A 72,089-nucleotide genomic window follows, 5' to 3' on the forward strand; every position below is an offset into this window, starting at 1 on the left:
GATGAGGTGCTTAAGAAGTAATGGGTGGGAGAGAAGCTTTGGTCCATGACTCACTCCTTTATTATGGGAGAAGATAATTTTTTAACTGTTCTTAAGAACTCTGCAACAAGGATAACACAGGGTTCAGGGGAGCCAGGAGGCGAGAACTGTGGGTACCAGAGGCCCTGGACAGAGGACAGCTGTACTCACTTGTCCATGCCCTTGGACACTTCCTAGAATCCTAAGCCCCAGTTTGCTCATCATTACAAGGGAGTAGGTAGACCAGATGAATTTTAAACTAAATTCTACCATCCAAGACTAGAATACTAGTGGGGGTGGAAAAATGGTTTGAAACCAAATATCAGATAGGCGTTTCATGGCACTTTGGAAAATGAAAAAAAATTGACTCCCTTTGGACTTAGTGTCTTACTTAATTAGGATAAAGGGTTTTAGAATATTAAGATCTCAGAGGCACAGTCTTGATATTTCTGTAAATGAAAGTGCAGTTCTACAATCTGGTTAGAAAAATGGCGTAAGGACTGGACATGGTGGCACATGCCTTTCATCACAGCCTTTGGTGAACAGAGGCAGGGGTAACCCTGTGAGTTACCAGCCACGGTGACATTGTGCGTCTCTGACCTAATCAATCAATCAAACAAACATTTGCAGTATAAGATGAGTGATCATGGACATCAAAATTATCCCCATGGGAAGTTCTTTACCATGATTAATGTTAAGTGCTGTATTTGAAGAAGTGATTATATTTTTTTCTGCCCACATGTAGTATACATATAGAAATAACATAACCTATTATTCTTTGTCTATTTCATATTTTGATTTTGTTTGTTTTTTTTGTATTTAGTGCTAGGTTGAACAGCCCCATTTGCTAAGCAAACACTTTGTCTATAAGCCACGTCCAATCTTAATTTTATTTCATTATTTTATTTTATTTATTTTCTATTTTGACACAGGAACTATTATGTGGTCCAGGCTGGCCTTGAATTTGTGATCTTTGTGTCTGAGCCCCACCCCCCATGTGTTGTGAGTACCAGTGTACACCATCGTGCCTGACTAACACATGTTTGAAAGGCACTTGGAATAGCAGAACAGGCAACCCTGGTGTTCAGGAAAGTGTGGTATGTATTCCCAGTACAATTTCACCCAGCTCCTCAAAGACTCAACACATGTTGCTTACAGGAAAATTAATTATATTCAGTGGATTAAACCAGCCTCAGAAGGACACATAGTATGTGGTGATCGCTTATTTGTACTTCCTTGGGTTTTACATAGATGTACAAAGTCATCTATGTTTGTATGACATTGTAACAGTTTGAACGAGAATGGCCCCCATAGGCTCATGTATTTAAATACTTGGATCCTAGTTGGTGGAACTGTTTGGGAAGGATTATGAGATGGGGCCTTGTTGGAGGAGGTATATCTCTGAGCTTTGAGATTCTAAAAGCCCATCCATTCTCAACCAGCTCTCCTTGCCTTGTGCCTGTGGATCAGAATATAAGCTCTCAGCCACTGCCCTAGTGCCATGCCTGCCTGCCTGCTGCTTTTTCTTCTCTCTATGATGGGCATGGACTCTAAGCCTCGGGAACTATAGGTTTCCAGTAAGCTCTGTCTCCTGGAGGTTGTCTTGGTCATGGTGTCTCATCACAGCAATAGATGTAGCTAAGACAGACATGAAAGTCAAAGTAAATCTGCTTAGGAACAAAGACAATTAGCAAAAAGGAAAGGAATGAGGAAAAAGAGGACAGAGAGAGTGAGAGGGGAAATAGATTCAGCACAATACATTCCTATGTGAAAGAATGAAAGAAATTAAAAGTCATCATGGCCACTGATTCAAATAGAAAACATCAGCCAAAAGAGGAAGACTGGAAGCAACAGATGGCAATTTGTGCTTGACTCCTCCCTCCCTTCTCCTAGCAGTTCGCTTTTGCAGTTCTTTGTCTGGTTCTGCTGTAACTAGATAATGTGCTTGATTTCTTGATCTTTGTTTTAGACAATATTGTTGTATTGCCACAGAAGGCGAGGGTTTAGCCCATTTTCATTCTACCCCACACTATGTGATTTTTCTGAGTTTTGATTATGCTATTGATTTCCCCTCATTTTGTAACTTCAAAAACTACACACACACACACACACACACACACACACACACACACACACACACGTCATTTTCTGGTCTAGGAAACCATGGATGCCTTTTGTTTTGTTTTGCTTTGGTTTGGTTTGGTTTTTCAAGACAGGGTTTCTCTGTGGTTTTGGAGCCTGTCCTGGAACTAGCTCTTGTAGACCAGGCTGGTCTTGAACTCACAGAGATCCACCTGCCTCTGCCTCTGCCTCCCAAGTGCTGGGATTAAAGGCATGTGCTACCACCGCCCGGCCATGGATGTCTTAAATGGAAGTAGGGAGTCACGTTTTATGGTTATTCTTTACAGAATGTGTAGTTTTTCTTTTTTCTGCGGTTAACCTGTGTCTGCCACTTTCTCTGATCCAGAATCACTTGCTTATTTATGTTTGTTGCAGTGCCAGTCATAACAGTCATGTCCTGGCATCGGTGGTGTCTGTCCAGAAATGAACGGACAGAGAAAATGTGCTGTGTATAAACATCAGTGTTCTATTCAGCTGTAAAGTATGAGATCAGACTGTGTTAAGGAAAAGATACACAGCTGAAGATCATACAATAAAGTGAAACTAGTTAGACTCAAAAAAGACAAATATTGCATGTTTTTATTTCATTAGTGCATCCAGATTTTAATCTAGATACATAAAATCATTTCTATTAAAAATTAAATTATGTGTATGTTGATTTGTGTCAATACGTAGGTACGTGCAAGTGAGTCCAGGTACCTACAGAATCCAGAAGAGGGTATCTGATATGAGCAACCTGGTGTGGATGCTAGGTCATCTACAAGAGCAGTATGTACTTTTAAAAAAATAATAAATTTATGTATGTATTTAGGTATGTATGTATGCATGCATGTATATGTTTGTTTGTTTGTTTTACATCCCAGTCCCAGTTTCCCCTCCCTCCTCTCCTCCTGGCCCCTTCCCCTCACCTACTTCTGTTCTCACCCCCCCCCAATCCACTTCTCCATTTCTAAAAAATGGCAGGTCCCCCATGAGTTTCAGCAAAGCATGGCATATCAAGTTGTAGTGTTACACCCAAAGTCTAGAACCCTGAAATACCACCATGAGACTGAATCTGATGCAAGAGCAAATAGTAATTTTTATTTCTCTTTTTAAAAATTATATTGAGCTATACATTTTTCTCTGCTCTCCTCCCTGCCTCTCCCCTCCCCTTCAACCCTCTCCCATGGTTCCCTTGCTCCTAATTTACTCAGGAGATCTTGTCTTTTTCTACTTCCCATGTAGATTGGGTCCATTTATGTCTCACTTAGGGTCCTCATTGCTGTCTACGTTCTCTGGGATTGTGGTTTGTAGGCTGGTTTTCTTTGCTTTATGTTTAAAAACCACTTATGAGTGCGTACATATGTACTCTTTCTGGGTCTGTAGTAGAGTTTGAAGTCAGGGATTGTGGTGCCTTCAAAAGTTTCTTTATTGTACAGGATTGTTTTGGCTATATGGATTTCTTGCTTTTCCGTTTAAAGTTGAGTATAGTTCCTTTGAGGTCTGTGAAGAATTACTGGGATTTTGATGGGAATTGCATTGAATCTGTAGATTACTTTTGGTAAGATTGTCATTTTTACTATGTTAATTTTACCTACTCAAGAGCATGGGAGATTGTTCCATTTTCTGGTGTCTTCTTCGATTTCTTTCTTCAAAGATCTAAAGTTCTTGTTATACAGATCTTCCACTTGTTTAGTTAGAGTTACTCCAACATATTTTATGCTATTTGTGGCTGTTGTGAAGGGTGATGTTTCTCTGATTTCTTTTTTGGCCCATTTATCATCTGTGTATAGGAGGGCTACTGATTTTTTCAAGTTAATCTTGTATCCTGCTACATTACTGAAGGTGTTTATGGGTTGTAGAAGTTTCTGATAGAATTTTTGGGGTCACTTATGCAAACTATCATATCATTAGCAAATAGTGAGAGTTTAACTTCTTTTGTATCCCCTTGATCCCCTTTTGTTGTCTTATTGCTCTAGCTAGAACCTAAAGAACTATATAGAATAGATATGGAGAGAATGGACAACCTGTCTTGTTCCTGATTTTAGTGGGATCGCTTTGAATTTCTTTCCATTTAGTTTGATGTTGGCTGTTGGCTTGCTGTATATTGCCTTAATTATATTTAGGTATGTTCCTTGTATCCCTGCTCTCTCCAAGACCTTTATCATGAAGGGATGTTGTATTTTATTGAAAGCTTTTTCAGCATCTAATGAGATGATCATGTGCTTTTCACTTTTCAGTTTGTTTATATGGTTGATTACATTGACAGATTTTCATATGTTGAATTATCCTTGCATCTCTGGGATAAAGCTGACTTGATCATGTTGGATGATGGTTCTGAAGTGTTCTTGGATTTGGAGCAAATAGTCTTTATTGTGAGTTAATGCAGGTCCCTCTGTCTACCTGGAGCAGCAGCCGCAGCAGTGGCAAGAACAATAGAAGCAACATGAGTAGAGCAGGAGAGATCCTGAGCAGTGTGGGAAGGGGGGGGAGGCTTGGAATTGGCTGCCCCCATAGGGGGATGGGGATCCCAAGTCTATAGGCTGTGATTGGCTGCCCCCACACCTGGCTGCTGATGTTCTCGCCCCCACCCTCCTTCAGTCTACTCATGAAATCTCTTCTATATCACCTTCCCAGGGAGATCAGGGTCCTTCTATGAACCCTCCTCATTACCTACTCTCTCTGGGTCTGTGAATTATAGTATAATTATCCTTTATTTTTACAGGTAATACTCACTTATGGGTGAGTACATACCATTTTTGTCTTTGTTGGTCTGGGTTACTCACTCAGAATGTTATTTTTTTCTAGTTCCATTCATTTGCCTTCAAATTTCATGATTTTATTGCTTTTAACAGCTGAGTAATACTTCATTGTGTAAATGTACCACATTTTCTTTATCCATTCCTTGGTTTAGGGACATCTAAGTTCTTTCCAGGTTCTGACTGTTATAAGTAATGCTGCAATGAGCATAGGTTAGCAAGTGCCCTTCTGGAATGATTGAGCATCTTTTGGGTATATACTCAAGAGTGGTATAGCTTCGTCTTGAGGTAGGTCAATTCATAATTTTCTGAGAAACTGTCACACTGACTTCCAAAGTGGTTGTACAAATCTGCACTCCTACCGGTAATGGAGGAGTGTTCCCCTTGATCCACATTCTCTCCAGCATGAGCTGTCACTTGTGCTTTTGATCTTAGCCTTTCTGGGAAAGTAATCTCGAACACACTGGCACAGGACACAACTTCCTGAACAGAATACCAATAACACAGTCTCTAAATTCAACAACTAATCAATAGGATCTCCTGAAATTGAAAAGTTTCTGTAAGGCAAAGGACACCATCAATAGGACAGAATGGGAAAAGATCTTCACCAACTCGACATCTGACAGAGGACTCATCTTTAAAGTACATAAAGAACTCAAGAAACTATATATTAACAAACCAAATAATCCAATTAAAAATGGGGTACATATCTAAACAGAATTTTCAATAGAAGAATCCCAAATGGCTGAGAAACAAGGAGATGTTCAACATCCTTAGCCATCAGGGAAATGCAAATTACAACGATCCTGAGATTCCATCTTACACCTGTTGGTATGTACTTTGAACCACTGAGCCATCTCTCTAACCATCAGAACACATACACACACACATATATATGTATATACACTTATAAATGTATATGCATGTATATACAGTGCATGTGTGTACATACAAGGAAGTGATATGTACCTTTCTGGGGTATCAGAAAGGAAGACTGGAGAGAGGACACATATATATGTATATACACTTATAAATGTATATGCATGTATATACAGTGCATGTGTGTACATACAAGGAAGTGGTATGTACCTTTCTGGGGTATCAGAAAGAAAGACTGGAGAGAGGGAAGAGAAAGGGAATTGGGGAGCTGACCTAACTGAAGTCTAGGATATACCTGTATGATATATCTTTATGAAACCCATCACTGTGTTTTGGCTATGCCAAAAACTTTGAAAAGACTGTGTTCTTACTCTTAAAGTTTTAAGTCATTATGTCAAAAGCAGTCATATTTTTAGTCACATTTATATCATATATATGATATATATGAACATATATGATACGAACATATATAATATATGAACATATATGGTTTATATATAGACATACATAAGTTATACATAACTGGTTTACATGGCAGTATGTGTTTATCTGTATCCTCTTAGCATACTCTATATTGTCTGACATTCTCTCTAGACTGCTGTCTTGAAGGCAGACACAATTACCAGTTATCTTCCTGAAAAAGCTTTTGCAGACAGAGTTCTGTACCCGAGTGTGTTCGGTACACCCCACTGATTAAAATAACTAAAGAGTCACATTCTCATCCCCCAAATTACTGTGATAATTTGAAGTGTCACCTCCAAGTCACAGTTTTGGAAGAAAATGGGCTTTTTTTCCCCCCAGCCCAGGAGAGTGCTTCTGTCCACCTCCAGGGAAGTGTTAATCACCTGCTGCCTAGCCTGTCTCCTTCACCCCTGGAGAGATAACACCTCTCCTGGCAGGAAACCAAATGGACTGGCAGGAAGCCTTGTTTAATTCTGTAAAATTCAGTAAAGAATAAGTGTTTTATATCCTTTTGGATGTGGGTTTTGTTTTTGCATTGTGTGCTACCAAGTTCTTGTTTTGTGATCCATCTTTCATCCCCTGGGAGTAAGTAGGGGCTGGGGGTGTGTGCTTGGGGGATGCCGAAACACTTGGTTGTGCAACCTGGCTGTGTTTTTTTATGTGGTATATTATCATTTCTTTGGGGTAGTGGGATAAAAATGAGGTCCCACCTAGGACTTAAGAGAGGAGACCATGGCTATGAACCATGGAGAAGCAAAGTAGAGTGAGGAATCCGAGCATTACGTTTGAATTGACCCCAGAAGCACATCTGCCTGTCTGAAGGCTTCTTGTGGTAAATGCAAGGATAGTGTACATGGGAGGTGGCAAGGCATGAGCCCACAGTAGCCTCTGGAAAGCCGTCCAGGCTCCTGACTAAGGGAGGGGAAAAATCTTCCAGCATGTACCTCACATGGAGTCATAGAACTTAAGATGCAAATGGGTGTTGATTGCTTCCAATGCTCTGTCAATGTGCGTTAATGCTTGTTAGGAACATGAACACAACAAAGGAAGAAGCATAGTGAAAATCATAGTTACATGGCTTCCCGTCTTGAATTTTCCAGACCTCATGTCGGCGGGAGGCCATTTCCCTCCCGCTAGGTAGTCTTGTCCTCTGTCTGTGTCATACTGGAAGGGCCCACCGAGGGCTTGGGCGATCGATGCCTTCAGCAGTGCACCTGCTGTTCCCACAGTGGAGGCTCAGGACGCTGCACAATCTTCTTTCTCACATCGTGTGGATTCGCAGGTTCCAAGTCTGAAAAGCCAATTTTCGTTTTTAATCCCGTTTGAGCCCATCTCGTTAATCAGCCTGGCCTTCTTTTCACACTTGCCTTGGGACACCAAGAGAGATGGGTTATGAGCTGTTAATTAGCTATTAGGGACTGGGACACTTCCAAAGGGCCATTATTCACACTGTTTGAGGCTAATACTTCCTTAATTAGAACTCTTCCCTTCCTTTCATAAATCCCTAGTTAAAATAAATTTAGCTCCAAGTGTCTGCTTAGCTTAAAGGAGATGAGTGGTTAATTCAAATTCTGCTGATTGTTTTTTATGTGACAAGTGTTTGAACAAATGCCACAGTCACACCAAACCAAGCAGAGTGGGATGAGGGAGGAGTGGGAGTGGGCTGTGACCGGAGCGTGGTGTTGCACACTCACACCTGGAGAGCATTCAGGAGACCAAAAATGCACCCCCCTTGGTCGCCGCTCCCTCTTTCAGACACTGCAGTTTTCAGGAAAACTTTAATAAAAATCCCTCTATGTAACGGAGGAAGGGCAGCTTCTTTTTTATACATATTTAGATGCTGTCCATGTTAGAATATGCTTATTTAAGCTCAAATTAGGATCATATGCCTGGTCTCTATTCTCTCTCTCTCTCTCTCTCTCTCTCTCTCTCTCTCTTTCTCTCTCTCTCTTTCTCTCTCTCTCTGTCTCTCTTTCTGTCTCTCTCTCTCACTTGCTCTCTCATACTCACACGCACACACATGCCCACATACATACACGCGCGCACACACACACTGTGATGATGCTCTTGGACTTAAACACAGCACAGGGATCACACAGTGGGCAGACTTCTCACACAACAGCTGAATCCCAAGAGGGAACACGCCAAGCTCCATATGGAACTTAAAAATCCGCAAACGTCCTTCCTCAAAACCGGTCACTGTCACTGAATTTGTTGTCCGAAGTAGACCCTAAAATCAACAGGGACGCAAGAGAAAAGGAACGTGACTTCTCCTCTAAGTGGTTTCCCAGTGACCAAGAGAGTGCTCATCTTAAATACACCACAAAGAACCTACTATGTGCAGGACCTGCATTTTATTTGCTGACTCCGTGATGCCTCTAACTCATCATTCAAGATATGAAAGATGATTGTATAGTTCTGTGGACACAGAAAACACGATAGATCCCAACATCAGTTAAGGACACCAAAACAAATCTGTTCACACCATCTGAAATTTATTTGCTTATGAGGCAGACTCTCAAGAGAAGTCCCTGCCTCGGGGCTAGTGCACCCCGTGCCTTGCTGATGTCATTAGGTAATGTCTCATTCTTCTCGTCTTTCTTCTGTGGCTTTCCCAGTATTGGCATCAACTTTAAAAAAAAAATATTTCTTTTACATCCTGACCACGGTTTCCCTCCGTCCTCTCCTGTCCCTTCCTTCTGCCTCTGCTCTGTACCCCTCCTCCGTTCCCTCCATTTCTGTTTCTGTTCAGAAAAGGGCAGGTCTCCCGTGGATATCAACAAAACACGTCAGACCAAGTTGCAGTAAAACTAAGTACTTCCCCTTGTCTTTAGGCTGGGCAAGGCAACTCAGTATGAGGAACAGGGTCCGAAAGAGAAAGCTCCTGCTCCCATCGTTAGGAGTCCCACAAGAAGCCCAAGCTGAGCAACTGTCACATAGATGCAGAGGGCTTAGGTAATTCTCATGCAGGCTCCCTGGTTGTCGCTTCAGACTCGGTGAGCTCCTATGAGTACAGGTTGGTGGATTCTGTGGGTTTTCTTGTTATGTTCTTGACCCTTCTGGCACCTACAATCCTTCCTCCCTCTCTTCAGCAGAACTCCCCGAACTCCGCCTAATGTTTGTCCGAGAGTCTCTGCTGGGTGTTAATCTTAAGCACGGCTCCTCTTCTCAAGCTGGAGGACTGACTGTCAGGATCATTGAGATTACTTTTACTTCATGTATGATCAACAAGGCTAGATCTACCATCTGTGGCTCTCTCTCCCTTCCTCCATTCCTCCCTCCTTCCCTCCTTTCTTTTTTTCTCTCTCTCTTCTTAGTGTTTTGAGACAGAATCTTCCCAGCCTGCTTCAGCCTTCTAAGTGCTGAGGTTACAGCCATGTATCACTCTACCCATCTGCCCAGCTTATGGCTCTTTCTTAAAAAAAGAAAAGGGCATTTTTAGAAGATTCCATGACATCTCCCCTTTAGTCCTATTGGCGAGAATTGGCTCATATATTTATTTGACCTATTGAATCAATAACTTCTAAGAATTCTCTGAGAGATATGGCAATACAGAACACACACACACACACACAAACACACACATGAGTTTTGTGAGTAGGAACATGGCAATACTTTAATATAAGCAAGATTTTAATATAACAAGATTTTCATTGTAATGCCTTAAAAACAAACCCACAGCATCAGTTTATTTTTCTCAAAGAGAAAATAAAAATGTTTCCGAATGAGGCCTCAGAGAAAGGAGAGATTAAAGAATAAAAGAAATAGTAAAAAGGTAATTAGCAAAATGCTCACAGAAATGAGACCTTGTCTCACTGATTAAGAGCATATGGATGCAGGAGTTTCCCCAACAGAGGTGGGTGTTTCTGCAGTACGAGGGCAGAGGGGCCATGGAATATAGAAGCCTTCCCAGGCAGAACATGAGCAAGGCTGACAGCCTAGAATGCCAGCTTTCATGACTAGAGCCTTCAAGGAGGCGGGGTGGTGACACAGCCAGTGTGTGTGTGTGTGTGGGGGGGGGGGTTGGAGGGAGCAGATTCCTGTGCGTGTTTCGTTTCTCATACCATGTTTTCAGGAGGTGACGCATGGCTGTGAAGAGCACCAGGCAGGTCTGCAGGGAAGAGCTGAGGTGATGAGGTGCTAGGCCACTGCCTAGTAAGTGTGATCACTGCGGGGGCAGGTTTGGGAACAGCAGGCCCACCTACGTGCCTTTGCCCGATGGCACACTGGGCCATGAGCTGATGGCCTCACCCCCTCTACACGACCCACTTCTGAGTCACCGCCAGGCAGCTTCTGAGCTCAGCCACCCAACCAGGGGGCGGGCAACAACTCGAGTTCTCTTTGACTCTCACTGTCTCCACCCCCTACAACCAAAGCACTCTCCTTCTCTTACCCACCCCCCCAAAACAAAACAAAACAAAACAAAACAGAATCAAATCAAAACGGGCGTGTCCTTTATATTAGATCAGTCTGTGTAACAAGTAAAGTGAAAAATTCTCCAGGCATCTTTGGATCTAGATTTTTCTCACGTTTGTACCCTTAGCATTGTACCAGTGCACCCAATGGCCTAAAAAGGTAAATTTACTGGGCAATGTCTTCTCCAAAGGTGGGAAAACAACTGCCAGATGTTTCAAACAGCTCTTAAAAACTAAAAAACCACTGGGCAGTGGTGGTGCACGCCTTTAATCCCGGCACTCGGGAGGCAGAGGCAGACAGATCTCAGTGAGTTCAAGGCCGGCCTAGTCTACAAGAGCTGGTTTTAGAACAGGCTCCAAAGCTACAGAGAAACCCTATCTCGAAAAACAGAAAAACAAACAAACAAAACAAAAAAAAAAGGACTACAAAACCCTGAAGAAAAAATTTCCTCTAACTTTGACTGTAGCCCACACAATCTAGACAAAAGAATTTAAGAATTAGTTCTAATTTCAAATTCTAATTTCCAATGGTTGGGACCACTAGTGCTGGATTCCGGGGTCACTGACACTGAGTGGCTGCTGTAATTGGACTCAATTGTGACAAAATGGAAAGGAATCTTGGTTACTAAGTGTCAGTGTCACGGGCCATGCACTCAGTGTCCCTTCCATACATCCTAGAAGGTAGGGATCTCAATTAATAGATGGAAATAACTGAGGTTTGTATCAGTTATATCAGGCAGGAACTGACCAAGTCAGTTCCAGAGTGTGCTCTCACCCTGTGGGTGTGTATGTGTGTGTGTACCTTTCTTTATTTACACTTACCACTTTTAGTAAATTAAGTCAATATTAACTAGGAACTGCAGGTTCTTGCCCTGACTCTGTCCCTCATAAATAACAAGAACCTGGATGAAGGCTACTTCCTGTCTCCGGATGACCAATGACGGGCAGGCTAAAGCGTATCCTAAAGTGTCAAGGTACTTCAGCTATTTTGCATACCCTACCTGAAGATCCCTTCACCTTCTCCTGTTCTTTAGTTCTGCCCAAGGGATGTCTCTTAGGCAGAATCTCATGTAAACATCATGAGTGGAGGGAGCGCCTCCTCAGACTTTCCTTGGCTGGGCCGGCCTCCATCTACCTGCTCAGCATACTTGGAAACAGCCATTGGAGGTGAACTTCCTCATCAAACAATCTACAACAAGTAGTCCTTGTTGCGTCCGCTCTAAAGATCATGGGGGAAATAGCCATAGGTTTAAAACAAGCGAGTGTGGCTTCTTTGGAATTGAGGTACTATGGATACCACGGACAAATTTGTCTTCTGCGATAGGCAATCTATAGATGAAATCACACTGCTGTAGTCTGCCTGTTTACTGTGGGTGAGGGGTGGAGTCCTAGTGAGGCAAGTGCAGGCTCACTGACGGGCCTCTCAGAGATGATGGGTCTTGATTTTTTTTTAAAGGAGGGGAGTTTGTAGGCATGGCATAGATGTTTGAGACTCTTTTTTTTGATGGGTTGAAGTTCAAAGGTAGTTGGAGGTGAGGGAATGTGAAGGCTAAGCTAAACTGGGAGACAGGGGAGACGCTTGCTACATTGGGGTTTATACTGCCGGTAAGAGGCCAACTTGAGGTCTGGTTTATGGTCAACTTATTTCTTGTGCTTTTGGTTTTCTTCTGAAGTCAGGTGCTTTGGGTGGAGCCTGATTGAGGCGTCTAAGTTCAGATGACATTTTCTTTCTTCTTATTTTTAAACTATTTTTTTTTTTAAAATTTATATGCCAACCCCAATTTCCCCTCCCTTCCCTTCTCCTGCTCCCCCAACCTTCCCCAGACTCCACCCCCATCCACTCCTCAGAAGTCTTCCTTGGGGAGTCAATGAAGTCTGTCCTACCACAGTGAGGCAGGACCAAGGCCCTCCCCATTGTATCTAGGCTGAGCAATGTATCCCTCCATCTTAATAACTGATCAAGAAGGACTCTACTCACTGTGGGCTGTGCCGCCTCTGGGCAGATGCTTCCGGGTGGCATAAGAAAGCAAACTGAGCAAACCAAGGGATGCAAGCCAGTAAGCAGTGCTCCTCCACCGTTCAGCTTCAGTTATGGCCTTCAGATTCCTGCCATGCTTCCCTGGATGGTGGGCTGCAAGCTATAAGATGAAATGAACCTCTTCCTCCCTCGGTTGCTTCTGATCATGGTGTTTTATCTCAGCAATGGAAAACTCTAAATAAGGCACAAGCCATAGGATTCCACTTATGCCAATTAAAACCGAGCAAAGCAAGGCTTTGGAAACAGTCAGCAGAAAGTGGGGTCTCTGGGGAGGAAGAGGAAGAAATGCCTAGAAAAGGTCTGGGGGAGTTCTGGGATGATGGGGACATTTGTGGTGGGTTAGTGATTAGGGTAGATGGGTGTGTACTTCTTAAAGCGTTCCAAGTTCCTTACTAATTCGTGTATTTTTTACTAGTTACTAGTTATACATTAGCATACAGAAAAATCAAATGTTTTCCGCATAGTAAATCACCTTTGTTTCTTCAAAATGCCACCCATTCATTCAGCTTGAAGTATTTATTAAAAAGAAAGAAAAGCACCCTAAGTGTCTGTTAAGAACACAAGTCCATTTTCCGTCGTTAGTTAACCAAGTGTGCCTTGGTTTGGTTGGCTCCTCCATCACTTACCTCCACTTTTGCATTGAGAGAGAAAATCAGACTCAAAATGTCAATCACAAGTCGATGTTTTAATGCCGTTTTTCCATAAAATGAATCTCTCTCTAATATTTCATTGAAGATTGTCAATTAAAGTCATCAGCAGAATGTCTTCTCTAGGATGAACTGTGACTACGTGTCCCCGGAACTGGAAGGAACAGTACTTCTCCAGGGGATGCTAAGTAGACAACAAGAAAGGACATAAAGTCTCTCCAGAGATTTTACTCTACATAGCACGTGTTTACTGAGAACGAACATCCCAAGACTTTCTTTTAATACATTTGACTCAGAACGTGAACACTGATTTTACCACTAAAGCTTCAAGGGACTAATATATTTGAAAAGATCAGAAAGAATTCTTTATAGTCAGTAGTCAGTAATTGAAACTATTTTCAATGTTTAGCCTCTAAGTGACCCAGGAAAGTGTTTTTTCTTATTTTTTTATTTTTAAAGTGGTGCTTGATAGGAACCTACACATGCCAGTTACATCTGATGCAGACCCTGGAACATGGAAAGAACACTCAAGGACATTTGGGGATATTGTATTAAACTGTGGACATTAGACAATCACAATAATGCATCGGGGTCAATATTGCTTCCTTAATTATATCAAATGCATCATGCTGTGTTCTGAATGAAGAAACTGGGTGAGTGATGTATGGGAGCCTTCCATGCTAGCTAATCAATCTTTTGAAAATTAAGCCTAAAAGAAAAAGAGGTCATTAAACAATTACACAGCACGAGGGAAATAGACTATGTCTCTTTAGACTTTGATGAAAGGGCCTAAAGATATGTCAATAAAAGATAGAACTACCATATGACCCAGCTATACCACTTCCGGGTATGTATCCAAATACAAATCCTGGAGCATCTGTGGCTTTTGCTGTATTTTTGTAACAGGCAGGGAATAGGGAGAACCAGGCTAAACTTCCATCAACCAATGAATGATAAACATGTGGTATTTATGTACAATGACATTTTACTCAGTCATAAAGAAAAAAAGATATTTTCAAGAAAATGGTTGGAATGGGGAAATTATAATTTTAGGCAATGTATTCTAACTTTAGAAAATACTACATTTTCTCTTATATGTAGGCCTTAGATATTAATGTGTGTGTGTGAGTGTGTGTGTGTGTGTGTGTGTGTGAGAGAGAGAGAGAGAGAGAGAGAGAGAGAGAGAGAGAGAGAGAGAGAGAAAGAGCCTAGCAAGCACAAACTCCTGAGTTCAGTACCCAGTATAATATACCAGACACACACACACACACACACACACACACAGAGTGTGTGTGCCAAGTATGTTAGGCTACAAGCACAGAACCAGGCATGTGGGATTTTCATTTAATTATCCCAGAGACTGATCTTTTATCTTCTTGTCAACTGTGCTTCCATTTTCACCTTATAAGCTTTGCTCTCGTTCTAAAGAGCGTTACTATTTGGTTAAGGATACCTGATATATTTTGCAAATCTTAACTGTAAATCTGCTCCTTTGCTGAGGATTGGAGACCTTGAAGCTGTCATAGATGGGAGAGAACTCAGCTGGTTTGGTAGAACGCCTTTGAAGTAGACTAGAAAATCAGGAAACTCTTCCAGATTCCCGCCTTTTCCTGGCCAGAACCTGTGTCTGCTGGAACAAGCAGAGACTTTGATCTGCTCTTGTGCACTTGCTATCCTGGACATGATAGGGTGGGCGAGTATTCCAGTCTCCAGGGGGTGGACCTAGCAGGCTCTCACACAAGTCTCCAATATGTAGATTGTGTACTAGGAGATGAAATGATGTGGGAGTGTCATATATCAATCTGTTGATTTCATTGGCTAAGCAATAAAGAAACTGCTAGGCCCATTTGATAGGCCCACCCTTAGGTGGGTGGAGTAAACAGAACAAAACGCTGGGAGGAAGAGGAAGTGAGGTCAGACTCAACAGCTCTCCTCTCCAGAGCAGACGCCTCAGAGAGACCCCATGCCCAGCTCCCAGGCAGACGCACGTGATGAAGCTCCGACCCAGGATGGACTTAGGCTAGAATCTTCCCGGTAAGACTGGTGCTATACAGTTGATAAGAAATGGGCTAGTCCAGGTGCGAGAGTTAGCCTAGAAGAGGCTAGGTAGAAATGAGCCAAGCGGTGTTTAAAAGAATACAGTGTTCGTGTAATTATTTCGGGTAAAGCTAGCCGGGCAGGTGGCTGGGGTGTTGGGGACGCAGCCCCGCCGCCGTTCATATTACTACAATTGGCGCCCAACGTGGGGCTCGAACCCACAACCCTGAGATTAAGAGTCTCATGCTCTACCGACTGAGCTAGCCGGGCAGGCGGCTGGGGTGTTGGGGACGCAGCCCTGCCGCCCATATTACAACAATGAAATGATTGTCTGGACAGCTGCCTGTAGTTGGGTCTTTAAAATCTATTTAGTCATTTTATGTTTGAACCGGAAAATATAAACTACTCTTAAAGTAAAAGATTTTTCAATTTATTTACTGTGTATATACATTCTCTCTCTCTCTCTCTCTCTCTCTCTCTCTCTCTCTCTCTCTCTCTCTCTCTGTGTGTGTGTGTGTGTGTGTGTGTGTGTGTGTGTGTGTGTGGTGTAGGTCAGAGGACATCTTGCAGGAGTTGATAGTCTCCTGCTATTTGGCTTCGGGGGATCAAGACCAGACTATCATGTGGCAAAGATCTTTACACACTGAACTATCCCATGGGTTCTTTGTCATTAATTTTTAAGGTCATTATCAATAGGTCATGTCTTGCTATTGCCATTTTGATACTAATCAATCTTCTACCTTCATTGTAAATCCTTTCTCTCCCCAATTTTTCCCTCACCCACATAGTGTCTTTTGATTCTTCATTATTTTGGTCTATTATAGAGTTGCTTTATGACTACCATGAGACTTACACAAATCATGATTTGACTATAATTGTAGTAATAGGGGGCGGCGGCGGGGCTGCGTCCCCAAACACCCCAGCCGCCTGCCCTGCCCGGCTAGCTTATGCCCCGAAATAATTACACGGACACTGTACTCATTTAAACACTGTTTGGCTCATTTCTACCTAGCATCTTCTAGGCTAACTCTCCCACCTGGACAAGCCCATTTCTTATCATCTATATAGCGCCCCTAGGTGCGCTTACCGGGAAGATTCTAGCCTAAGTCCATCCTGGGTCAGAACTTCATAGCGTGCGAAATATAAACTACTCTTAAAGTAAAAGATTTTTCAATTTATTTACTGTGTATATACATTCTCTCTCTCTCTCTCCCTCTCTCTCTCTTCCTCTCTCTCTCTCTCTCTCTGTGTGTGTGTGTGTGTGTGTGTGTGTGTGTGTGTGTGTGTGTGTGTGGTGTAGGTCAGAGGACATCTTGCAGGAGTTGATAGTCTCCTGCTATTTGGCTTCGGGGGATCAAGACCAGACTATCATGTGGCAAAGACCTTTACACACTGAACTATCCCATGGGTTCTTTGTCATTAATTTTTAAGGTCATTATCAATAGGTCATGTCTTGCTATTGCCATTTTGATACTAATCAATCTTCTACCTTCATTGTAAATCCTTTCTCTCCCCAATTTTTCCCTCACCCACATAGTGTCTTTTGATTCTTCATTATTTTGGTCTATTATGGAGTTGCTTTATGACTACCATGAGACTTACACAAATCATGATTTGACTATAATGAGCTAGTGATTGTAAAGATTAGAAAAAAACACAAAACAAAAAGAAAGGTCAAAGCTTGCATCCTTTTGCTCTCCACATTTGAATTTGAATTATTTTTCTTGAGATAAGATCTCACCAAGTTGCCTAAGCTTGCAGAGAATTTACAGTTTTTCCTGCTTAGCCTCGCAAGGGATTGGGAGCACAGGCATAAACTGCCACACACAGGCATACACTGCCACACACAGGCATGCACTACCACACACAGGCATGCACTACCACACACAGGCATATACTACCACACACAGGCATGCACTACCACACACAGGCATGCACTACCACACACAGGCATATACTACCACACACAGGCATGCACTACCACACACAGGCATGCACTACCACACACAGGCATATACCACCACACACAGGCATATACTACCACACACAGGCATATACTACACACACAGGCATGCACTACCACACACAGGCATGCACCACCACACACAGGCATATACTACCACACACAGGCATATACTACCACACACAGGCATATACCACCACACACAGGCATGCACCACCACACACAGGCATATACTACCACACACAGGCATATACTACCACACACAGGCATGCACTACCACACACAGGCATGCACTACCACACACAGGCATGCACTACCACACACAGGCATATACTACCACACACAGGCATATACTACCACACACAGGCATATACTACCACACACAGGCATGCACCACCACACACAGGCATGCACTACCACACACAGGCATATACTACCACACACAGGCATATACTACCACACACAGGCATATACTACCACACACAGGCATATACTACCACACACAGGCATATACTACCACACACAGGCATATACTACCACACACAGGCATGCACCACCACACACAGGCATGCACTACCACACACAGGCATATACTACCACACACAGGCATATACTACCACACACAGGCATGCACTACCACACACAGGCATATACTACCACACACAGGCATGCATTACCACACACAGGCATGCACCACCACACACAGGCATATACTACCACACACAGGCATGCACTACCACACACAGGCATATACTACCACACACAGGCATATACTACCACACACAGGCATATACTACCACACACAGGCATGCACTACCACACACAGGCATGCATTACCACACACAGGCATATACTACCACACACAGGCATGCACTACCACACACAGGCATGCACTACCACACACATGCATATACTACCACACACAGGCATATACTACCACACACAGGCATGCACTACCACACACAGGCATGCACTACCACACACAGGCATATACTACCACACACAGGCATATACTACCACACACAGGCATATACTACCACACACAGGCATATACTACCACACACAGGCATATACTACCACACACAGGCATATACTACCACACACAGGCATATACTACCACACACAGGCATGCACTACCACACACAGGCATATACTACCACACACAGGCATATACTACCACACACAGGCATACACTACCACACACAGGCATATACTACCACACACAGGCATATACTACCACACACAGGCATATACTACCACACCTCACTCACACTTGTGTTTTGAAAACTGTCTCCATACTTCCCTTCCACACACTCCACTTTGCTCCTGTTCACCTTTCCGTTCTGACCGTGTATTTCCTAATCGCCCATCCTCAAGCTTTTCTTTCCTGTTTGATGTCCTAATTTTCATCCCTGCTTGATTTATTATGCATTTGATGCATTTGATGCTATGATGCTATGATGCTATTTTAGTTTCATTTCTTGGTATTCTTTTTTTAATTTTTTTTTTGCTTAAGGATTTCTGCTTTGATTTTCAAAATATTTAATCTCTTCTCTCTGTTAAACTTTTGCAGAATTAGATTGTTTCTCTGGGCGTTTCTTTCTCTTTTTCCTTTTTTAAAGACAATATTCCATAGCTCTTGCTGGCTTGGACTCGCTCTGTAGACCAGGCTGACCTTGACATCACAGAGATTAGTCCATTTCTGCCTCCCCAGTGCTGAGACTAGAGGCGTGGTACCCCCTCCTCCACTTCCCACGCACCCAGTTTTGGTTTCATCAAGCACCTTAAGTAATTGTCCACTCGAGATTTTCCAAATATCCCTTACTATCCTGTCGGTTTCTGGGGGCTTTCTTTTGCTGGACAGGGCAGGTCATACTTCCTAAATGCTCTTGGGTTTGTTGATATGCGATGTCATCTCAAAATAGATGGATTTAGCTTTGCACTAGTCTCTGGCCTTTCTTGCTCTCATCTATCCAAAAATTCTAAGCAAGATGCCTGTTTGTCCCCGAATAACTGCACACGTCTGTTACAGTACTAGGTACCATAGGTTTGCCACCAGCTCACTGGTGGTGTGTTGTTGCTTTATCAGCACTAGAGGGCGCCATAGTCCGTGTCGGGGGGGGGGGCGGGGAGGGATCTGGAGGCGTCATCTGCATACGCGGGTCCAGATAGGCCCAGTGTTAAGTTTTACCGGCCAGCAGGGTTCTAGACATAGAGCTGAGTCCTTTGTGTCTTTCCTCTCGAGGGCTGGAGTCTTACTCCTCACCGTGTGCGTGTGCCCAGGCTTGGGGCGGGCGGGTGTAGAGGCTGCTCAGGTGATGCGAAGCTTGAGTATAAACAAGCTTGCTGTAGATGAGCTGCAGAGAGCTAGGCTCGGAGCAGAGGCCTTTAACTTCCGATTTGGTGCTGTCTGTTCAGACTTGGAGGAGGAAGGGAGGGGGGTTTAGTCTAAAGGCTGGGCTCCATTCTCTTTCAGTTTAACAGGCAGGCGGGCAGCATCTCTCCCTTGCTGCACTGCTAGCTGTTGGGGGTGGGTGAGGTTTCCTTCCTGCCCTCTTCAAGATGTCTTTTCTGATTTTCATACTGAAACCGGGTGCTGCAGATGCTTGCGCGGCTTCCTTAGTTACTGTGAAAATGGCGCGAGGCGTGGATGGCTGTTTGAACTGGTGTCGATGTGGGGAGGAGATCCCTTAAGGGAATACTCAGCTGGCTGCCATCTTGGTCCACCCTCCATTTCTGGATTCTTTTATTAATGTTTTCCTTGAGAATTTCAAACACACACACACACACACACACACACGCGCGCGCGCGCGCGGTTCCCATTACTGTCACCCTCCTCTCATCTCCTAGCAAGGTGTCTGATGCATGGTGGCTTTCGATGCCATCTGTTGGCAGTACACACATATTACAGGAACTCTTATTTCTAAACTGTATGGTGACAAGGGCCAAGAAGATTTTTAATATACCTTGGGGAGTGGGAATGAGTGTATGGAGAAATGGAACACAGTATTAGAAATGGGAAATGTGTTTTAAAGTCTCAGCAGACAAGCCCTCGGGAGTGAGATACATAGCAGCTGCCCCATTGGCTATGGCCTTACAGGTCCAGGGGCCTCTGGTAGCTGCCCTACGGGTTCTGAGTCCATCCCAGTTAACTCCCTCTGCAGTTTGGCTAATGAAAGAGCCCTTGAAGTACCTTGGGGCCTCAGAGTTGCTAGGACAAAAGTGAATTAAAATGACATACCCAGAGATTCTAAATCATTTGCAAAATGAACCAGCACTACTTCTGGTGAGCCTGAGTTCTCTGCCAGGAAACAGGAAGCAGATATGGCGAGTGGCCATTTTCTTCTAACACGGCATTTCTTTAAGATCTGGGTTCAAGTGGCTTTTGTCAAAGCTGAACACGTTCAAGACAGAGAACCATGTTGGCTAACACGCTATCTGAGGGTTCTGAGGAGGGCCAGGCTTGGTTCCGAGGCTGACTGTGTCAGATGGAAGCTAATGACCCTTGGGGCAGATGAGGGACTGGAAAGAGCACTGCTTAATGGAAGGTAGTAGGGGAGCTGGGAAAACTGGAGCGGGGTAATGGAGAGAGCGCATTAGCGAGCTTAGGCACAGCAGCCTTACCGGTAAGTGGGCCCTTGCTGGGCAGAATCCATTATCTCCCAGGGATACCCCATTAAGGCTTAGTGGGGTGGAAACCATGGTGCTGTGTTCTTGGCACTGGGGAGCAGCAACCTAAGGGAAGCATTTCCCAGAAAACCGGGGGGGAGGGGAATAGAACTTAGTTACGCGGTAGAAGCTCTGATACACGGACGTCTGCCTGCCGAATTGGCTTTGTTGTTGAGGAATGGGGACGGAATGGCGTGGCTTTGCTTGGGGTCGGAAAAATATATGCAAATGTGTGCACATTGGAAACAGCATTTCTAAAAGTAATAGAAAACGGTGAGATGAGAGGCTTTTGGGAACCGGGGAGGACAATCCTTTTTTCTTTATTTGCTTGTTAGTTTAAGTGACAAGGTCTCATGGAAACTAGACAGATCTTGTCAAATCTACCTCACTGGGGAGGGGAGGATGAACTTGAATTCCTGATCCTTTGGCCTTCACTTCCTGAGAACTGAGCTCACAAGCATGCGCCGTTGGACCTGGATTGAGTTTTTAATTATTTGTAATTTTGATTTGTCACCTGCTACAATGACATCAGAAACTGGCTAAGTACTTCAACACAACCTAACCTTCGGTTCTTCTGGGTACCACATAAATGAAGTATTGCCATCCTCCCCATTGACAGGAGAAATGGGCCCGGGGAATTTTCTAAATTGTACTCCAGTTCACAAGATTAGGAAGGCTGGGAACAGGCCTCCTCTGCAGAGTTCTGGCTGTCACAGCTGGTTTGCACATCACTCTGGCTTGCAGTGATCTGTGTTGCTGCCCACACGCCTTGGCTGTAAGTCTCCACTGCCCCACTTCTTCCTTACCTCCCTGGTCATCTGTTTGAGCTGCGGTGACCATCATCAGAATGCTTTCATTGCACTGAGCTGGAGGAAGAACCCCCCTCCTCAGGAGGGCTGTGTTAAATGACCAAGTTTATACAGCGTGACCTCTTCCCTTGATGCTCACTCCTCCCACCAGCCTTCCTCTCTCCACCTTCCTTTTTTGGGCCCCATCCTACACACATCAAAACCCTGAGCTCAGAGGAGCCCAGAGAGGACGCTAAGGGGCCCTCGAGCCTCTCTTTCCTGTGAGAAAGTTCTTAGAATTCTTCAAAGGGTTTCCCCACTGTCACAAGCACCATCGAGGTGCGCAAGCACAGAAGTGGAGTGTGCCTCCTTCAGTGGAGGGCTTTGGATGTATTTAAGCTGCTGTTCTGTCGCCCAGGAGAACTATTTTTACTCTAACACCGACAAAGGGAGCACAATGGGCAAGTCAGAGGACCACAGTGGGGAAAGCCCGCTGCACTCGAAGGCTTTTAAAAAAAACTCTTGCAGTATAAATAAATATTTGTACCCAGAATCATAAAAGAGGGCAGGAATATACTCTGCCCAGGCAGCTCAGGAGGTCTCTAAATGTGGTGAGGTGGGAGAAAGTGAGGCTCAGAAGTCTTCCTGGGTTTTAGCACACGGGAGAAATGCCCTCTCTGGAGGTGAATACCAGATGAGAGTTCAGGGCCAGAACTTGGAAAACTAGGGTACACGAAATTGATCACATGTAGAAATTAGAAATATTGTGATCAAAGATTTAAATAAGAATTGTAATGAAGGCCCTGTTCCTCCCCACTTATCTCTTCCTAGCTTCACACTCCTCCCTCTTCCCTTCCACTCTCTCTTCCTGGCTGCCATGGAGCAAGCTGCTCTGCCCTCTGGCACCCCTCTGCCAGGATGTGCCTCACCGCAGGTGCACAGCAGCCGAGCAAACAACCCACGGACTAAAACCTCTAAGCCATGAGCTCAGACCAATCTTGTCTTCTATCTAGCTGTAAAAGTCAAGCACAGAAAATTTGTGCCAGAGATGTGGGATCGTCACTGTGACAACCGACAATGTGGTCCAGAGGCCTTTGGAATGTTCGCGGGAAGAATCTCAGTGAGTTTGGGTCAGCAGGCTAGAGTGAGCACAAGGAGGCAGTAAGAAGTTCCTATTGCGAGCCCTGGTGGGAGTGCAGAAGGCCAGAACGCCAGCTGAATGAAGACAGTCAGGTATGCCGATGAGATTTCAGGCAGGGATTGAACTTGGGTCCTCTGCAAGTGCTCTTGACCACTGAGCCATCTCTCTAGCCCTGTAGCCGGAGTTCTCATTGAAGCACACCCTGCTCTGGTCTGTCCAGGCTCCTTTACTTGGAAGGTTTTAGCTCTCTTGGTTTGTTCTGAAGCTGGGCAGTTTATTTCCTCCTGATCCCCATGATGACACTTCCCTTTGTTATTGCAAACCATCCAATCCTTGGTTTCTTTGTCGCTCAGATGGAATCATTCAGTGATGTCATCCTCACGTCCCTCTGTTCAGAGCGGAGGGAAAGTTCTGTGGAAAGTCACACTGAGGAAGAACCAGTTGTTCTAGCCAGATCTTGTGTGAGCCCAACAAAGTCACCAAAGGGCTGGGCCTACTAATACTGGGCAAATGTCCGAGCATTTGCAAAACAAGTATGTTGAGACTCGCTCCATGGCAGATCGGGAAAACCACGGTGAGCAATACCGGCTGAAGGTTCGGCATCCACCGAGGCGCCATGAGCTTCCAGACTTTTTCTACTCATGATCCATTTTTGCTAGAGATAGTTTTTACATGACCCTGAGTATCTAGATATAGAAAAGGGTTGTGCGAACCAAACTTTCACTGGTGACACATAGCATAAAGAAAGGTCATTTTAAAATGACTCTTTTGTAAATGTATAATGTGCATTTATTGAGGATGCAAGCATATTTGCATACCAAGGAGGCATGCTTGCTTGTTTTGCATAAGTAATTAAATATTGGCTGAGTAATACTGCAGGACATGGAATCTTCAACTTTTTTCAGAATTCACTGACAATTTGATTTTTGACTGTTAATGCTGAGAATACCACCTTGTATAAATACATGGCCCTAAAGAGCAGAAGTATGTTTAGGGACAATTCACAAAGTTCTGAACAGACTATCCCAATGCCAAGACAAACTGTTAGAAGAGGGCCACTAGTTAGTTTCTGACTGCTCAGCCCTGAAATAATCACACAGAAACTGTATTAATAAATCACTGCTTGGCCCATTAGCTCTAGCTTCTTATTGGCTAACTCTTACATACTGATTTAACCCATTTCTATTAATCAATGTATTGCCATGTGGCTGTGGCTGTGGCTTACTGGCTAAAGTTCCGTCTGGCTCCGGTGGGGCTACATGGCTTCTCCTTGACTCCACCCTTCTTTCTCCCAGCATTCACTTTAGTTTTCCCACCTAGTTCTTTCTGCCCTGCTCTGCTATGGACTCAAAGCAGTCCTTTATTAACCAATGATATTCACAGCATACAGAGGGGAATCCCACATCAAAACTCCATTTAACAATGTTCTATGAAATCCAGATCAACCATTCAAGTAGTAACTTTAAAAATCAAAGATTTGAACACGGTACAGTCCAAAGATGCACTGACTCAATAGAGACAATCTGAGGAAGGATGGCAGGGAAATACCGAGTCTTTGCTTTCTGTCATCAAAATATCATGTTTCCACAGGAGCAGAGAGATCTTAGTATGAACAGTAAAAGCAGGGAAGGTGGTAATAGAGACTAGTCTGGAATCTGAGCTAAGGTGTTTCAGCGACATTTATTGGTGTTGCTTGCTGTGACGGCATGCACAGAGCAAAGTCTGCTTGCTGTGTGTTCAGAATGAAGCCTGTGAGAAACCACGCAGCGTAACGTGTCAAACCCATCATATGCCTGATATTGAGTTATTTTGCATTTGTTGTACATTCTGAAGCCTTCCACTGTTGTCTAATGTTTTCTAAGCCATCTATGGGCACCCAGTTTCATATGGAGTCACAGCCCACACTTTAAGGTGCTGGGGCCTGGACCCAGGAGCAGGAGGGCTCCTTGAGTTTTGATTCCTTTGTGGCTTCCTGACCTTAGGGGAGGGATTTGAAGGATAAATAGGAGTTTGAATGGAAGTAAAACGGAACCCTTTCCACATCCCATTCCCATTTTCTGCCTCTGCTGTGGTATTCTGCCAGCCTTCCAGATATAGGAAATCACTTATGAAGAGGAGCCCTGATTCGTGGCTGTTTCCAACAGATCCACCAAGTAAGAATGAAGATGCAGCCCCTCGTATTAACGCAAGCCTTCCAGGGACCTGTAGAGGGTCTGGAACATGTGTACCAGCAAAAAGAAGAGAGATCTGTAGCTTAAAACATGTACACGTGTGCATCTAGGGAATGGACATGGCTTCTGTCAGAAAGCGTGTTCCCCAACCAAAGCCATGTTGGTTCCTCAGTCTCTTTTGAGACTCATTATTTCCTTTCCAGAAGTCCCCCCACTTCTTACAGCGCTGAGGTTGAACCTGGGGCCTTGAGCATCGTTAGCAAGTGCCCTACCCCTGAGTACACACCCAGCTCAAGCCTACTTTTAAATTTCCCTCTTCCGGAGCTGTTAGTACTTCTAGCGCAGTGGTTCTCAACTTTCCTAACGCTGCCACCCTTTAATACAGTTCCTCACATGACAGGGACCCCAACCATAAAATTATTTTTGTTACTACTTCATAATTGTAATTTTGCTATTGTTATGAATCATAATGTAAATAATCTGTGTTTTCCAGGGATCTTAGGCAACCCCAAAAGGGTCCTAAATCTACAGATTTAGAACTGCTGCTGTTCTAGGGGCGCCATGCGAAGGCCAACCTTGAAAGAAAGAAAATTAAAAGGGCAGGTGGTAGAAGGCAGGGCCAGGGCATTAGGCTGCGAGAGAGGAAGGGAGGTAAAGGAAGACGGTCTTCCTTCCGGCAGGAGCTACGGTTGGAGAAGCCATGGAAGGCGTGAGGCGGCAATTGTTGATGGCAAGAACATTCTCATCTGCATGTTTCCTGCGTTCACAGCCAGGACCAGTTGGAGGACCTTGAAGGGAGAAAGTCTGGGTCTTTCTTCAAAATCTGGGCGGCGTGTGCTCTAAATGGTAAAAGTCCTTGATGGAAACGGCCTTGGCGTGAGCTAGCATGTTCTTCAAGGCCGCAGGCCAAACATCAGAACAACCCCACTATGGTGTAGGGCCTTCTAAGAATGAAGGTTGGGTGCTGGGGAGCCCTACTCCTGACTTGACTTAGCCTAGGGCGTGGTTGGGGGTTGGGGTGTAGTGGGGCTTGGGGAACAATGGCACGGGTCACCAGTGGAAGAGAAGGTTAAGTTTATTCTCCAGGAAGCACAGGGTTTCAAAAGAAGGGCACCACAAGGGTGTATATGACCAGTTGAAAGAATAGGGCAGAAAATCCAAATTTGGCAGCAGTGCGGAGTGGTCTCCGTAGTTAAGTTTTGCACTTTGGCGCTTCGAAGACCCAGTACTGGGAAAGCTGCTACCGTAGCTTTCCACCACGCCGTGACTTTTGTAGTCAGCAATGTGTAAAGTGTATTCTACTTACGTGAAACAGGAATAGGAAAAAGTGCCCTTGAAAAAAAGTACTAAGTGTCAGCTAGATGTATTTTTATGTAAGGACTAGCAGACAACCCTTGCGTACTCTACCGCACTCGCCTCCCGCAGTCACCGCCAGCAGGATAACGATCGTTCTCAGCGTTGGTCTTTATATTATCTTATCTTGTGTTTGTTGCTGTTCTTTTCGCGTGATGAAGCTTTGCACGGCACATTAACGTAAAGCAGCTGTTTTATGAGAAAGAAAAGAGAGTCTGGACTCCACTTTTCTCCTTGCAGAGGCCTTAACTACCTGCTCAGATGTTGTTAGCAGCACCCTTGAGCGCCACCTTCAGGTAGATACTGGATACTGCTCTAGCGTCTTAGGACCTCAGGATTGGATGCGAGCTAAGACCCTGCAGCCAACTTCCTTAAACTATCCTCTGTGAACTTACCGCACAAGGGCAGGGAAACAGAAGTATTTCTGGAGACTTATTTTCACGGGAGATTTTATTACTCTGTGATGAGCAAATAATAATTACTTTCCTCGTGTTTAATTTGCAGACCTCAAGTGGAAAATTTCTGCCCAGAAGACTAAATTCAGTTGAGATAGTGGTTTGAGTCATTAGTCACTGAGTACTGCGAAGATCAGCAGAATTCTAAATCTAAGACAATACACAATTTGGATTTAAGCTATTGTTTTTAATATCACCCGAACTTCTAACCTAGCTTTTCTCCCCAGTTCTTTTCTTTCTTTTTAAACTTGGCACTTCCCTATTTAGAGGATGAACTGCATTTTCAGGAAAGGATTTTGAGAACAAAAAAAACCCCAATCTATTACAGGCAGACTCCCTCCCTCCCTCCCTCCCTCCCTTCCTCTCTCTCCCTCCTTCCCCCTCCCTTCATTCTTCCTTCCCCTCTCCTTCCCTCCCTCCCTCTTCCCTCCCTCCTTCCTCTCCTCACCCTCCCCCCTCCTCCCTCCCTCCCTCCTTCCCTCTGTTCCTCCCTCTCTCCCCTCCACTTTTTACACACACAACTTGCTTCCTCCTAGCTGTGAACTATTAGTGACTTATTTCTGAAGAAGAGTGTATAGAAAGGTTTAAACGTCACTCCTTAAATGCCACCCTTGCCTACAAGTTTTAAATTGATGGCACCGAAGTGACAACATAGCATTGGGGGTTTTGAAGTATAAATAGTAAGAACCCTTTAACCTCAGGGGTATCTGTCAACCTTTCTGGTAGCTACACCAGCTTCTGGAATCTGGCTGGCCAGCGTGTGGTTTTGTGATGTGAGCAGCGTCTGATCCCCAGGAGTCTGCGCCTGGCTCCTTGATATGTGTTCTAGAGCAGAGGAAGGCCTGTGCCCTTCCATCTCCCTCACACTTACATTCGGTCTCGAGCAAGGGTTCTGGGCTTCTTTCCTTCCTGTTGACCACGTGTTAGCTGGCTCACGTCAGACCAGACTGATGGCTTCTTCTCTAGCTTACCCTTCCCCTCCCATGCCATGGTCTTGAGGAGCAGGGAACTTAGCAGGATGCGTTGCTCTTGGGTGTGTGGCCAGGATGCTAGCCAATCTGGGAGGCTGTAGCCTGCAAGGACTAGCAGGGCAGCAGCGAGGGCTGACAGTCAGGCAACTGCCCCCCCCCCCCCCCCCCCCCCCGGCTGAGGGCTGCAGACTGCCATCTGAGAGCTAACTATCATGCTGACTCACCATTCTTGTGGCTGAGAGATCACCAGCGAGCAAAGAGGCTCCCGTGAGCCCTTGAGCTTCAAAATATAGGCCGGAGAGCCTCCACCGGAAGGGGATTCAGTTAGCAAGAAACTAACCCTTTTCTATCCTCTTTCTCTTTCATGCTATACAGTTAAAAGTATAGCAAAAATATAGTCAAAGAGACCTGGGCATTTTGCTTTCAAATCCCTAGGGTGGGCAGTGAAATTGAGTCAGGAATCAGAGCAAGTGGTAGCTGTGACATCTGCCTCTCAGGGACTCTCTGGGATGCAGGGATACTACCTGTTGCTGCCAAACTTCCTGTTATGGCTAACCCTGGACCTAGCGCAGCCTCTGCTGGTGTCCTGGTAAACAGCTCTGTGCATGCTTCCTAGAGAAACGATGTGACCAAAGCCAGAGGCCTCCAGAAATTTCAGACCAGGGCTGCCGCTTGCATCAGTCAAGGAGGAAGGTAGGGAAGGTTGGGAGAGGTACTGCCTCACCTTAAATTTTATGTTATGTCACCTCTCGCAGCAACCAGAAGCTACAGTGCATGGAGCCTTAACCCATCCCATACTTCCTCCCGACCCAGTCTCACTGATAATGACATTTTACATCAACAATCAGCATTTCACCTGTCATATTAATGCAAAAAATAAAAGCTTGACTATATAACGAGGTGGCGGATAGAATAATATATTTATATCCTAACACTCAGAAGCTGAGCATGTTGCTTTACAAGGCAAAGGGGTTTTTGAAAGTGTAGTTGGCATTATGGACCTGGAGCTGGGGAAGTTACCCTGGCTTATTTGGGTGAGCTCAATCCACTGCTTAGAAGCAGACGACCTTTGCTAGGTGGAGGCAGAGAAACGTGATCATGAAAAACGCTGAAAGAAGGAATGAGATGAGGTTTAGATGCCCTAATTCTGTTTCACCGATGTTGGGACCTATGTGTAAAGCTCAGAGAGACTTCTAGGAGTTAAGGCTGACTTCAGCAGATCATCAGCAAAGGAACAGGAGCCTCCGCTCTTTAACTTCACATGACTACCAACAGCCAAAGAAACGGAGGCCTGGATTCTCCACTGGGGCACTCAAGAGGGGCACATCCCTGCCGATACCTTTATTTTAGTTCTGTGGGACCACAGAACTAAACGATGTGGTAAAGCTGGCTTTGCAGCTGCAGAGGCTGACCAATCTGCCACACCGCCCTTTACGTATGCACACAGCAACAGGATGAATTGTATTTTATACCTGAACAGGTCCTCCCTCCCTTGCCCTAGTGTCCTTGGTGGCTGCTAACAGCACAGGCATCGTGTGACTGACTGAGCGCTGCCACAAGGAGAGCTTCTCTCTTTCCGGCGTCAAATGCTTCTTGGAACCATGGTTTTGCTTCTTCCCTGGTATTTGCTTCTGGCATCCTCACTTTGCCAGACTCCTTCTTAGGAAGCACACGGCACCTCAGTATTTCCCCCGCTGTGTGGTCCACATCTCTCACCACTTGCCAATCACATTCTCTGTGCCAGGATCGTGATGGAGCCTGCTTTATTTTCTTCTCAAAGTAACTTTGCGAATTAGCAATATCCTCAGTGCATCATCAAGAAACCCGAGGCTCAAAGGCAGCATGTGTTTCAATCTAAGGACACAAGGTAAAGAATTAGGGCAAATCCAAGAGAAAACACCCTTCTCTCTGCCGTGTGTCCTCCTGGGGTGAGCATGTTGTCCAAAGGCCCAGAGAATGTGTCTGTGACATTAGATCCATAGACCCGATGGATTTGCAGGACACTGGCCCCTCCTACCCTACTGTACCTGGCCCCCGTGGCTGCTTTGTTTTCCTGTGAGCAGTCTAGGGCACTTGAATGCTTAGCGAACTGCAGCATTCAGAAGAGCATGCTACCCCCTCCTCTTCTCTAATACTGTGTATTCTTTCTACCTTACAGGCCCACAGAGGATGGAGCCTGAGGCTTGGCAGGGGAGAATAGTAAGGGCGCCCTGGGAGATTCTGTGTAGTCTGCACCGTCCTTGACAGCTTGCTTCTGGGTCCCCCTTTTCTAGCCCAGGCTATGGTAGTGTGTGGTGGAGAAGGAAGCCACTCCATTCAGAGTTGTCATCTCTGTTGATTTGGAATTCCAAACCCTTGATGCCATCTCTGTCTAGGGGCGTGGTCTAGGCTCTGGGGGTCTTCATAATTTTCGTGGGGTTGGCAGTAAAAAAAGAAGGCAAGTAACATAATTACCCAGGTTCTTTGTATATAAAAATCTAAACACTTCAAGAAGGTGCTGTGTGGAACAGGACAGTGTTTCCCGCGTTCTGGTCCCCTCAGGCCTGTCTGAGACTCAGGTCCTAAGTGTTGACAAGAGCACTGGGTTCCTCCATCTCTGCACCCTGGGAGACACATTAGCTCATAGCTTCAAGTTTTTTTTAAGTGTAAAAGGCACGCAAGTTGCTTAATGCTTAGACGTGTAAGGTTTACATTTTAAAAACGGATCAAGCTTTGTGCACTAAATACAGAACAGAAGGAGAAGCGTCAACTGTTACTGCTTTCTCAGCGCAGGGCGGCACCTGGGGCGTGGCCTGCAATCGTTTTGGAGCGGGCGACCATTTCAACTGATTGAAGGGGAGGAACTGCATGCAACGCTGTGGAACACCTCTATGCTTCTCTCCTCACAGGAGACCCCGACCTGGAAGTTTTTAGGGGTTCAGCTTTCCTACCCTACGCACTGCACCTTCTGCCTTCATCCAGAGGGGCGGAGCTCCACTGTGGAGGGCGGAGAGACAGCTCCTCTGCCACTCAACACCCTCTGGCCTGTTTCTGCCTCTCACATCTCCTCTTAGCCATAAGGCTGTGGTTAGCTTTTCTCTAACTCTTCACCATTTTCCAAAGGATGCTTTCCCAAGCCTCCGATTTCTTTAATGCTGACATTTTCCCAGGCTAAGCTGTGCATCCTGGTCCAGCCTGCCGGAGTGACAGGGCCTGTCACACGGATCCTACTGAGAGGAAAACCGCCACCTAGTGGGCATGGAGAGGCATAGGCGTCCCCACGAGCTCCAGTTAGTTGGAAAAAAACCAATCAGTGATGGTTTGTTTCTAAAACTGACGAACTATGTTGTAAGCCACCCCAGGCAGCGCACAAGCTCTAAGTCCTTGTTGTAGAGAGTATAGGAGTAAGTGGGACGTTTTCAAGTCAAACGAATAAGGAGATAAAAGTCAAACGGACAAGCACCCCTTTGACATCAAGTATCTTTGAATAAACTTAAATTACAATGACACCCTATAAGCAGAAACAAACCAATAAACAAACCTAAACCAAACAGCCCAGTTAAAAGTGGAGCCCATTCTCCTTCACACAGTACAAATCTACCTGTAGCCAGGGCTTCCCTAGTTGCCGTTGTACAGGGCATGGCATCTGAGCGGCTCACCATAATACAATGTGGGGGGCTGGACAGCAAGCAACACTGGGGGGAGCACAGACAGGACTTGATAACCCTCCAGAGCAATGGCATTTGACATAAGTTCTTCAGGAAGATGAGCTGTCACCAGGCAGGAGGGATGGGTGCCAGGAAGGAATTCTGCCTACCTGAAGAGTCCAAACAAAGACCCCAGGAATGGAAAAGGGAATGAGTTTGGGTGCCTGTGAGAGGCAGGCTGTACCTGGAAAGAATCATTCATGCTGAAGCCTGTGCTAAAACATTGACTTACAAGGATCATCTATGTGGTATAAGCATGTCTGCCTATATTACTCAAGTGTATGCCGCATATTCCTTTATCTTCCACATATTCCCAGATATCAGAGGTAGGGACACCAGTTTAGAACTTACGGAGACACTGAGGCATGCCGTGCAGCCGTCAGCCAGTTCTCCTTCAGAGTGGATTCAGAGCAAGTGTGGTAAAAATGGTTCCCGGAGATGTTTTCTCTCCTGGAAATCGACAAGGTGCTTTTCAAATTAAGTTAGGAATATGAAGAACCAGGGACTGTCAAGACAATCTTGAGAAAGAGCACCACCACCACCACGCCCCGAGAGATGCACACACGAGATAGGCAACCCTTCAATAAGGTGACGGGAATGGCTGGGAATCTGCCAGCATCCCCTGACCCTCCAACCCAACAATCCCACTCCTAGGTGCAGGTTCCAAGGAAACATGCACAGCAACAGAGACTTCAGCTAGACTGTTCATGTCAGCACTGTCTGGACTATACATGCCTGTCGATTTTGTGACATCTTCCTACATGGGATTCTTCATGGCACTGAGGTTCACCACGCAGAATTACAAACAGCACAGTGGGTGTGTTCCCCAGTGCGACGCTGAGCGTCCCATCTCAAAGGAGTATACGCCACACATTTCCACGCACACAACTGTAAGAGGAGCTAAAAATAATTGTGAGCTCAAAGCTTAAATAGCTCTGATTCGGTCTATTCTAAAACCTGCCCTCTTCGCCAAGTGACTACAGCGATTTTGAATGAAGATGCACAGTCCATTCTCCAGAAGGACCACAACTATAAGGAGGCCGACACATAACATTTATGGGGTTCCAAAAAACATAAGAAAGCAATAAAAATGATAATGTAATAGTTATTAAAATCAATTAATGCGATAAATAAAACAATTTTTATAAAGACAGAAGCCAAGTCTAGCACAAATCTCTTGCTACCTCATTTTTAATTTTTACCCTGATGATGTCGTGAGTAAACAAGAGGTTCAGGTATTTGTTTGTTCTCCTATCCTCTGCCATCATCATCCCATGTCCTGGCCGGCCTCCTAGAGCACAAACGTGCCCTACCTCTAGCCATAGGCAGGGCCCCAGCCAGGATATGCAGCGCTGACTTCATAGCCACCTGTAAAGCACTGAAGGTTTGTATTTGTTTGTTACACAGCAATAGCCAGCTGATACACTGAACTGTGCAGCAGGAAGGCAGCACAGAGGAAATTCTCAGAGGACGGTGGTTGAAAAGAGAGACGCGTGTCCTTCCAAGGTGCTGGGGAGATTTTATGTTTCAATCTCAGTGCTAATTACAAAGTAGTGTTGACACTGTGGAAATGCATCACCTCTGGAAAACTTTGCGGATCTGACACATACATTATGTTTGAATTAACAATTAGAAGAATTGGGAAATGTCCCCTACCAACTCTTTAAGGACAACTGAGCTAGGATATAACCCCAAAGTTCTTAAGCTTATAACATGGAAGCTACAAATGCTAGGAACTGAAATGAAAGCCTAGGCTAAACGGTGTTTGAATAAAGTTAGAGAGCTGTGAAAATGTTTGAGTTCTTCAGTTATCTGAGACAGTGCAGGGTTTTTCAGGGGGAGCATCGCTGCTTCAAACTCTGTCAGGAGAGATGGCCACAAGAGAAGTATATTTGCTAGTCGGACACAGTGGCACAAGTTAGTGATCCCAGCCACTTGGGAGGTTGAGGCCATAGGGTCTCAACTTCAAGGCCTGACTGGGCTAGAAAATAAATCCAGTGTCAGCCTAGGTCATGAGTGAGTTCAAGGCCAAATGAGTAAGTTAGAGAGACTCTGAAGATAAAAAGAAGAGCGGCTGAGATGCAGTTCAGTGCTAGACTACTTAAATGTGGTATTCATGAAAGCATGGACTCAAGCCTAAGTATTAAAATAAAAAAGACAGCAAAATAAAATCAAATTTGAAGTATTTCATTTAGGTTGGGATTTTGATAAATTCACTCCTTCACCTTGCTTTACATTGGTGCCGCTTCGTTAGAAAGAATATTGGAACTAGTTTCAACAGCATGGAGGTCACATATGGGTCCTGTTCAGCGCAAGGAGAAGAACAATAGGCGATCTAACTATCCATCTTCATTCCCAGGCCAGGAAGCTCTGTGTCTGGTCAGCAGTGGGATGTGCTCTTTTTAGAAACTTCCCTGCTTTTCTTACTGGTTGGCTTTGGCTCTGAAGTGGGCAGGAAATCTTGCTGCTAATTGATGCCAAACCGGAAAGACCTCTGAATTCAGAGTGAGGTGAAAGAGAGAAAGAATGTCCCTAAACAGCAACGCTCATGGCGTCTCCCTCTGTTTCCCAAAGGGGAACTTTTACTTGTTTCTCAAGAAGTCATCAAGTGTTAGTGCTGCCATCTCTCTACCTAGAGTAGATGTTCTGCCAGGTCCAGGAGCTTCCTTCACAGTCGCTTGGAATCTTTGCAGCCCCCCGAGCACGTGCAAGGTGTGTGTGTGCGAGGTGTGTGTGTGTGTGTGTGTGTGTGTGTGTGTGTGTGTGTATGCGTGTGTGTGTGCATGTGTGCTTAAATGTAATTATATCCTTTTCACAGATAAAGACATGGAAGCACAGAGATGCTCAATCACTTTTCTGAGGTCACACAGCTAGAAACCAGTGAAGCTAATGTAGAACCCAGCCATCAAGCTGTAGAACCTTTAGTCTTGATTGCCAAAACTTGTTTTCAACTCATCCACAAGTTCACAGCTCAAAGGCACTCAAAAGAACCCTCTTTAAACTGAGGATTCATATGTCAAAGGAGCTCTTTCTCCACAGTGGAGAACTGGCATACATTCAGATGTTTATATAGTACCCATAGCTGTACCCGAATTTAAAATAAGCAAACTCATTTTTGAAACAAACGACTTAACGTTGTCTTTTAAGGTAACTTCTCTGAATGTACAACTTGTTTCATGTGCCCATGTTTCACAGCAAACTGGTGGTAATGTAGTGTGAATTCTAATTGTTCTTCATAACAAAAACCCAGAGTCAGATATCAGGGGGTGAAAGCTGAAAGATCAGAAAAGCAGAGCGGCCTCCTACCTCTCTGAATGCTCAGACTGAATAGGCAAGATCCTGTCTCTACAAATCCTCAGACGGAATGCTTGGAGCTCCTGTCTCCTCCTGCGTTATATTCCTCTCTCCTCCCAGCCATATCATTCCTGTCTCCACCTTCCTAGTGCTGGGATTACAGGCGTGGGATCCCAAGTGCTGGGATCACTGTTGTGTGAGCTCTGTTGTTCTTTTAGACTGATTCAATCTTGTGTAGACTCTGATCTTCAGGCAAGCTTTATTTGTTACAGCACAAACAAAATATCAGCACAGTTTTTCTCAGGCAGAACCAGGACAGGAGAGTGCCTGGAGCCAGGCCAGTTGCCTGCTCACAGTTTATTTCAAGTGTGTGAGTGTGTGTGTGTGTGTGTGTGTGTGCATGTGTACGTCGTGTGTGTGTGTGTGTGTGCATGTGTACGTGTGTGTGTGTGTGTTGCAAATTATGGACTGGGATTTGGGATGGCTGGAATCAATCCATTTAGGATATCTAAAATAATTTCATGCAGGCATCAGTTTAGGGACCATTTGTCTGCCCTCATGAATCAGACGACAGCAGTGCTGTTACAAGGAGAAATCAGCCATCTTGGTGGCCATCTTAATTCAACTCTGCGTTCCCACATCCCGTTATTTTCTCATTTTAAGAAACACACTCCACTGTCTTCTCTTAGTACTATTTTAGTGGAAGTGTCCTTCTCATGTTTTTATAGAGCTTTTTGTTCTTTCTTTCCATTCTAAGCCCTACAGGTTCTTGCTGGTGCTTGGGTTTTATCAGGCAGTGAGTTTCAATATGAAGCACCAATTACGTCTTTAGAGTTTCTCAAAGGACACACTGGGCTTTTATACATTAGGTATAGCTTCTGGAACTCACTTGATGGTTCCTTAAAAAACTGAAAGCAGCTCTCCGCAGAGGCCCAGTTTCTCCCTGCCATGCTGAGAACCCTCCTGTTTAATACACAAATCTGACCAGAAGATGGTAGCATACACCAACTTTTCTCTCGACACAGCAAGGCAGGCCCTCTTCAGAGAACTGAGAACTTGGGTTCTCATGAGATTTACCAGGCTGTTGAAAACATCTGTTTGTTTTGCAAATCAAATTTGGTTTCTCTGAATAGTACACACTGTTAAGAATGTATCCATTATTAACACACTGTTATTTTTTAAATGGCACTTTAAGGTTTAATTTAAACAACTGCTTAAAACATGCCATTTTTCAACATTTGGATTAATTCGCGATCACACCTTTTTACACATATGAAATTCCTAAAACAAAAATCAACTTTTAACTGGATGAAAGATGGTGAATGGATTGACTTCAAACGCTACTCTGAAGCTATCAGGTCTGAGTGTCACAGCGAGCCTGAGCCTTGAGGAAGCAGTGGGCTGAGAGTGTGCTAGCCCCTTCCTGTTCTGGAGATGCCTGGAGAACGCCTACCCCTTCTTCCTGCCCTCAGACCAAGACAAAGTGATTATAATACAAATGGGATTTTAAAATGCATACATTTTACATCAGATTTATATTCAATAATTTAAATGTCAGGCAAAAATTTCTCTCTATAAAATGAATATAAATAAAACATTTGGTGCTAAGGATCATGGGATTTTTCCCCACACCCTTTGTAATCACTCACGCAGTTGGCTCCCTTTCTGGGATACTCTGAGATGATGCTACCAGGCTGTTTGTCTCAAATGTATTTGTAAGCTCTTCTTGTGGTTCTGCTTAGAATGTGGCCTTCTGGAATATATTTTCTTTTCCCATTTGCATGTAAAGATGTGAGCATGACCTTGTAAATTTCCCACAGTCTGTTTTTAGAACTAGGGTGCTGTTATCCCCGTGGATGAGGGCCTTTGCACCATGCCTAAAAGCACCTAAGGCAATTAAGTCAGTTGGGTTGAGTGCAGTTGTAAGACATCCAAGGTCAACGTGACAGAACTTTTCAAGTTTGAAAAGAGAAAGACCTTGTGTGCTCCAGACACCAAAAGGAATATGTTCCAAGACAGACACATGCTTGTACCAACATGAATAGTCATGGTAACATGGGAAATATGAGGTAAGGCTTAGTGTCCTTCAGTTTGACAGAGAAGCATGCTGGGGGGTCACTCTCAACAGCGTGGCCATCTGTGTCCACAGGGGTAGCCATCTTCCTAAGAACCAAGTGTTCTGCGCAGCTCTTGCCATGGCGTATCTACCTACATGCCTCTTCACATCCCTGTGCTTCGTATTTTTTTTACTTTCTCACTTTTCCCCATCACTATAGACAATATTCAGAGTGACGAGGAGATGCCAGGACCCTTGCTCACTGGTGGCGTCAGGGAGCGCCTCAGCACTGTATGGGCTATTCTCACCGGAGGTGCCACCGCGGGCTGTGGCTGCGCTGCTCTCGGGGTGATGGGCGCACCTCTCACCAACTCTGTCTGATTTTTGCTGGGCTTCCCTAAGTCCCAGATGTGCTCTTGAGATTTATAGTTGTTTACCGGGGAAAGAAAGTTTCATATAAAACAGGAAAAGAATTTTTCATATAAAGAATAAATATTTGTGCTGGCGATGGAGAGGCAAAGGCCTTGGCCAGACCCAGTTTCTGCGGCTGGCTGGGTGTCTGGTCCATAATAATGGCTCCTATTCATGACCTAACGGACAGGACCGGCTCTCCGCGGAGTGCTGAAAGGCATGGTTTCAGTTCGCACAAAACCTCGCAAAAGAGACACTGTTATTATCTGTGTCAGCGAGGGTGAGGAAACAGTCTCACTTCAATCTACTTTCTTCCCAAACTGGATAACACATTTGTAATTTTGTAAATGGGTGCAGGGCCTCAGTTTTGGCGTTCAGATACTGCTCTGAGCTTCTCTCCGAAGGCTGCAGGTACACTATGGTTAGGACTCCCACGGCAGCGCTGTTCTGTAGTAGCCCAATGCGTGGGAACAGTTCTTCTCGGAAGGTGAGGCTGCCTTTCCCCGGTTGTCACTGGTCAGGACTATGTCAGGAACTCTAGACAATGGGAAAACTGTCATGAAAAATCTTGTGACTTTAGCATATGCCTCTGGTGTGTGCTGGGAAGGAGTACTGCAGTCAGTGGGAACAGCCTTCTTCCAGGGCGTTTGGGGACACATCTTTCTTATTTGCATGTATTCTTTGCACTTTTATCCATTCAAAGTATTCCTTTTGTATTTTTTTTATTGTAATAAGGGACATCGAATTCAGGGTTTGGTGCATGAATCTTATTCACTCTCCAGTTGAGCTGCATTCCTTGCTCTTGAGGTATCCTCTTCATTTCTTGTAGCATGTATATTCTCTTTCCAAATGAAAATTCTTGTAAGTTAATTACTAAGTAAATACATTTTTGTCCCTATAATTTATGCATGTAAGCTAAGAACATAGCTAAGAAAAAAATTGGTTGGAAACATTTGGTTTGGGGATATCATTTTATTTATTTACATTTGTGCGTATTTGTCTGTTTTTATTAATAAATCTGTCTCTTGACAATTTATCCATGTATATAATACATTCTGGCTAGTCTCCCTGTGCCCTCTCTTATCTCCCATCCATACTTGCCAGGCTCTCTTGTTCCCCCAAAGTCTTTTTCCAATATTCACAACTTTGGATTTTGTTCCCTGCCCCACAGTTTGTGTGTGGGTGTGTATTTGATGTTTATGTATGTACATGTGCAAATGTGTGAGTGTATATTCACGTATGTGCATGTGGAGGGTGCTGTATATGTGTGCATCTATGTATGCATGTGAGTGCACATGTATGTGTGTGCATGTGAGGTCAGAGGTCAGCATCAGGTGTTTCCTAGCTGACTGGAATCGCTAGCCAGCAAGCTCCAGATCCCTGTTTCCTTCCTCCCGGGGACTGGGATTAGAGACATGTGCCCTATTCTCGGCTCTTTACATGGGTGCTACAGATCTGGACTCTGGTGCTCACGCTCACTCAGAAGCACGTTAGCAACTGAACTATTTTCCATCTCCCATTTATTTATGCTTTAGACAGGAGCACATGCTATAACCTAGGCAGGCTTTGAATTTGCAGTCCTCCTGCCTGTGCCTCCAGAGTGCCTAGATTAAAGTATCGTAACACCACACACACAACACATGACTTTGAAGGCTGGGAACCTATACTATTTCCTTCTTTTTAAGGTTCATCCTTCCTTCCCTACACAGCCTTTCATTTCGGGCGTGTCTGTCTTCAGGGTACCATGTGGCGCTTTCCAATGGGGACCTGAACAATAGGGTATCCAGCCAGACAGCTGACTTGTGGGAAGTTCATGAGAGCTGGCCTTGAGTCAGACCTTGTAGGAAGAACTTGGGCTGTTAAAGAGTCAGGGAAGGCTGGACTAATGGAGAAAAAGGTAGCACGAGGCCCAGTTAGTTTCAGCTGATGCCTTTGAGCCTGTGGAGGGTGGAGGAGAAGGCCTAATTGGAAGGGAAGTAAGTTGCCTGTCTAGGGTGAAACAGCTACATGATTTCAATGCCAGAGAAATATGAAATGATCATGGAAGTTTGTGGAGTTGGCAGGGTACCAATAGCAATGCTTTAATTTGGGTATGTCCTTGAAAAATATCCATTCAAAGCATCAAATCTTCTAACGAAAGTGAAGATACAGAGCGGCGAGGTGACAGTCCCAGGATCTCTCAGGCATCAGCAGTAAATGGACCACTCACTGTGTGTTCTTTGGTCATCCTGTCTCTCTGGCACAAACACGCACAACGCCAAACACAATGCCACTGTGTTCCAGGATTTAGAGCTCGGTGTTAGATGACCACCAGGGTTCTGAGTATCTACAAGGAGAAAACAGAAAGTCACAAGGAGAAATGTATCATAGGTATGATATGTGGTGACTTTGTATGTATATACATGGTGGCTTTGGGACAAACAGGCATCGAAGGAAAAGCTGGTAGGAACGAATGCAGGGCTCAGAGGAGAGCACACGCAACGTGGAGGCTCCAGACTCTGGGTCCGCCCCACAGACTACTTTGAGTTGTTTAGCTTTTCTTGGGTGTAGGCTGTCCAAAGGAATGGCTTTCCTAATGACATGTTCATTCCAGCCCATCACCTGTCCATCCACATTCAGATCATTGTCTTTTCACACTTCTTCGTCTCCCTCCCTTTGCCCTTCCTCCCCTCAGGTCACCCCTTCACGTTGTATGTAAGTATACAATCTAAGTTCTTGTATGAGAGAATACATGCAGTGTTTGTCTTTCTGAGACAGACTCAGTTTGCGTAGTGGGATGAACTCCAGGTTCATCTGTTTTCTGTGTAAATGACATGTTTGTTCTTTTTGACTGAATGAAACTCCATTGTATGGCTATAGAATAGTTCCAGAAATTCAGGAACAAAATCTAAGTTCAAGGGTAGATGTGTTCACTGGGCAGACTTGGTGATTGATATATGATATATATGTATACCTTCTTTCCTTCCTTCTTCCCTCCCTCCCTCCTTCCCTCCTTTCCACCCTTCCTTTCCTTCCTTCCTCCCTCACCCTCTCTCTCTTTCCCTCCCTTCCTCCCTCCCTTCCTCCCTCCTTCCCTCGTTTCCACCCTTCCTTCCTTCCTTCCTTCCTTCCTTCCTTCCTTCCTTCCTTCCTTCCTCCCTCACCCTCTCTCTCCTTCCCTCCCTCCCTCCTTCCCTCCCTCCCTCCCTCCCTTCCATCTGCATGTCTACGAGAAGTGCATTGGGTGTTGGGGGTTCACTGGTGATCCTGCCAGATTCACTTGGAAGGGGACGTCCTTCCATTCTGATGTTTTCCTTCCATGAGAGCTATACCTTGAAACCATCATGTTTGGGGAGGGAGCAGGAAGGTGAACTAGCAATGAAAAAAATATAGAGTGCCCAGCAGAGGACTGAGGACTGAATCTACAAATACTGATTATTACAGGAAGCTGCGTAATCACTTATTAATAGCTTGCAAATTTTGAATAAAACTTGCTGAGGTTTCTAAACTATTTTCTATCAATTTAAAATTTTGAATCAGTTCTATGAGCTGACCTCCACCAGAGAACTCTCTGACATCCAACTGAATAGAATAAATGATTAAACAGACTGTCAATGAGGCGAATATGTCCACTGACCCAAGTTAAAAGGTGACAGATTCCAGTTATGTTTAAAACATTCCCCTGGCGTGCTGAGCCAACACTGGTGCCTTTTGTTGGTATAAATTATCAGCCTTCTTCAAGCTTTATCCTAGCTCCAGCAGGTGAAATTAAATGTTAACCTTTTGTTTCTCTCTCATTTAAAAAAAAAGGTTAGTTGTGTGTGTGCGCGCGCATGTGTGTGCATGCACGTGTGCATGCGTGTGTGTGTCCCAGTGCCCATGAAGGCCAGAAACAGATCCCCCCCCAGAGCTGGAGTGACTAGTATCATGAGCCCACACATGAATGCTAAGAACTAAACTCCTGCCCCAGAGCCAAGCATCTGTTGACTCAGGATTGCAAAATCCATCAAGGGCAGACAGGAGGGATTCCTCCACCTTCATCCCCTCTGCCTACTTTCTGTCCTTGTTCCCCTGGGATTGCCTGTGTACACTGCCTTCTCATCCTCCTCATGGAGGTGCTTGCTGTACTGACTCCGACTCCCCTGTTTACCTCTGTGGCTCTCTGTCTTTGCTCTCAGTTCCGTTGCTGGGACACAGAGGGTCTCAGAAGGTAGCTTACATTTGCTCCGAGCCAGATTGCTTGTACTCTTTGGATGGCATTACTTCCTGTGGGCCTGTGTCCATGGTGGGTTGGAGGAAAGTATCCCACTATGTCTTCCAGGTCTAGCCAACAGCAACACTTGTGCTGGGAACACCTGGGAAGGTAAGCACTGGATGCTATAGGTCTCAAGTCACAACAGCAGGTCTTGATCCCTCTTGAAGCATTCATGAATCGTGTCCAACCATGAACCCTCTCAGTGCCAAGTGACAGTAACTCCTGAAGAGTAAAGCCTGACAGAGTCCAAAGTTACCTCTCTAACCAGTAATCTGTACTCTGCTTGCTTTCTGGAGTGGAAGGGAAAGCTGAGCACTTACATCATCTGATGAGACATGAGTACAGTCCATAGTTGGTCTCAGGGCCTTTTCATCCAATATATTTCTGAAGGCATGATATTCGCTGTTTTTTCCCCCTCGGGAAGAGAGATGAGAATTACATCATGGACTTACTTGGAAAAAGCGTTCACATTTTATTTAATAATGCACCAGACTGTGAGGTTCAAAGCTGTGCTGCCTCATGAATATTAGATCTATGTTGACTGACATAGAGCTAGAAACAGAACTGTCATAGTGTAGGTAAGTGAGTATGTCCTGACCGAATCTGATTAATTAAATCTGCAAACTTAACTCCATCGCATAACCTTGCTATTCGGACACCTATCCACCTCCTCAAGATCACTCACCACTTCCCTCTGCCTGTTATGTTTCTCTCTTCTTGGTTTCTGGCGTACTCCTTTCTTCCCTCTCTCTCTGTCTCCCCTGCTCCTTCACCAGAATCCATATCTCTTCTCTCAACAAAAATTCTGCCTTCCTGCGGTATGGCTTCAAGCCAGAAACAGTGGAAATGGTGGGACATTTCCTGTGGTCAAAGGTGAAAGCAATAGCAAAGGAAGCCTGTGCCCCACTCCCCTCCCTGCCCATACCTCTGCCCCAGCTGGGCACTTTGGCTCAGAGTGGGGAGTTCACAACGTGTGGTTAGAAGATCATAGCAATTCTTGTTGGCTTTGCTGCCTAATGTGTGCTTGGATACAGCTAACAAATTTCTGGGGGTCTAGCGGATGGCGGAGGAACTGGGCAAGCATAGTTCTCCCTTGGAGACAGCAGCTGAACGCCAAGGAAGTGTTCCCAGAGGGTCCACAAATTTTGTGAGTTCCCCCTCACTGGCTCTCCAGCAAGCTTGAGGACCCAAATGGAACAAAGGCTCACACAGCTCATGGTCCAGTGTGGCCCTATTAAAGTATTGCTCTGTGGGTTTGGGCTTGTCCATTAAGAGAATTTCCAGGACTCCTGAAATGCTTGTGGGTAACCTGGCATTTCCTTAGTGACCTGGTTGTGGGGAATCCCTAACTAGCTTCAGGGATCTGTGCCTCTGCAAGTGACAAAGACATCTGTGTGAAAGCCAGTCACAGAAAACACATGGACATTCCTGAGCCTTGAATTTTCTATTATGTACAAAAACACCAACGATCAAATCTAGGGTATAGCCTAGAGCGCAAATGTCAATCAAACTAGGGATGAGTTGGTAACTCTTATTGTCTCTGGCTCATTCTCAAAACCAACTTTTAGTTCTTTGTCTAAGAGTGGGACTCCATGTCAACTTGCCTGTTGATATTGTTATTTTTCTGGTCTTGTTCAGGCAGCTGCTTCTAGCAGACACAGTCTCTAAGTTGATCTTCTGGTCCCCTGGCTCTTACAGTGTTTCTTCCCTACTCTTCCCCTGATGTTTCCTGAGTCTTTGGTGCAGGAGAAGTCTTGAAGATGTATCTTTTGGGGCTGGGCTCCACATGACCCATTGATGCGTGCAGTGTGTCCAGCTGTGATTTTCTATAATAATCTCTATTTTCTGTAAAGACGAAAATGAAGGTACGAGAGCTGAACTTACTTGTGGGATTAAGGATAAGATTCAAAAAGTTGTTAGGAGTTACTGTGGATAATAAATGGTGATAGTAGATTCTCTTCTAAGATGCATGGCTTCAATCCCCAGGTAGCTGCCTGGGTTTCAAGTCCCAAGCATGTTTTCCTCCTGTTGAGTGGGCTTTAAGTTCCCTTAGGCAGTTGTTGGTTACCAACAACGTCGAGCACTATTAGTGCTCCTTTGACCAACATCTTGCCATGCTGGTCAGTATTGCCATTGAGATGTGCCACAGCTGGATAGGATTTTCCATTACTTCATTCCCTTAGCAATTGGCACAATGCTTTCTGGTGTTGTGGAAGCTGGACAGCAGGAAGAAGGATTTCAGGTTAGATCAAGCACAAATCATCCATGTCCTAAGGGTGCAGTGTCTTTGGCAATAAGGACTTATCTTCAGTCCCAGAGAGATAGCCAAGGGCAGCAACAATAGTGGATACTGTAGAGGGTTAGGTAGAGTCTGTGAAGGTGGAGCGAAGACATGATGGCAGGAACAGCTGAGAGCTCACATGTCAAACCTACAAGCCAGAGGTCCAGGAAGCACATGGGGATGCTGGGAGGCTTTTGAAACCTCATGACCGTCCCCTAGTGACACATATCTCCTCCAACAAGGCCACACCTGCCTTCCAAAGCAGTCACCATCTGGGGTCAAGTGTTCAAATGCCCAACACTCATGAGAGACATCTCATTCAAAAAAGAGGGCAAATGATGTAATTATGTTTTAATTAAAGTGGATTAAATAAAAACCCAACTTTTTGCTATTTGCTGCTGTAGGCCTGTGACTGATGAGATCAACTACCTGCCTCTTCATTTTCTTTGAAATGTAAACGGTGTGGGATGTCCTGTACATGTGCTGTTTTTATTGGGTGATAAATAAATATGTTATGGCCAGTGGTTTATCAGAGTAAAGGCAGGTGGAAAATCTGAACAGAGATATAGAGAAAGAGTAGGCAGAGTCAAGGAGATGCCAAGTAGCCACCGAAGGAGAAAGATGTCAGAACATTACCAGTAAGCCACAGTCTCGTGGCAATACGTGGATTAATAGAAACATGTTAATTTAAGATGTAAGAGCTAGCTAGGAATATGTCTGAGCCATAGGCTAAAGAGTGTTGTAATTAATAAAGTTTCTGTATGATTATTCTGGTCTGGGCAGCCAGAAAGCGAAAGTGCAGTCTCCATTTACAGGTAAAGGCCTTTTGGGGTTCACCAGAATTCTCAATGTCTCTAGAACCTGGACAGTATTGACATTATTGCCTGGTAGAGGTTATGACAGCCCCATCCCCTCCAGGACACTGTCAGTGACAAATCCTCCTGCAGCAAGTTGATCTGCTCAATGTCCTTTAATTATACATTTTTCTAGGACTCCAAAGTCTCAAGTACCTAGGATAGAAGAGGCTTTCCAAAAGCTGAACAGAATGTCCAGCATCTTATCTAACGGCTCCATTGATGGGCAGATCAGCTCCAATGTGACCAACTCATTTTCTTGGCTTTCTATGACTCAGCAGAATAGAGACTGGTCTATTATTCATAGACAGTGTGGATGCCTTCTACCCTAGGAATCTATACATATTGAGCTTGCAAGCCTAAATGACCTACATAAGTTCTGTAACCATCTCCCTTCTCCTCTTCTGCTTTGTCCCCCCCAGGTTCAGAGGACATCTAGAACTAGAGTTCCAGGCAGTTGTGAGTCACTATGAGGTTGTTAGAAACAAACTCAGATCTTCTGCAAAAGCAACAGGGTTACAGCTGAGTTGTCTCTTCAGCTCTTTCTTTCTCTTCTTGTCTGAGGTGGTGAGGGAGCGGTTTTGCAACTAAAGTCTGTTCCTGCTGGATGAATAGGAGCATCAGTACCATAATCCTGAAGCCTCCAGCTTGATGCAACACTCTCTGGCCACCACAGACTCCAGCTTCCTGTGTTTTGTTTGTTCATTTTTTGCTGTTGTTATATTTTAGTAAAACTATTCATTTTTTATGCTATATCTGCATCACATCTTTTATTTAGAAATTAATAAAAGCTCCCAAATAATATAGCTCCCCTTTATTTACTTCCCAGCCATGGTAACTAAGTTCAAAGTAGTATTTATTCTGCCTAGATTTTCTTACCTTTAGATACACATATTCTCAACATGTGGTATTTTTTATTGGTTTGAAAATGCACATAAATAGTATACTGTGAGTTTTTTTACTCTTGCTACATTTCCTGTTTTTCAGGGTGTTCTCCTTTAAGTACCAATGTAGTCAGTAATTTGTGTTAGCAATGGCTTCTGCCACCACTAGGTCAGATTTATCTGTTGTCACCAAGGGTATTGAGGCAATTTCTCCCAGCTTGATGTAGTAACTAACCACGGCCAGCAGGGTGGAAGCTTTCTCTTAAGCATGTGGGAACGTTCCTAGAGGAGCTGCCTGAAGCAGAAGTATTTGGTGGCCATGTACGCTCATTTTCAACTACTCCAGAGCATGTGACATTGTCCCCAGTGACACCGGAGATTTATGCTGTCCCCAGCACCGAATGGCATCTTGCTTTCCCACGTCCTTACCAGCTTGTGTGTTGTAACACTAAAGCTTCCTCAATCTCATTGGAATCATATTTTTCTTGATGGTCTTGATGTCCTTGTTGACTTTTTATGTTCCTCTGTAAATTTCGTCTTTGTATCTTTTGCCCGCTTTTAATGTGGCTTATGCTTTTCAACTTCTTTCTTACCAGTTACGACAAAGGATGGGACATAGCAAATGACTCTTGAAGCTGTGGGGTGTTTTACCAGCCAAGAAACATGTCTTCGGTTTGGTTCTCGAATTTGTGTCTCAGACTAGTAGTAGTGAGGTGGAGGAGACCCATGCTGTGAATACTCTCTTCCCAAGAGTATTTTTTTTGTCTTTTGTTTTGTTTCCCTTCCTTCCTTCCTTCCTTCCTTCCTTCCTTCCTTCCTTCCTTCCTTCCTATCTTCCTTCCTTCCTTATTTCCTTCCTTCCTTCCTTCCTTCCTATCTTCCTTCCTTCCTTATTTCCTTCCTTCTTTCCTTCCTTCCTTCCTTCCTTCCTTCCTTCCTTCCTATCTTCCTTCCTTCCTTCCTTCCTTCCTTCCTTCCTTCCTTCCTTCTTTCCTTCCTTCCTTCCTATCTTCCTTCCTTCCTTATTTCCTTCCTTCCTTCCTATCTTCCTTCCTTCCTTCCTTATTTCCTTCCTTCCTTCCTTCCTTCCTTCCTTCCTTCCTTCCTTCCTTCCTTCCTTCCTTATTTCCTTCCTTCCTTCCTTCCTCCCTATCTTCCTTCCTTATTTCCTTCCTTCCTTATTTCCTTCCTTCCTTCCTTCCTTCCTTCCTTCCTTCCTTCCTTCCTTCCTTCCTATCTTCCTTCCTTCCTTCCTTTCTTTTTTTCTGGGTGATAGAAACTGTGGAAGAACGTAGCACAAGGCACAGAGCTCTGCTATGTTCTGTGGGCCTGGCTGTACCACTGGATGGAAGACGTCAGTGATTCTCACGTGGAGAGGATAGCCAGGTAGACAGCTGTCCTCTTTCAGGCCAGCTAGGCTTCCAGACCTCAGTTACTCTGGAGGAAAATTAGAATGAGTTCCGCAGCAAGATGTTTTCTTAGGATGCATCTTGAGTGACAGTTCTAAGAAATATGATCTTATGAAAGGCCTAGCAACTTAGCAATAGAGTGTGGGAAAGGAAGCTTCTTATTACACATGTAGTTAATAGTTTTAAATTACCAATTATTTATTAACTCCTTAATCTAACTTCCTGGCAGGAAAACCTCAGACTGGGGTTAGCGGGACAGAAAAATCATTTTTCACATTCATAAGAACCACGAAGAGGTAATTAAATTCTGTAAGATGTGGAACCACAGAGAACAAAATGAGGTCACCTGGACCCCACTCCTCGGTGTTGACTCTGTGGACAGCTCATCAAGGACCTCTTACTTGCCAGCATGGAAGAAAGCAGAAGAAACTCAGACGGAGGAGCAGAAGCCTCTTGAGGGACTGAACGAGTTATTGTCTCATGTTGCTGCTTGGAAAGCATGTGCTTTTGTTATGGCAAGATTAGGCTGATAATTGTGTCTACTGGGAAGGCTTCCGAAAGAAAAAACCAAGAGAACCAGGGATGAATGGCACTTTGAGTATCAGGGCTTATGGAAGAGTCATTACCGGTTATCAGAAATAGAATGTACGCTGCTGCCTGATTTTCTGTCAGACACAACTTGATTCTCTGGGTCAAGGTATTATCTGCATCATAAGGCATTCCAGTGACTACGTAAGGACACTGAACTAAGTGCAGCTGCTGCTGGTCCTCCCAGAAGCTAGGGTTACCATAGATGCTGGCCCTGCCTGTAGCTAGAGTTACCATAGATGCTGGCCCTGCCTGTAGCTAGGGTTACCATAGATGTTGGCTTGTGTGGGATAGATCTGGTTTATGCATTTGCTATTAGTTAATAATGCACCTCTTTATTCTTTAAAAAAATGCCCTATTTTGTGCTATAAATTAGGTGGTCATTCCACCTTGAACTCTCCCTAGCTGCTCCTGGGTGTTCACACAGTTGACTCTCCTGGAAACTACCGACTCCTTGAGGGTGGAAAAGAGCCTTGTTTTGGTCTTTGAGTACTCAATTTTTATTACTCTGCATTCAGTAAGTACTGAAGACTTCAAAAACAGAAGAATAAAATTCTACCTTCAGGGAATTCCCGTCTTGAATCTTTATTTTTCTGCAGGTCCTTTGAGGAGCGGCATTCCGAATGAGGTGCTTAGGGATGGATGGGATGGGCCCAAAGAAGAGCTAAAGGTACATGAGAAGTGTTTTCTGGGAGCAGTTGTATGAACACAGAGACAAATGCTGCACTCTTTCCTTTTTGGCAAGGATTGACTTTGAGCCAGTCTTTATGATTCATGAAAGAAACGAAGCAAACGGCAGCCCTGGAGATATGAAAAGGCTCTGTAGTTCTTATGGACCTTTCTTCCCCTCTGCAGTGAGAACATTCTGTTCCTATGTCCTGTGCTCCTTCCAATAGACTTTATACATTTGTGTTCGTTTAGAAAATGTAGTTCAGATATCTCTTTGTAAGCCTTGAGAAAATTAGCTCAGGTAGGCCAAGCAATTGTTCAAACCCCCTCTCTTTAGCACCAGAAGCCAGATCAGGCAGCAGAGTAGCTCTCCAACCGTTCCTCATTCTCCAATGTCTAATTTCTATCTCTCTTGTGCAGACTCCTCCGATTTCAGCTTCCCCTTCTTTCTAAGGTCTTCTTGCTTCGGCATCGGCAGTTAGCAAAGCTGTGCCTTCATCAGCAGAGCCCAGTCTGCAGCAGGCGAATGCTTAGGAGCTCCACGACAACCGCTAACATCGCAAGCCGATTCCCTAGTCAGTTTGAAAAGACATAGTTTTGAAAGGGCCAGTTCACTGAGGACTATCTTGGAGTGAAGACTGCTTGTCTGTACCGTGCAGAAAGAATATGAAGAGGTGAACTGGGGTCGTGCAGGGAAGTGTAATCACCTTCAGGGCAGGGGACTGAAGAATCCCATCAATGTTGTGCATGCTAAATTGACAATGCCGCACCCGGCTCTTAAGATGGAGATAAACTCTTCTTTTTGCCTATCACCCAAGCCCAAAGGCTGACAGAATGTTTTTCATACGTGGCACAGAGGAATGCAGCTTTATTTTTTTTGTCGCCCATCTTCTCATGTGACTGGAAAATATTCCAGATGGAAGCAAACACGCTTCAGGACTCTGGGATGGCTACCGAGGGGATGGTCTCTGGAGCGGGTTAGGAAGCTGGCCTTGCCTCCCATTTACCTCAGTCATGTTTTCGCTAGGGACCATGGGGAGGGCAAAGGGTCTTGAAAATGAAATTCACAGAAAGTTCTGCGCGGGGAAATGTGACAAAAACCAGCAGAAGGAACGAAGCCACCTAAGGAATTAGGGAAAAGAGAAAGGCAGGGACGAGATGTGAACGGTCATGGAAAAAGCGAGTGGATATGCCCGGGCCAGAGTAATCCACAAACCAGATATTCGCCAGGCACCAACAGCCTGAAATGCATCCATTTGTCAACAGTTTCCTATAAAATGGATACATTCGGAACGCTAGGGGAGCAAGGTGGGTGGGCAAGGAAGGGGTGGGTGTATGAGACTTCTCGTGTGAGTCTTGCTCATATGTGTGAAGTGACCTCATTGTGGGGGCTTGCTCGGTCCTCCCCACCTCCTGCTGCCTGATCGGCGGGGTTGGCTGGGGTGCAATGGAACACTTGCTGGCACCGTTTGAGGTCTATGTGGGAGAGCAGGTAGCGCTCCAACCACAGAGCGCCTGCTTTAGAAAGAGTGCTCTAGACGGCTCTACTGTTATTATTTTAATGTTTCTTCCATGTGTGTGTATGTGCACATATTTATGCATGCGTGTGGAAACCTGAGACGGACACAGGCTCTCTTCCGCAAATTGTTCTCCACGTTATTGTTCAAGGAGGCAGGGTCTCTTGTTGAACCCAGAGGTCATGGATTTAGCTAACCTGGCTACTCAGCTTGGCCCAGGACCTCCGTCTCCTCCTGATAGGCACTGGAATTACAGGTGGCTGCCAATCATCATGACTTTAACGTGTGCTGGGGACCCAAATTCTGCTCCTCATGCTTGGGAGGCAAGCGCTTCTTCCACGGAGACATCTCTCTGGCCTCTATTTTTTTAATACTTCAAAATGTATTCTGTGCTCAGAATGAACAGTCAGTCGCTTCGTTGAGAAGGAAAAGAATGTGGAAATTTCCAGTGGAAAGCGGCTCTTTTACATAAAGTGACACATGTCAAGTCATTCTGTCCTTGTTGGCTTGATTGGAAAAACTGTTGCTGAAGATCCCTTTCACCCCCCTTGTAAGACTTGGACAGTTGCAGACTGATGACGAGCAGGGAACACCTCCATGCTTGTAAGGTGGAGCAGGACTGTTTTGGAAAGTCTTGCTGGAGACTCCACTGAGGAGCTCTGTTCAGATGAGGCTCTGAGTCTGAAGGATTCTGAGGAGAGCCAGAACCTTCCACCACTTCTCATTGGAGTCAAAGGCCTTGGGCTGTACTGTCCGGAAAGATCCTGTCTTGCCTTGAGCAACTCTTGAGTCTGAAGAGCTGCAAGTTGAGAAACCAGGCTAGAAATCGAGGTCTTAAAACTCCTGACCAAGGTCCACCTAGGAAGGCTGGAAGTGGTGGTATGGACTCCTGGCAACTTCTTTTATCCCACAAGCTGGTAACTGCAGTGAAATTAAGCCCCTAATATTAGGTGAAATAGCAAAGTTAAGGCAACATAACTGACTGGCAGCCTCTCACTTGTTAAGGACAACAGGAAACTAAGATCTTGGACCTGGCACCCAGCTTTCAGCTTTCAGTCTCAGTAATTCCCAACAGGGCAGCAGATCAGAGTCTCAGAGAGAGCTTGTCCAGTGCTTCGGGCTTTACCTTGTCCAGGATGAGGTGCACTGGGGCCAAGATGATCCGGGATGTGAGTGATAAAGAGACAAAAGGAAAGCAGGGCTACCATGTGCAGTCAATAGGGAAGTCGTGGGCTTCTAGGTGTAATTACCTACTGGCCAAGCTCGAGGGTGCAGCTGGAGACAGCCTCCTGGTTTGAGGAGCAATCGGTCTAAGTCATGACCTAGGTAGGCCTGTGCTCCGGCATCCGAGGAAGAGACCAAGAGTTATCCCCTCGGCTTCCTGCCTCCTTTGGTCAGAAGGACTCTTCACAGTCTCTGGTAAGGACTCTGCAGAGCCCTAGTCTGTCCTGTCCCAGGATGGGGCTCGAACAACTGAAGGTGGGTTGGATTGTTTGAAGGGGAAAGTGAAGGTCTCGAGAATGCAAAAAAAAAAAAAAAAAACTGTTGTTAATTTCAAGGGCCTCAAAAGGAGAAGCAAAACAGGAGGTGTCTGGATAAAGGTAGACCCTGGGGCTACACATGGTAATGAAGCAAGAGAAAAGGGGCCTAGCACTCAGTTTGCCAGCTTTGCAAGCATGTGTGTGGTAGCCAACTTCTGCTTCTGGGATGCCTGGATGTGTTTGTCTGATTTGGAAGTCCAGGGGAAAGGCAAGCCCAGGTGGCTACATCTCTTCATTGAAAGCCTAGTTCCATTCCCATGGGTCCCAAGTATGGTCTGCCTGATGGAGTCCTTTCTGTCTCCTGGGGAAAGATGTGAGACGCCCGGTAGGGTCAGTCCCAGGAGATGCAGTATCTGTGAAATGACCCTGTTATGTCAGAGTCTATACCTTGGGTTCAGGTCAAGGTGTGCGTGTATGTGTGTGTGTGCGTGCACATGGTGTGGTGTATGTGGTGTGTGTGTGTGGTGTATGTGTGTATGGTGTGTGTTTATGTGTGGTGTATGTGGAATGTGTGTAGTGTGTATGTGTGTGATGTGTATATGTTTTTTGTGCGGTGCCTGTGGTATATGTGGTTGTGTGTGCACGTGTGTCGTGTGTGTGTGTGGGGTGTGTGGTGCCTGGAGTATATGTGTATGTGTATGGTGTGGTACCTACAGTATATGTGTGTGGTGCCTCTGGTGTATATGTGTGTGATGTGGTATGTGTGTGTGTATGTGTGTGCTTGTGTGAAGTGTGTGTGGTGTGGTGTGTGGTGTGTGGTGTGTGGTGTGGGAGGGGTAGAACAAGCTACCTGGTCCTGGTTGAATGACTGGCTGGGTGGAACATGGGAACCAGGAAGGTTTAGTAAATCTACCCTGATGACTGGGGGCCTCTTGGACTGCGGTGTGGGCAGAAACCAGTTGATGGCAAGTGGGAACAACCAGAGGGAGGTGGAAGCTGGAACTGGGCGGCTTCTGTTGCATGGACACCTGCTTGGAATCAGCCATCCAGCTGCTCCTCTCCCTGCAAATAGTTACTTAAGCTTATGTGGGCTCTTAACAGATTTACCCCTTATTTTTTAACTGTGTGAGAAGCATCTCTCTTACCAATCTCAGTTATCATCTTCTCCATTATATATAATATATATATATATATATATATATATATATAATGTGTATAGCATCTGCAACTACACTGCTACCTTACTTGCATTTTTTCTATTTCATACTCAAATTTTATCATAATTTTTATTTTTGAAAATGTCATACATGTTTATAAGGAAATATGATAATCCACCCCAACTATTTCCCTCTTCACCTTTTCCCTGTTTGTTCTCAACATGTCTCCTTCTGCAGAGGCCAGTATCAGCAACACTGTCTGCTGCTGGGATGACTGTGAGAATCGAGTTCTTTTACAGAAAGCATCAGGCCTTAGAAAGCATTGCATGCACACCAGATCTCATTATTATTGCCATGACTTAGGGAAACCGTTGCTGTCTTCATGAAAGTCGCCAGTACTTACAATGGCTGTGCACTGAAAAGATTTTTTTTTTGAGGGGGTATCAGTTGTTGGGACAAAACCTGAAAAAAAGCATTATAAGGAAGGAAAATTTATTTTGACTCATGATTTAAGGATAGAAGAAGTCAGTCAGGGAAAGAAAGCGTGGTACCAGGAGCTTGAGGCAGCTCATCAATTGTGTCTCCAATCAGGAAAAAAGATAGATAGATGATAGATAGATAGATAGATAGATAGATAGATAGATAGATGATACACACAGAGAGAGAGAGAGACAGACAGACAGACAGACTGATTGACAGACAGACAGACAGACAGACAGACAGACAGACAGACAGAGATGAGTGCTCCTGCCGAGTGAGCGTTTTCCATTTTATGCAGTCCAGTAGCCTAGCCCATGGAACTGTACCACCTACGGCTGTGGTGGGTCTTCGCACACAATTTACAATTTGTAAACAAATTGGGTCTTCGCACACAATTTGTAAGTTTACCAAACTTACAAACCACCCCACAGGTGTGCACAGGGCACACAGGTGAACCCAGATCCCACGGAGTTGACACTCAATGCTTACCAGCACAATTCTAATCATCCTTTGTAGCGGTTTTGTTACTCAGGAACTGCTACTAATTTAATGACATTGCCTAAAATGACGGCTCATAGTGTTTATTTTTGCATGCTAGGAGAAAGTTCCTCGAGCTAGCGTCCTGTAACAGATGCTCATTAAGGATGCACATGGTGGCTCGTACCCGTGGACAATTCTGTCATGGTTTTTTAAGATGGGGCCTGTGATTTGCTTGTAGCCAATAGACGATGGGAAAAGGGAGGTGACGGAATTTTGTGATTATAATCAAGGTCCCCACATAATTAACTGTCAGTTAATTTGAAGTGAGGTTATCCTGAGTGAGCCTGACTTAATCAGTTGAGATCCATTCGAAAACCACAAAGGATGGAGGTGGGAATACGCCTGTGATGGAAGACTTCTCTTAGTAGTCTTGAAACACCAAACCACTGAGAATTCGACAGCTGTTTGGAAACAAATTCTAATATTCCCAGTTCTAAGCTGAGGCGGTTTACCTGGGACTGTCCTCTAGAGGGCGCGCTGTTGAGAATGGGACTCAGCTGCTTGACTTTGGAGGCCTGAAATCTGCCATCCCTGGAACTGGTGAGATAGGTAACAAAAATGGCTGTGACATGTTGTAGCAATTTGTTACACACCAGAAAAGTATGTATCATATTAGAGAGTGACCTTCTCACCGGCGATGGCAGCTTGAAATCATCGCTACCACACACATGCAGAGAGCACATCAAGGGGACGCACAGAGATAGGAGAAAATACTAAGAGCAAAAATAATTGAATCAAAACAAGACAAAAAACTGTGTTTTACTGTAATATTTTAAATTAATTTGGGAATTTCCTACATATGTACAATGCATTTTGATCCCATTCACCCAGCACTCCTCTCTCTAATCCAGGGCAGATCTACCTCCACTCTCCAGTGCCCTTTTCTACTCCATTTTCTCTTTTATTTAATAACCTACGGGGTCAATTTGTGTTGCTCATATACATACGGGGATCAGGCCGTTGAATGGAACATGGATGGCTTACAGTGACATATACTTAAAGAGAACTGATGCCCCCCTCAGCGGCCATCAACTGTCGGACGCTCCTCAGTTATTGATGGGGCTGGACGGACTCTTCCCCGTTTATGCTGGAATCTTTACTGGCTTGGTCTTGTACAGGTTGTATGCAGGCAAGCACAGGTGCTGTGGATTCATGAGCACAGTGGCCCTGTCCTGTCCAGAATAGACTTCCTGTGGACCCTGCTCAGAAGAGAATTCCATCTGGAGCATCCCCAGAAGAGACATCACCCTGAACCCTCCACAGAAAAGACTCTTCCCTCAATCCTCCACAGAAGAGACTTCCCTCTAGACCCTCCCTGGAAGAGACTTCCCTCTAGACCCTCCCTGGAACACACTTCCCACTAGACCCTCCCCAGAAGAGACTTCCCCTTGGACCCTCCCTGGAAAAAACTTCCCCCTGGACCCTCCTCAGAAGAGACTTCTCCCTGGACCCTCCCCAGAAGAGACTTCCCTCTAGACCCTCCCTGGAAGAGACTTCCCCTTGGACCCTCCCTGGAAGAGACTTCCCCTTGGACCCTCCCCAGAAGAGACTTGCCCCTGGACCCTCCCTACCTCTGATTCCTACGGTCTTTTCACCCCCTCTTCTGCAATGTTACAAAAGCTGCTCTTAAGCAAAAAGTCAGGCAGGAAGTCAGCCTGCAGCAGAAGGGATGGCTGTCGTCATTAGCTGATAAACATGCAATGAAAAGATAAGTTCGAGAATTTGTATAGAACTCTGCCGACTCAATAATGCAAGAGAAAAGATCCCAATAAGCACGGGGAAATATATCTCTTAAAAGAAGATACAGAAATGGTCAATAAAGATGTAGGAAACTTCTCCACATCATTCAGAAAACAAGGTCAAGAATTACCAGGTGGTAATTCCCCCACCTTGAGGATGTTTACAGTGTGGAAGACAATAAAAATGGTAACCATGTGGTCAACCAGCAACCCCTGCAACCCCTGATGATTCGTGAAGCTTTTTTTTTTTTCGTTTTTTTTAATTGAAAATTTCTACCTCCTCCCCTCCTCCCATTTCCTTCCCCTCCCCCACCCCCTCTCCCCCTCCCTCTTCAGTCCGAGGAGCAGTCAGGGTTCCCTACCCTATGGAAGTCCAAGGTCCTCCCTGCTCCCCCCAGGTCCAGGAAGGTGAGCATCCAAACAGACTAGGCTCCCACAAAGCCCGTCCTTGCAGTAGAATCAAAACCCAGCGCCATTGTCCTTGGCTTCTCAGTGAGCCTCCACCATCAGCCACATTCAGAGAGTCCGGTTTGATCACATGCTCCATCAGTTCCAGTCCAACTGGCCTTGGTGATCTCCCATTAGATTAGTCCCACCGCCTCAGTGGGTGGACACACCCCTTGTGGTCCTGACTTCCTTGCTCATGTTCTCCCTCTCGTGAAGCTTTTTGTGCCAAGTTAGATTGTGAATTTGACTGGTGGCCAGTAGTACAGCAGCAGCGTTGAAAACCCACTCTATAGATCCACGCCAGCATGTATGCCTGGCATCACTGTAGACAAAGCCAGTGATGAAGAGCATCCCGTGCAAGCACAATTGCATCACAGAATAAACACTGCGCTCAAACACCACCACAGCCCAGGGCTTCTCCAAAGAAAGCTTCTGACATCTGTCATCATCAGCTTAGACAGCGCTGGGTTTGTGCTGCCTGAGGGCTGCTCTTCTCCAGAGATGCAGGGAGTCTTCTGGCCAAACACAGTCAATTCCAGGGTCTGGAAGTCTTGGGCTCATTTTCCCTCCACGTGGGGAGAAAACCAAACAAACTGAAGAGACGAATCTTACAGCTCTTCAAATCTAGTTTCAGGCCTCTGTCTTTTCCCTCCCTCCCTCCTTTCTCCCTTCTCTGACTGTCTCTATCTCCCTCTCTAAAAGTTTTGTACTAGTGAGATGCTCTGCAGGTAAAGCAATTGTTGTATAAACCTGACAATCCAAGTTTGATCTCTAGAACCCATGGTGGAAGGAGAGAAACAACTTCTTCAAGCTTCCCCTTGACATCAAATGCGCACATGCACACACACACACACACACACACGCACACACACACACACACACACACACAATGGTATTAAGAGTTCACTTTAATTTTACTCCTTTTCAAATCTCCATTGCACTCTTTCCAAGAAAAACATTCATTGGCAAGCTGCTCTAACCGTACCCTCATTCCTCAGGACCACTGGAGCATCCAACCCCCTGCCCCCTGTGCCCGTCAGTCTTCCTACCCTGATCTTCTGTTCCCTAATTTATCATAGTTACCTAAATCAAATCCACTTCGGTAGCTTCCGTTACTTACCCCTTACAACCCCCACCCCCTCCATAACTTCCAATAAGAAGTCACATTAAGTGGAACAGGATGATGCATGTCTGTGACCTAAGCAGTTAGCAGGCAGAAGCAGAAGGATTGACACACAAATTTGAGGCCAACTTGATTAACGCAGAGAGTTCCAGGCCATCCGGGTATATGTAACAAGACCCCATCTCAAAGCGGGAGGGGTGTGACTAAATAAAATCTAATGAAAGTAAGACTTCCGAGACAGCAAGACCACACAGCAGGCAGCAGTCTCTCCGTTTCTTACTGAAGTGCAGATGTACCTAGTCAGTGCAACTGGAGCACTGATTATCTGGAGCCCAGACGGATCCCTCGTCGGCTGAGGTGGTGGAGGCTGGCTGCCGAGAGACAGAAGAAACCTTTTCCTAGGTGAGGAGGGGCTGGAAGCATCAGAAGCTGTGATGGAAGTCACCGGTCAAGACACGGACCTGGAACCTGCCCAGCTGAAGCCTCGTCTCACTAAGGCATGGGGAGAAGCCCTGGCTTAAGAAAGAGAGAAGCTGCCAGACACCTGCATCTTGTGTCTTCTCCATGACTTCTGTGCTACTGTTCCTTTAGACGGAGGACTCTGGCTGTTTCTGTATCACCCGGGCTGCACCTGACTCCCCCAGGCTTGGAGGTCCTGAACAGAAGTTCAAAATCCGCTGTTACATTGAGAAATAATTTATACATCACAAATCTATTATTCTCAAGTGTATGTATCAAGGGGTTTTTAGTACTTTTCCAATGTCGCAAACATATTAATTAAAGAAACCATATCACCGTACTCCCTCAAGAAAATGTCCTCTATCTGTTAGCAACCATGCTTTGTCCCCTCCCCAATTTCTGTACAAAATCCTCTTAGTCTGTCTTTGCCTGTTTTATTTAGGTAGACTTACACAGCATATAGTTTTGTTGTTGTTGTTTGGTTGGTTGGTTTTTCGAGACAGGGTTTCTCTGTAGTGTTGGAGTCTGTCCTGGAATTAGCTCTTGTAGACTAGGCTGGCCTCAAACTTCCGCCTCCCTCTGCCTTCAGATTGCTAGGATTAAAGGCTTGCGTCACCACCACCTGGCTAACATACAGCTATTGTATCTGGTTCTTTTGCTTACCATCACCTCTCTCTCTCTCTCTCTCTCTCTCTCTCTCTCTCTCTCTCTCTCTCTCTCTTAAAAGATTTATTTACTTATTGTGTATACAGTATTCTGCGCACATATATCCCTATAGGCCAGTAGAGGGCACCAGATCTCATTACAGATGGTTGTGAGCCACCATGTGGTTGCTGTGAATTGAACTCGACCTCTGGAAGAGCAGTCAGTGCTCTTAACTTCTGAGCCACCTCTCCAGCCCCTACCACCACCTCTTTATGTTATTTGTTTTTGTAGATAAATATTATTGGGTTGTATGGATACAACCACAGTTTGTTTACTTGCTCATCACTGGAGGGGCATTCGAATGTCACTTTTTGGCTGTCACAGTCCTGGTGTTGTGAACATTCACGTACAAGTGTTTGAAGGGATGTGCACTTTAAATTCTCTTACATATGTATCTAGGAGGGAATGGCTGTCTCGGGCAATAGCTCTAAACCTGAAGAACGGCCGGCCAGTCTCTTAAAGCAGTGGTCCCATTTTACATTCCCTTCCTCATCAGTGCTGTCGATGATGGAGGAGCCCTTAGAGATTCGTCTCTTCAATTTGTTTGGTTTTCTCCCCACATGGAGGGAAAATGAGCCCAAGACTTCCAGACCTTGGAATTGACTGTGTTTGGCCAGAAGACTCCCTGCATCTCTGGAGAAGAGCAGCCCTCAGGCAGCACAAACCCAGCGCTGTCTAAGCTGATGATGACAGATGTCAGAAGCTTTCTTTGGAGAAGCCCTGGGCTGTGGTGGTGTTTGAGCGCAGTGTTTATTCTATGATGCAATTGTGCTTACACGGGATGCTCTTCATCACTGGCTTTGTCTACAGTGATGCCAGGCATACATGCTGGTGTGGATCTATAGAGTGGGTTTTCAACGCTGCTGCTGTACTACTGGCCGCCAGTCAAATTCACAATCCAACTCATGCACAAGCAGCTTCACAAATCTCAGACAGAACAGCTTTGTGCCGACTGCTTCAGCTTTAAAGAGAAACATGCCCTTCCTGGTCTTTCTTGGCTTTGGTCCTTGGCAGTTTAGGGTCTTTTTCACTGGAGACAGGCAGGTAGCATGTGGCTGAAACCATTTTCCATCTTGAGCCGTGAAGGGTGCCAGGAATCACTGGGGAATTGGGTTTGACCTCTCAAAGTTCATGTGAACGTGAATGTGGCCTTCAGGTTAGAGATCTGATGTTTATTGAAAACACTCGTTGATCTCTGAAGACAGGAAAAAAATGTAATTTATGAAATTGCTCCTGGAAAATCAGTGTTTGATGGGAAGGACGAGGAAATGAGCTGTTTTCTCCTAATTTCTGCCCTTGATTGCTTTACGGTGGTGCCAGCCATGGGCAGAGGGCCATGTGAGTTATTTTCTCCACAAGGAAAGTTCTCTGTGAGCCATGGGGACTCTTGGGTGGGGTCTCTAGACAGAGTATCTGGGTTTCCACCGAAGCGAAAACTCGGGGCTCCAGGTGGGCCCGTCTCCTCCCTCAACATGCCATAAATATTCACACCTGTGTGTGATTTCCCTCTCCTGAACACCCACGCTCAGCTTCATTTGCCTGCCATGCTACAAATCCAGTGCCACTGACTTCAAGAAGCAGTTAATAAGCCATGTGGTGGTGGTGCATGCCTTTAATCCCAGCACTTGGGAGGCAGAGGCAGGCGGATCTTTGTGAGTTCGAGCCCAGCCTGGTTTACAGAGCTACAGTCAGGGCTACATGTACAAACTTTGTCTTGAAAAACCAAACCAAACAAACAAAATCCAACAACCCCCCCTTAAAAAAAAAACAAAAAAGAAGCAGTTACTAACTATATGTTGTTGTCTTAGAGTTCTCCAGATAAACAGAACCATGTAAGAGGAGGTTACATATTTGTCTTACCTGTGTATGAGGTCCTCTGGTCTGCCACCTATGAACTAGACAGCGGAGGAGCTCATGGCATGACTTGGTTCAAATTTGTAGAACTTGAGAGCTGGGTGGACATGGATGCTGGATGCTGTCAAAAGTACTGGAGTAGTTCTGAAGACCTGAGAAGTAAATGTTTGAAATTCCTTGTGTGTGTGTGTGTTTGGAGGGTTGACATTAGAAGACACTGGGTGTCTTCTTCAATTGCTCTTCACCTTATGTTTTGAGACAGAGTCTCTTCCTGAGTCTGAGCTGTTTATTCTGCTAGACTGCTTGACCATCAGGCTCCAGGTGTCTTCCCATCTCTGCTTTCCCAGCACTGGGATTACAGGGGTATGGATGCAATGTATGGACCTAGTTCTTTACATAGATTCTGGGGTTTTCATGTTTGTGCAGAAAGCACTTATTTAGCTGAGTTGTGTCCCAGCCCAAACCTTTGAATGCTGAGGACAACTGATAGATGTGTGTGTGTGTGTGTGTGTGAGAGAGAGAGAGAGAGAGAGAGAGAGAGAGAACAGACACACACACATACACACAGAGTGAAAGGAAAAAGACAAAGGGACAAAGAGAGAGACAGATAAACAACAGAGAGAGAGAGAGAGAGAGAGAGAGAGAGAGAGAGAGAGAGAGAGAGAGAGAACTGTTCTATCCAGGCCCTTAGCTGATTTGGTGGAACCCATTCACACCAGGGAAAGTAGTTCCTTATGCAGTCAACCCACTGATTCCAATGCTAACCCGCCCCTCCTGTCACCACCTGAACGCCCTCATGCTCATACCCAGCCATGCTATTTCACAGCAGTCCAGACCTCTTTCAATCCAAGCCATCTGCCATGTAGAATGAGTCTTCACAGATGTTTTATACTACTTGACTTTTTATTTTAGCTAATCAAAACTTTCTCAATGCTAACGATAGGAATTCTGGCCTGATAGAAACATTCTTTTCTATCTGGAGGCAAAAGTCCCTCCGCCTCCCTTGTCCCCACTAAAGACTGGTTCCATCAGTCAATAGTCCTCCTGTTCTTTCCATTTTCTGTGGACCAGAAAGGGTAAAGGCAGAATTCTGTGCTGTGTGTCCTGCTGCTGTCCCGCCCAGGGCCTAAGAACAACATATTTCCCTTCATGCTTGTGGATTCCCCGGTGCTGGCTCTGCAGACTTTGGTGTTTGTGTGCCACAGCCATAAATGCTCTCTCTATTCAATGGGCTGCTAAAAATAACGTGATGATAATTTCGGCTCCTCTAATACTGCTGTGGTGTCTGGGTTAATCCTACTTTTCTTGGTTATACTGCATCCTAAATTCCTCCAGTTTTAGCTTTACCCTTTAAAGGAATATAAACAAGGGCTCATGGAGACACATACAAGGGATTAAATGGAAATTTTAAGTTGGAGATGAGATTTGTTTCTTAATATCTGATTTTTTTCAACATTTGATTCATGACCACAGATTTACCCTGTGCTTGTCTGGAAAAGACTAACATCTTACAAAGGTGAAAGTTGCAGTCATATAAATGTAGGCACTTTAGCTGATTAGACCCTTGGCTACTCTCTTAAGATACAGTCCCCTGACCCCGAGATGTTCCCTCAGAGGACAACTGTCCTAAGACAGCTATCTCAGAAACACTGTGACAAATGTTGATGGCTCCAATAGATGGACACTAGAGGGGCCTCACCTTTGTGATGAGCAACACTGTAGCTACACCTCAGTGCCGAGAGAGATGCTCACGCTGGCTTGGGACTCTGGACATTACTCCTTATTCAAAGGAATCCTCCATCTCTCAGTAGACTAAATGGGTCACAGGGAAGAAAGAAGAACAGTGGTTCTCACCTTCTTTTTAAAGTAACACACCCTTCCCTTTTTGCCTTTTAAAAATGTTATACAGAACCCAACCTGGAAAGTACATAAGAGATAATTTGAATGTCCAGAACCAGAGGAAGTCACCACCTACAAAACCTTAGCCTTACTGTCTTCATGGAACCCATTGCAGGGGAGAGGGGAGGACAGGGGCTGAGAGACATGCTTTCAATTTGTAGAAAGAAATGGGAACATTCTGGAAACATATTATCTAGCCTCTCTAGTTACATTAATTGTAGTATGTCAACCAAATGAATCCAGGAATAAGCTAAAAGGCATGGTTAGGTGTTGATTGAGGTTTTCTGTCCCTGCCTGGTCCTGCAGTCATCCAGTCCCAAAGAAACACTTACATTAATTATAAACTGGTTGGCCTATTAGCTCAGGCTACTTATTAACTAATTCTTATAACTTATATTAAGCCATAATTCTTGCCTGTGTTAGCCACATGGCTTGGTACCTTTTATCATTGAAGCAGTCTCATCTTACTTCCTCTGCATCTGGGTGATGACTGCAGACTAAGCCTTTCCTCTTCCCAGAGTTCTCCTATTCTTGTCATCCCGCCTCTACTTCCTGCCTAGTTTCCCCGCCTATATTTTCTGCCTAGCCACTGGCCAATCAGCATTTTATGAAAAATAATACAAGTGACAGGATAAAAGACCATTGTCCCACAGCAGTTAAGAGCTCTCCCAGCTCAGTGCCCTTTACCTATTTTGAGCTTGCACTAGTGAATCCCTTCATCCTTGGGTTTTGGCTCAACAGCTCAGATTCTACCTTTTCCTTTCTTCTTCAGGTTTAAGGATCTGGCTTCCAACTTACTTGTTCACCTTAGCTGGGCATTTGTCTACTCCCCTCTCACCAGGAAAGTGAAAGACTATCTGCCTGTAGTGTAGATGTGAGTAGCAGGCCTGGATGTTGGGGTCTGTTGTAAAAATAGGGGTCTGAGGGCTAGAGATGTGGAACAGAGGTTGAGTACATATATATAATATATGTATACATACACACTTTTTGTTCTGATTTCATTTCATAGAAGCATAAATGTTTACCTGCATCATTATCAACTCTTGAAAAACATTATCTTATAGATTTCCCATCATTTACCTAACTTTCCTTCTAACTAACCTTCGTTAGATTTAGGTAAGAATCAACCACACAATCATTTTTCTGAATTATGACTCTCAAAGCACAATTGAGGTGCTAAGACTCTCTGGTGAAAGGGAAAGGACTACTTCTAAGATGTCAAACACACTGTGTGAACCCAGAAGGTGTTGAAAAGCAAAGACCAGGAGCACAGTCTGGCTACTTCCTCTCTCCTTTGTTACATTGTCAGCAGCAGTTACTTAGAATTGACATTCACTAACCCTACTTTTGAAGAAATGTATTTGTCTACAGATCGACAAGTAATGGCCAGGTTGATGATACTACAGATTGGTAAATAATGACATTGGAAGACAGGGGTTGTCCTTCACATTATTTTTGAGACAGAGTCTCTCCCTGAGTATGAGCTCAATTATTCTGCTAGACTGGTTGACCAACAAGCTCCAGATATCTTCCTGTGTTTGATTCCCCAGCATGGGATTACAGGTATATACTTCTGTACCTAGATCTTTACATCTCTACATAGATTTGGGGTCTTCACATTTGTGTAGAAAGCACTTATTAACTGAGTTGTATCCCCAGTCCAATGCTCTGAATGCTGAAGACAAAAGATAGCTATTCCAGCTCAAGGGAGGGAAGAAGAAGAGAGAGAGACAGAGAGAGAGAGACAGAGAGAGAAAATACACAGAGACACAGAGAGAGAGACATACAGAGAGACAGAGAGTTTTTCTTTTCTTTTCTTTCTTTTTTCTTTCTTTTTTTTTGCAAAGTAGCCTCTCCATCAAAAAAAAAAAAAAAGCCACAGGACCTATGGAGGTGGGTCTTGTATCTTATCTGTTGCTTTCATTGGTTAACTAATAAAGAAAACTGCTTGGCCTGATAGGACAGAAAATTAGGTAGGCGGAGTAAACAGAACAGAATGCTGGGAGAAAGAAGCCGAGTCAGGCAGTCGCCATGATTCTCCTACCCGACACAGCCACAGGTTAAGATCTTCCCTGGTAAGCCACCTCGTGGGCTACACAGATTATTAGAAATGGGTTAGATCAATATGTAAGAGCTAGCCAAAAAGAGGCTGGAACTAATGGGCTAAGCAGTGTTTAAAAGAATACAGTTTCCGTGTAATTATTTCTGGGCATAAGCTAGCCATGCAGGTGGCAGGGTGCCAGGGATGCAGCCCCGCCACTCTTATTACTACACGGGACCACTTGCCGGTGTGAAAAGTGAGTGGTTTTCCAAAGGTTCATGGAAGTGCACTGGTTCTTTTGGAGAGCCTGCATGGTGAACCTCACTTTCCTTTCCCAGGCCAATAAGAAGGAGAGGAAGAGCCCTGGTCTGGGCCACCTAGGCTGCACTGAAGCTACGTCACCCAGAGGCCCTATCCTTCCTTCCCCAGGCCCAGGCTCAGGTAGGCCTTTGCGCAGCTCCTGCTGGCTGGATTTCGAAGTTTCTCTTTCTGGATTTACCACAGATTGAAACAATAAAGGCAATGGAGGCATGCGGCCTTTTATGAAGAAGCAAAATAGAAACCACAAGGCCTGGAAATCCAAAGGCTTTGGCAAAATGTTGTTTAGCTTTGCTGTCCTTAAATGGATTTGGGCATTGCCAAGCAACTGTGAGCTGTCATGGGTACGGGGTGTGCTGTCCAGTTGCAGGAGGACTGCGCTGGGGCGTCGTGGGACCAGAACTAACTATCCCATCTGCTATAATGTTGCTATTTTGTGGCTTTATTGTGTGAGCTGGACGCTCCCTAGACTCCTCAGCTTGGTTCATTATATTGTTTTTTTTAAACTCATCTCTATTTCTCAGTAGGATGTGATTGTGGTTGCCTTCTTTTATGATCAGCTACACTCAGTAAGCACACGTCCTGTGGTAGACCAAGCCTGCCCACTCTGCTTGACTGTGTTTTTCCTGAATATGTTTTTATGCCTCTCATGCTGAGATAACACAGCAGAAGCTCATTCGTCCAATCATCAACTCTCACTCCCAGTTTATACATTCACTCAAAACATAGTATTAATCTGGGTTTGTGTGGCCTTGGCTTCTGCCTGTGAAACTCAAGTTACTTTGTCACACGCCTATCTCTGGCTGCCTCCTTCCCTTCAGCCTAATGAAGAGTGTAAATGAGAGAGAGCATCTAACAGTCACCTGCAGCCCTTGTCCTCCTCCTGCTGCCCAGAGGCGAGTGTTCATTGCCGTTGGGGCCTCCTGGATGGGACGAGATGGGATTAATTAGGAGTATGAGGGTGTGCTGAATCCAACAGCGAAGCTCCTGTGTCTCCTTGCTGATGAGGACACAATACACAAAGTTATAACACACTTCCTTTTGACCAACCTTCTTGGTTTGTGCAGGATGAAGCTGTCTTGGAGAAGCAGAAACTTTTAGAATTAAAATCAGCACAGATCATTGCAAACTGGAAGGTTACTCACCCTACTTAAAAGCCAAGAGAAATCAGCCAGGGAGAAGCATGATCAACTCATTGCAAGGACTGTTTTTGGATATAAAAAAGGAACACCAGAGATGCAAAGTAATACTTGGACTGTTCATTCCCCAAGTTCCAATTTGTGTGCAAATCTTTCTGCTCAGTCCAGGCCCTTGTAAACTAACGTGTTTATTGGAGGGTGGTAGGGATTGTTGAACCCGAGGGCTTGGAGGCTTGAGTAGAATGAAGCACCCTTTCTTTACATTATTGCTGTAAGTCAATTTGTTCTCTCTTCCAGTGAGAAGAACCCTCTCTGGCACCACTGACCAGTGGCCTGAAAGCTCCACTCAGCTCTCAGTCCATTTGACGTTTCTAAGATTTTCTACCCAGCAAAGAGAAAAGAGGAAAAGGAGCAAGAGAGACAAGGGGCATAGCAACCAAAACCAAATTTGCCAAAAAATACAATTTCAAATAGTTGCTGACCAAAGACATGGATAAGTAGATGCTTCCAAAGCTAAGACTTGATGAAAATGGGTATCCCATAGCCCTTGGGAACTGATAAACAATCAGAAAAGTTGTTAAAATGTACTGTTCCAGGGAGAGGCAGAAGTGAACAGATGAGTTCGGAGATCTGTACTTTGCCGAATGGCAAATTTTCTGTAATCATTTCATTATCCCCTTTATCGACACATCTCTTCAACGGGGAGCTTGACAAGACACTAGAATGGTGTGGTGAACACAATTTTATCCTTATGGTAATGGTTTATCAACTTCAAGCTGATAATCTGTAAATGTGAACTTACAAATTTATCAGTAGGCAAAATAGATTGGGATTTAGAAGTCACTGGAAACCCTGCCTTAGATAGTCACAGCCAGTCTTTTGAGGCTGTGTGGGCTGCAGTAGAAAGCTGTAATATTAACGTTTGCAGTGGAAGAGCAGATAGCTTCCCATTGCTACAGTTTTTCTTTCCTTCTCTTTCTTTCTTTTTCCCTTTCACCTCCCCCTCCTCCTTTTCTTCTCCCCCCCCCTCCTCCTCTTTTTTCATCTTTTTTTAAAAATGTGTATGACAGGGTCTCATTATGTCACTCTGGCTGGCCTGTAGACCAGACTGGCCTCCAGTTCACCGAGATTTGCCTGCCTCTGCCTCTGGAGTACTGGGATTAAAGTCTTGGGCAACTGCTCCCAGCTGTAATTGTTTATGTAGTGTGTAGATGTTTTCTTTCCGATCTCATAGCTGGACACTCAACCTTTCTTCCTCAGTCAAGGGAAACATTAGCAACAGCCACTGGCAACAAAGCAAGTTTCCTGAACATGGGAATACAACCCACAGGGAGGATAACTTGGGAAAGTATTTCCTGAAATGAGAGGACAAAGCCACAGAGAACTTTAGAAGCCTCCAAACCCGACAGACTTAACACAATCCACACCAGAACTTAATGAGGGGACATTCTTGTGCTTGTGTATTTATAGAAACAGAAAGTATGACAGAAAAACAAAGTTGGTCATTTATGAATATATTTAAAACCACTTCATAAAAAAGCATGTTTTCTGCCTGAGATTTCAGTATTGGACTTCTTGATATTTTTTCCTTGTTTTATGTCTTTGAGACATGGTGCCACTGTGCAGTCTTTTCTGGGCTTGAGTTTAAGATCCTCCTATCTTAGCCTCATGAGTGCTGGGATTATAAGCATTCACCAGTCTTAATGTGTATGATATTTTTAAATGTATTTAATTTTTTTATGTCTTGGGTAAACTTACTTGTCTTGACTTTCAGTGTTGACAATGACTGATAGATTGACCAGAGTTGAGTGGGGCTGGACAAGGGTTTTAGTCCCTTAAGAAAATGGGAGACTAGTTCATGTCAATGCCACCTGGAACTTCTGAAGTGGCAAGACTGAGACTATGGCTTTGAATCAAGCCAATCACCCACCTTCTTCTCTTTGTTTCCTTCCTTTTTCATAGTCTAGGAAGATTTCATGGTCAATGTTTCTGTTCTGTGCTTTGAATCCATAGGGAGATAGCCAGGCTAGCATGCCATTTGGATAGAGATCAGGACCTCTCCTGGGTATGTGTCTCCTGTGCTATACTAAGCACCATAGGTGATGGATAGACATGTCTTCAGTAGCTGGTCACCAGAAACCCTCTGCAGCATACTCTTCACAGTGAAGTATGTCCTTGGTGAATAGACCAATGGCTCAGGAAAGCAAACTTGTCCTTTGTTCCTCAGCTTCTTTGCTCTCCGAATCCATCAGATTCTGTCTACTTGTGGCATTCTAAATCTCTGTTTTCTTCTATAGGATGTGGCATTGAATAGGACTGAGAATCTACAAGATTCTTTTAGATATAACAGTCTGTGAACATTAAAAGGATTTGTAATGCTATCTGGAAATTATATGAACTATATGAATCTCTTATTTGACATTGGCATAGTAAAATCTAGAGCTAAACATGATCAGGACTAGTTCAGCATCTCTAAGCATAATCCTTCCTGAGGACATTTCTCAGGTGTCCCATTGCCCTTCCCAAAGACACCAAGATGGAGGAGATTGCAGAAGAAATGATTTTTATGTTAACAATGCAGATAAATTCATGTTTTCCCAGCAGGAATGGGGGCTGAGTGGTTGGGTAGCTTTTGAGCCTCAGGAAAGAGCGGTCTCACTGGCATCTGAATACAACCTGGAGGGCTCACTCAGGCTTTGCCTTCCCCTTAGCTGCTATGGCCTTTGCTGATGACTTTTAGATGGTGTGTTGCTCACTTGTCAGAGGCCACCTTATCAGCCGCTCTCTGGTCACTGCCCATTCTGTGCTGGTAACACATTCTTAATATAATACTAGACTTGACCTTGGCTACCTATCAGATTGTCGAATATTGCTTTTAGTTTTCCAGAACAGAGGTGAAAAGTGGCTATCTAATTTCGTCTTTTTTCCTGCTTGTGAAAAATTTCCTGGCAATGTTGCCTCGTTGGAAAAAAAAAAAAACCTGACATGGCAAAGGTTAACATGACTGACTTCCCTGTGGCTCCTTGGTAATCCTGATATGAACACACACCTGTGAGATTGAAAGAACTTTTATATTTCTTATAAAACAATTTTAGATATGTAAAATGTGCAGATCCTTCTGAGAGGAGCCCTTGTCACATCTCACCCGGAGGCCTTCTAACTAACCTTTCCTAAATCTAAGCTTTTTGCCCCTAAATCTTTTCTCTAAATCACAGAGGTTACCTGTGAGATGTGAAATGTGTGCTCCCCATCAGTGAGAGATTCGTGGTAAGGTCAGATCTGGTGCTGTGACTGCTGTTCAAGCCAGCCTAACAGGATAAGCCTGTCTATGGACAATGCTAACTGTGAGGCCAGGACCTGTGGGAGAAGGAACGTTTTCCTGCACTTGGAAAAGTAGAAGGCTCCTCAACTGGTCTGCTGATTTGAGAGAGGAGAATTGAACAATGAACGACCATAGGCAAATGGTTCAAATACTGAGTACCTTACAGCATTTAGAAGATTCTGAAAACTGTAGAACAAGTTGCTAATTATTCAAATAATTCATTTTGTTCCCAAATTGTCTATTTTTCCTCTATTTGCTGGATTGGCTCCAAAATTATACAATCTCAACTCATGTTCTCCAGAGTGTTTTTATCACTCTATTTTTAAAGAACTAGTATATGTGTATTTTAGGCTGCATGTTCCAATCAGACACAGCCAGACTGGTCCAAAGTTCATCATTCCACCGCGAGTTTAGAAGTGGCTTTGCAAAAGCCCACATAGTAACATACTTTATTCTTTGAGATTCTCTGAAATGATGAGACTGGTCAACATCAGGTAACAGCAGCAGGACTGACAACATTTTGAGCACATACATAGAGCCTCTTGTGCAGATTGACTCATTTGATTCTCACGACGCCCAAATGAGACAGATATTGATCCTGTTATTATTTCCTATCAATAGGGAAGGAAGCTGGTTCCTAGTGAGTTTAGCCATCTTCCTGGAGGTTATATAAGTGCCAGAGCGAGGAAGTGAACTGAAGCAGGTGAGCGGCACAGGTCACTTGTGTAACAACGACCTTGTACTTGGTAACAATGATGTAAAAATCCCTTAGTTCTCTAGCTCTCCAGGGAGCACTTTTATATGTATTGAAGATCCATCCTATGATGCTGGAGATCAGAACACGAGCTATCGTTCCTGGATGCTCCTCAGCATGGTGTGGTTTCCACCACCTAGTTACCACCAACACCATGCAGCGATGTATGTGGGTATTGGGTGTGTGTGTGTGTGTGTCTGTGATGTTGGCTGTGTCCTGCCATATGTGAAGCACTGGAATTAAACTCAGATTCTCTGCAAGAGCAGCAGGACATGACCTCAACCTCTGAGCCTCTCTCCAGCCTCACTTAGTGTTTGTCTATCAATGGAAGAAATGCTAACACAAGCAAAGAACCTGGCTAGAAGCGATGAGAAGGAGAAATAAAAGACAACGACCTAGCTAACAGAAAACCGGCAACATCCACCTTGGTCCTCCCACAGCAATGGAAAGCCTGATTCTGCAATGCGCTCTGCCACAGAGAGGCATCATCTGAGTCCGGATGGCAGTGTCTAGAGCCACTAGGTAATGAAGAGGGTCGACATTAGTCTCCAGATCAAGCTGAGTGGATATTTATGACCCCAGGAGTGACAGACACTGTTGTCCTTCGCTGTGGTCTGAAACAGTGAGAGGCTGAGTGGACGGAGAATCACTTGGTCTTGCTTAGCGGAGATATAGAGCCCCCGATTTCCAGTTACTGGCAGTGAAATTCATGGTGTGGATTTTGTCATGTTACTGTTCCAAGCTTAATTTCTTCACCTTTAAAATGGATGTAATAACAAGTGTGATTCAGAGCTGCCTTAGAAGTAATATAGCAGAGTCTGGGAGATGGTCCTGTGGGCGGATTGCTTGCCGTGATAGCACAAGGCCCTGAGAGTTTGGACACCCAGCACCTGGGTTCATGTTTACAATTCTAGTGCCACCTAGGCAAGGATACAAGGGTTCCTAGGCCTATGGCTCTGGGCCGGGTGTCATCCTTAAATCAGCAAGCTCCAGATTTATTGACAGACCCTGTTACATACACAAGAGGGGGGCGGGGAGAGAGGGGGGAGGGAGAGAATATTTATACAATAATGTAAGGAAGCTTTATTTAGGACAAATGACTTCTATTTGGCATACGCAGCAGTTTATCTGTATGCTTTTCAATTTAGGAACCAAAGCCAGTGACTGCTTAGGTGATAGTCTAGCCACTGACTCCACCTCATCTTCTATGATAAACACACAAATGAAGTGACAGTCATAAGGAAAACATTTTTGGGGGGTACTTAAGACCTCCAGCTTCTGAGATTAGCTCAGCCTCAAGAACACCCCTGTTTTACTGCTTGGCTTGCATGGAGGGTGATCTCCATCACTGTGTTCAAGGGCCGGGGCTCAGCAGGGAGAGTTCAAGCCTGTAGTCTGCCAGCATGGCCTGACCCCTCATCTCCGGCTGCAGTTCCTGCCCCACCCTTCTGGACTAGTCTGACCTCTGTTTTTCACTCCGCGTTATACTTGGCATTTTTCTCCTCAGGGCTTGGGCAACTCTTGGGCAAAACCTGGTGATATTTCCAAGGAGTTTCCCTCAGTGAATGGCTCAGTGCTCAGTGGGGATGAGTGGGTGGTTTGGACAGCTGCAGGAGAGGTGTCCTGCCTGGAGGTGGGATGGGCCAGTGCTCTGTATATCCACAGCCCACTGAGAACACAAATCTGACGGCTGCTCAAGCTGCCCCACAAGGAACTTGGAAATAAGGATGGGGCTAACAGAACTGAATCAACCCTCGCAAAGACACATCTCTTGTGCTCCTGCGGTCCACACCTCAGGCTGGGTTTCCAGAGCTGGATGACTTCTTAGGAGTCACCAGCTTTGGTTCTGTGGTTTTGTAAAGTTTGGAAAAGAATACAAAGACAGGGTAAGGGTGTGACTTCTCCACGTAGTGGCAACACCCATGCACACAGGACCTGGCACCTGGCAGTTTTGACAATTCCGCGCCGATGGTGATTTTGCCCTTCAGAAAAGTGGGGAAGGGCCACCCAACTGCTCCATAGGTCACTCACGAGCAGACACACAGACAAAAGCAGGCTGTGGTTGAGAATGCCGCATTTTACCACGACAGGGTTAGAGGTCGCCAGACTTCTCAAGACTGCAGGATTCTCATTTTAGAGTTGGCCGTAATACTGACACTCTGTCTACTGCAGAGACTCAGACGAGATTAGAAATAGGCAGAGATTTTGGGAGATCTTCATCGGGTGTGAACATTTGTTTGCAATGGTTTCCTAAAACTCCTATTAACAAGCACTTTGTACATACTTGGCACAGTGTTACATGCCTTCCAAGATTTATGACATGATTTATAAGTCTGAGGACACAGCAAAAATATCACTCTCTTCATTCAAAGAAGGAATGATGCAGGTAAAGGTACAACTTAGTAGAAAGCTCTCTCTCTCTCTCTCTCTCTCTCTCTCTCTCTCTCTCTCTCTCTCTCTCTGTGTGTGTGTGTGTGTGTGTGTTTCTGGACTGATGTGCCTATCCCTGTTAGAGAGTTCATTGAACTAAGCATCTCTCATTCCCCATTGTGGGGTGGTCATGTGACTTCATGCTCGTACCCACTAACACAGGCCCTGGTGAAGCTCACTCTCTTGTTGTATTATTCGACAAACACAAGTTAGACCTGCTGGCTCCAGGCAAGAATGGAGTCACTTCCCCTCATTCTGACATCCGTATGATCTGATCCTGGTCCTCTCTGTATTAGCATATAGGATCTCATAGGTTCTGCAGGACACCAATGTAGTCACTAAGAGAGGACCCAGGACAGCAGGTGGTGGGAGGCTGGGAAACCAAGAACCTGCTTTTGGGAGGCTATGGGAAGCAGGGCAGGTATGCTACTCCTGACTTCTCAAGAGGAAAG

Source organism: Microtus pennsylvanicus, chromosome 2, assembly GCF_037038515.1.
Source record: "Microtus pennsylvanicus isolate mMicPen1 chromosome 2, mMicPen1.hap1, whole genome shotgun sequence".
In the NCBI taxonomy this organism is placed as follows: domain Eukaryota; kingdom Metazoa; phylum Chordata; class Mammalia; order Rodentia; family Cricetidae; genus Microtus; species Microtus pennsylvanicus.